The 72089-nt window shown below is 29.8% G+C and overlaps 2 protein-coding genes across 2 annotated transcripts; one reads left to right on the top strand and one right to left on the bottom strand.

Annotated features, from left to right (window-relative positions):
• The first annotated feature begins 44624 nt into the window (after positions 1-44624).
• LOC149925340 (uncharacterized) lies at positions 44625-49448 on the top strand. Its single transcript, XM_090161730.1, has 15 exons — positions 44625-44651; positions 44931-45474; positions 45533-46052; positions 46120-46264; positions 46323-46464; positions 46552-46840; positions 46897-46997; positions 47053-47361; positions 47419-47541; positions 47598-47684; positions 47747-47857; positions 47942-48084; positions 48144-48520; positions 48578-48858; positions 48919-49448. The coding sequence occupies exons 1-15, from the start codon at positions 44625-44627 to the stop codon at positions 49446-49448; spliced, it is 3729 nt and encodes a 1242-aa protein (XP_090017856.1).
• A 2846-nt stretch (positions 49449-52294) lies between these two features.
• On the bottom strand, positions 52295-53626 carry LOC149925339 (uncharacterized protein F54H12.2-like). Its single transcript, XM_090161729.1, has 2 exons — positions 53115-53626; positions 52295-52982 (listed from the first exon to the last, which is right to left on the bottom strand). Exons 1-2 carry the CDS (start codon positions 53624-53626, stop codon positions 52295-52297), a joined length of 1200 nt encoding a protein of 399 aa, XP_090017855.1.
• Between the last annotated feature and the right edge of the window lie 18463 nt (positions 53627-72089).

Genomic DNA, 72089 nt, shown 5'->3' with positions numbered 1-72089 from the left:
TCAGTCAAACATGGTTTTGAAGAAATATTGACAATAGCATTTCATTAACAAATCAATAAACTTGAATAATTATTGATATAAATAAGCCTGGCAGCTCTGTTTTGTTAACCACACTAAGAAAATAAATATAAATTTTGAATTAATTCCAGCTCCAAAATCCATTTATCTGGCAGATTGCCGTGTTGAAATGCCAAATTTTGGTAAATTTCTACAGTCAAACATGGCTTTGAAGATATATTGACAATAGCAATTGATTAACAAATCAATAAACTTGAATAATTATTGATATAAATTAGCCTGGCAGCTCTGTTTTGTTAACCACACTAAGAAAATAAATATTAATTTTGAATTAATTCCATTTCCAAAATCCATTTATCTGGCAGATTGCCGTGTGAAATGCCAAATTTTGGTAAATTTCTTCAGTCAAACAGGGTTTTGAAGATATATTGACAATAGCAATTGATTAACAAATCAATAAACTTGAATAATTATTGATATAAATTAGCCTGGCAGCTCTGTTTTGTTAACCACACTAAGAAAATAAATATAAATTTTGAATTAATTCCAGCTCCAAAATCCATTTATCTGGCAGATTGCCATGTTGATATGCCAAATTTTGGTAAATTTCTTCAGTCAAACATGGTTTTGAAGAAATATTGACAATAGCAATTGATTATCAAATCAATAAACTTGAATAATTATTGATATAAATAAGCCTGTCAGCTCTGTTTTGTTAACCACACTAAGAAAATAAATATAAATTTTGAATTAATTCCAGCTCCAAAATCCATTTATCTGGAAGATTGCCGTGTTGAAATGCCAAATTTTGGTAAATTTCTTCAGTCAAACATGGTTTTGAAGATATATTGACAATAGCAATTGATTAACAAATCAATAAACTTGAATAATTATTGATATAAATAAGCCTGGCAGCTCTGTTTTGTTAACCACACTAAGAAAATAAATATAAATTTTGAATTAATTCCAGCTCCAAAATCCATTTATCTGGCAGATTGCCGTGTGAAATGCCAAATTTTGGTAAATTTCTTCAGTCAAACATGGTTTTGAAGAAATATTGACAATAGCAATTGATTAACAAATCAATAAACTTGAATAATTATTGATATAAATAAACCTGGCAGCTCTGTTTTGTTAACCACACTAAGAAAATAAATATAAATTTTGAATTAATTCTTAAGAATTATGAATATTTCCATCTCCAAAATCCATTTATCTGGCAGATTGCCGTGTGAAATGCCAAATTTTGGTAAATTTCTTCAGTCAAACAGGGTTTTGAAAATACATTGACACTAGCAATTGATTAACAAATCAATAAACTTGAATAATTATTGATATAAATAAGCCTGGCAGCTCTGTTTTGTTAACCACACTAAGAAAATAAATATAAATTTTGAATTAATTCTTAAGAATTATGAATATTTCCATCTCCAAAATCCATTTATCTGGCAGATTGCCGTGTGAAATGCCAAATTTTGGTAAATTTCTTCAGTCAAACAGGGTTTTGAAAATACATTGACACTAGCAACTGATTAACAAATCAATAAACCTTAATAATTATTGATATAAATAAGCCTGGCAGCCCTGTTTTGTTAACCACACTAAGAAAATAAATATAAATTTTGAATTAATTCTTAAGAATTATGAATATTTCCAGCTCCAAAATCCATTTATCTGGCAATTGCCGTGTTGAAATGCCAAATTTTGGTAAATTTCTTCAGTCAAACATGGTTTTGAAGAAATATTGACAATAGCATTTGATTAACAAATCAATAAACTTGAATAATTATTGATATAAATAAGCCTGGCAGCTCTGTTTTGTTAACCACACTAAGAAAATAAATATAAATTTTGAATTAATTCCAGCTCCAAAATCCATTTATCTGGCAGATTGCCGTGTTGAAATGCCAAATTTTGGTAAATTTCTTCAGTCAAACATGGTTTTGAAGAAATATTGACAATAGCATTTGATTAACAAATCAATAAACTTGAATAATTATTGATATAAATAAGCCTGGCAGCTCTGTTTTGTTAACCACACTAAGAAAATAAATATAAATTTTGAATTAATTCCAGCTCCAAAATAAATTTATCTGGCAGATTGCCGTGTTGAAATGCCAAATTTTGGTAAATTTCTACAGTCAAACATGGTTTTGAAGATATATTGACAATAGCAATTGATTAACAAATCAATAAACTTGAATAATTATTGATATAAATTAGCCTGGCAGCTCTGTTTTGTTAACCACACTAAGAAAATAAATATAAATTTTGAATTAATTCTTAAGAATTATGAATATTTCCATCTCTAAAATCCATTTATCTGGCAGATTGCCGTGTTGAAATGCCAAATTTTGGTAAATTTCTTCAGTCAAACATGGTTTTGAAGAAATATTGATAATAGCATTTGATTAACAAATCAATAAACTTGAATAATTATTGATATAAATTAGCCTGGCAGCTCTGTTTTGTTAACCACACTAAGATAATAAATATTAATTTTGAATTAATTCCAGCTCCAAAATCCATTTATCTGGCAGATTGCCGTGTGAAATGCCAAATTTTGGTAAATTTCTTCAGTCAAACAGGGTTTTGAAAATACATTGACACTAGCAATTGATTAACAAATCAATAAACTTGAATAATAATTGATATAATAAGCCTGGCAGCTCTGTTTTCTTAACCACACTAAGAAAATAAATATAAATTTTGAATTAATTCCAGCTCCAAAATCCATTTATCTGGCAGATTGCCGTGTTGAAATGCCAAATTTTGGTAAATTTCTACAGTCAAACATGGTTTTGAAGATATATTGACAATAGCAATTGATTAACAAATCAATAAATTTGAATAATTATTGATATAAATTAGCCTGGCAGCTCTGTTTTGTTAACCACACTAAGAAAATAAATATTAATTTTGAATTAATTCCAGCTCCAAAATCCATTTATCTGGCAGATTGCCGTGTGAAATGCCAAATTTTGGTAAATTTCTTCAGTCAAACAGGGTTTTGAAAATACATTGACACTAGCAATTGATTAACAAATCAATAAACTTGAATAATAATTGATATAATAAGCCTGGCAGCTCTGTTTTGTTAACCACACTAAGAAAATAAATATAAATTTTGAATTAATTCCAGCTCCAAAATCCATTTATCTGGCTGATTGCCGTGTTGAAATGCCAAATTTTGGTAAATTTCTTCAGTCAAACATGGTTTTGAAGAAATATTGACAATAGCAATTGATTAACAAATCAATAAACTTGAATAATTATTGATATAAATAAGCCTGGCAGCTCTGTTTTATTAACCACACTAAGAAAATAAATATAAATTTTGAATTAATTCTTAAGAATTATGAATATTTCCATCTCTAAAATCCATTTATCTGGCAAATTGCCGTGTTGAAATGCCAAATTTTGGTAAATTTCTTCAGTCAAACAGGGTTTTGAAAAGACATTGACACTAGCAATTGATTAACAAATCAATAAACTTGAATAATAATTGATATAAATAAGCCTGGGAGCTCTGTTTTGTTAACCACACTAAGAAAATAAATATAAATTTTGAATTAATTCCAGCTCCAAAATCCATTTATCTGGCAGATTGCCGTGTTGAAATGCCAAATTTTGGTAAATTTCTACAGTCAAACATGGTTTTGAAGATATATTGACAATAGCAATTGATTAACAAATCAATAAACTTGAATAATTATTGATATAAATTAGCCTGGCAGCTCTGTTTTGTTAACCACACTAAGAAAATAAATATAAATTTTGAATTAATTCTTAAGAATTATGAATATTTCCATCTCTAAAATCCATTTATCTGGCAGATTGCCGTGTTGAAATGCCAATATTTGGTAAATTTCTTCAGTCAAACAGGGTTTTGAAAATACATTGACACTAGCAATTGATTAACAAATCAATAAACTGGAATAATTATTGATATAAATAAGCCTGGCAGCTCTGTTTTGTTAACCACACTAAGAAAATAAATATAAATTTTGAATTAATTCCAGCTCCAAAATCCATTTATCTGGCAGATTGCCGTGTTGAAATGCCAAATTTTGGTAAATTTCTACAGTCAAACATGGTTTTGAAGATATATTGACAATAGCAATTGATTAACAAATCAATAAACTTGAATAATTATTGATATAAATTAGCCTGGCAGCTCTGTTTTGTTAACCACACTAAGAAAATAAATATAAATTTTGAATTAATTCTTAAGAATTATGAATATTTCCATCTCTAAAATCCATTTATCTGGCAGATTTCCGTGTTGAAATGCCAATATTTGGTAAATTTCTTCAGTCAAACAGGGTTTTGAAAAAACATTGACACTAGCAATTGATTAACAAATCAATAAACTTGAATAATTATTGATATAAATAAGCCTGGCAGCTCTGTTTTGTTAACCACACTAAGATAATAAATATTAATTTTGAATTAATTCCAGCTCCAAAATCCATTTATCTGGCAGATTGCCGTGTTGAAATGCCAATATTTGGTAAATTTCTTCAGTCAAACAGGGTTTTGAAAATACATTGACACTAGCAATTGATTAACAAATCAATAAACTTGAATAATTATTGATATAAATTAGCCTGGCAGCTCTGTTTTGTTAACCACACTAAGAAAATAAATATAAATTTTGAATTAATTCTTAAGAATTATGAATATTTCCATCTCTAAAATCCATTTATCTGGCAGATTGCCGTGTTGAAATGCCAAATTTTGGTAAATTTCTTCAGTCAAACATGGTTTTGAAGAAATATTGATAATAGCATTTGATTAACAAATCAATAAACTTGAATAAGTATTGATATAAATTAGCCTGGCAGCTCTGTTTTGTTAACCACACTAAGATAATAAATATTAATTTTGAATTAATTCCAGCTCCAAAATCCATTAATCTGGCAGATTGCCGTGTGAAATGCCAAATTTTGGTAAATTTCTTCAGTCAAACAGGGTTTTGAAAATACATTGACACTAGCAATTGATTAACAAATCAATAAACTTGAATAATAATTGATATAATAAGCCTGGCAGCTCTGTTTTGTTAACCACACTAAGAAAATAAATATAAATTTTGAATTAATTCCAGCTCCAAAATCCATTTATCTGGCTGATTGCCGTGTTGAAATGCCAAATTTTGGTAAATTTCTACAGTCAAACATGGTTTTGAAGATATATTGACAATAGCAATTGATTAACAAATCAATAAATTTGAATAATTATTGATATAAATTAGCCTGGCAGCTCTGTTTTGTTAACCACACTAAGAAAATAAATATAAATTTTGAATTAATTCTTAAGAATTATGAATATTTCCATCTCTAAAATCCATTTATCTGGCAGATTGCCGTGTTGAAATGCCAAATTTTGGTAAATTTCTTCAGTCAAACAGGGTTTTGAAAATACATTGACACTAGCAATTGAATAACAAATCAATAAACTTGAATAATAATTGATATAAATAAGCCTGGGAGCTCTGTTTTGTTAACCACACTAAGAAAATAAATATAAATTTTGAATTAATTCCAGCTCCAAAATCCATTTATCTGGCAGATTGCCGTGTTGAAATGCCAAATTTTGGTAAATTTCTTCAGTCAAACATGGTTTTGAAGATATATTGACAATAGCAATTGATTAACAAATCAATAAACTTGAATAATAATTGATATAAATAAGCCTGGCAGCTCTGTTTTGTTAACCACACTAAGAAAATAAATATAAATTTTGAATTAATTCCAGCTCCAAAATCCATTTATCTGGCAGATTGCCATGTTGAAATGCCAAATTTTGGTAAATTTCTTCAGTCAAACATGGTTTTGAAGAAATATTGACAATAGCAATTGATTAACAAATCAATAAACTTGAATAATTATTGATATAAATAAGCCTGGCAGCTCTGTTTTATTAACCACACTAAGAAAATAAATATAAATTTTGAATTAATTCTTAAGAATTATGAATATTTCCATCTCTAAAATCCATTTATCTGGCAAATTGCCGTGTTGAAATGCCAAATTTTGGTAAATTTCTTCAGTCAAACAGGGTTTTGAAAAGACATTGACACTAGCAATTGATTAACAAATCAATAAACTTGAATAATAATTGATATAAATAAGCCTGGGAGCTCTGTTTTGTTAACCACACTAAGAAAATAAATATAAATTTTGAATTAATTCCAGCTCCAAAATCCATTTATCTGGCAGATTGCCGTGTTGAAATGCCAAATTTTGGTAAATTTCTACAGTCAAACATGGTTTTGAAGATATATTGACAATAGCAATTGATTAACAAATCAATAAACTTGAATAATTATTGATATAAATTAGCCTGGCAGCTCTGTTTTGTTAACCACACTAAGAAAATAAATATAAATTTTGAATTAATTCTTAAGAATTATGAATATTTCCATCTCTAAAATCCATTTATCTGGCAGATTGCCGTGTTGAAATGCCAATATTTGGTAAATTTCTTCAGTCAAACAGGGTTTTGAAAATACATTGACACTAGCAATTGATTAACAAATCAATAAACTGGAATAATTATTGATATAAATAAGCCTGGCAGCTCTGTTTTGTTAACCACACTAAGAAAATAAATATAAATTTTGAATTAATTCCAGCTCCAAAATCCATTTATCTGGCAGATTGCCGTGTTGAAATGCCAAATTTTGGTAAATTTCTACAGTCAAACATGGTTTTGAAGATATATTGACAATAGCAATTGATTAACAAATCAATAAACTTGAATAATTATTGATATAAATTAGCCTGGCAGCTCTGTTTTGTTAACCACACTAAGAAAATAAATATAAATTTTGAATTAATTCTTAAGAATTATGAATATTTCCATCTCTAAAATCCATTTATCTGGCAGATTTCCGTGTTGAAATGCCAATATTTGGTAAATTTCTTCAGTCAAACAGGGTTTTGAAAAAACATTGACACTAGCAATTGATTAACAAATCAATAAACTTGAATAATTATTGATATAAATAAGCCTGGCAGCTCTGTTTTGTTAACCACACTAAGATAATAAATATTAATTTTGAATTAATTCCAGCTCCAAAATCCATTTATCTGGCAGATTGCCGTGTTGAAATGCCAATATTTGGTAAATTTCTTCAGTCAAACAGGGTTTTGAAAATACATTGACACTAGCAATTGATTAACAAATCAATAAACTTGAATAATTATTGATATAAATTAGCCTGGCAGCTCTGTTTTGTTAACCACACTAAGAAAATAAATATAAATTTTGAATTAATTCTTAAGAATTATGAATATTTCCATCTCTAAAATCCATTTATCTGGCAGATTGCCGTGTTGAAATGCCAAATTTTGGTAAATTTCTTCAGTCAAACATGGTTTTGAAGAAATATTGATAATAGCATTTGATTAACAAATCAATAAACTTGAATAAGTATTGATATAAATTAGCCTGGCAGCTCTGTTTTGTTAACCACACTAAGATAATAAATATTAATTTTGAATTAATTCCAGCTCCAAAATCCATTTATCTGGCAGATTGCCGTGTGAAATGCCAAATTTTGGTAAATTTCTTCAGTCAAACAGGGTTTTGAAAATACATTGACACTAGCAATTGATTAACAAATCAATAAACTTGAATAATAATTGATATAATAAGCCTGGCAGCTCTGTTTTGTTAACCACACTAAGAAAATAAATATAAATTTTGAATTAATTCCAGCTCCAAAATCCATTTATCTGGCTGATTGCCGTGTTGAAATGCCAAATTTTGGTAAATTTCTACAGTCAAACATGGTTTTGAAGATATATTGACAATAGCAATTGATTAACAAATCAATAAATTTGAATAATTATTGATATAAATTAGCCTGGCAGCTCTGTTTTGTTAACCACACTAAGAAAATAAATATAAATTTTGAATTAATTCTTAAGAATTATGAATATTTCCATCTCTAAAATCCATTTATCTGGCAGATTGCCGTGTTGAAATGCCAAATTTTGGTAAATTTCTTCAGTCAAACAGGGTTTTGAAAATACATTGACACTAGCAATTGAATAACAAATCAATAAACTTGAATAATAATTGATATAAATAAGCCTGGGAGCTCTGTTTTGTTAACCACACTAAGAAAATAAATATAAATTTTGAATTAATTCCAGCTCCAAAATCCATTTATCTGGCAGATTGCCGTGTTGAAATGCCAAATTTTGGTAAATTTCTTCAGTCAAACATGGTTTTGAAGATATATTGACAATAGCAATTGATTAACAAATCAATAAACTTGAATAATAATTGATATAAATAAGCCTGGCAGCTCTGTTTTGTTAACCACACTAAGAAAATAAATATAAATTTTGAATTAATTCCAGCTCCAAAATCCATTTATCTGGCAGATTGCCATGTTGAAATGCCAAATTTTGGTAAATTTCTTCAGTCAAACAGGGTTTTGAAAATACATTGACAATAGCAATTGATTAACAAATCAATAAACTTGAATAATTATTGATATTAATAAGCCTGGCAGCTCTGTTTTGTTAACCACACTAAGAAAATAAATATAAATTTTGAATTAATTCCAGCTCCAAAATCCATTTATCTGGCAATTGCCGTGTTGAAATGCCAAATTTTGGTAAATTTCTTCAGTCAAACATGGTTTTGAAGAAATATTGACAATAGCAATTGATTAAAAAATCAATAAACTTGAATAATTATTGATATAAATACACCTGGCAGCTCTGTTTTGTTAACCACACTAAGAAAATAAATATAAATTTTGAATTAATTCTTAAGAATTATGAATATTTCCATCTCCAAAATCCATTTATCTGGCAGATTGCCGTGTGAAATGCCAAATTTTGGTAAATTTCTTCAGTGAAACATGGTTTTGAAGATATATTGACAATAGCAATTGATTAACAAATCAATAAACTTGAATAATTATTGATATAAATAAGCCTGGCAGCTCTGTTTTGTTAACCACACTAAGAAAATAAATTTAAATTTTGAATTAATTCCAGCTCCAAAATCCATTTATCTGGCAGATTGCCGTGTGAAATGCCAAATTTTGGTAAATTTCTTCAGTCAAACATGGTTTGGAAGAAATATTGACAATAGCAATTGATTAACAAATCAATAAACTTGAATAATTATTGATATAAATAAGCCTGGCAGCTCTGTTTTGTTAACCACACTAAGAAAATAAATATAAATTTTGAATTAATTCTTAAGAATTATGAATATTTCCATCTCCAAAATCCATTTATCTGGCAGATTGCCGTGTGAAATGCCAAATTTTGGTAAATTTCTTCAGTCAAACAGGGTTTTGAAAATACATTGACACTAGCAATTGATTAACAAATCAATAAACTTGAATAATTATTGATATAAATAAACCTGGCAGCTCTGTTTTGTTAACCACACTAAGAAAATAAATATAAATTTTGAATTAATTCTTAAGAATTATGAATATTTCCATCTCCAAAATCCATTTATCTGGCAGATTGCCGTGTGAAATGCCAAATTTTGGTAAATTTCTTCAGTCAAACAGGGTTTTGAAAATACATTGACACTAGCAATTGATTAACAAATCAATAAACTTGAATAATTATTGATATAAATAAGCCTGGCAGCTCTGTTTTGTTAACCACACTAAGAAAATAAATATAAATTTTGAATTAATTCTTAAGAATTGTGAATATTTCCATCTCCAAAATCCATTTATCTGGCAGATTGCCGTGTGAAATGCCAAATTTTGGTAAATTTCTTCAGTCAAACAGGGTTTTGAAAATACATTGACACTAGCAATTGATTAACAAATCAATAAACTTGAATAATAATTGATATAAATAAGCCTGGGAGCTCTGTTTTGTTAACCACACTAAGAAAATAAATATAAATTTTGAATTAATTCCAGCTCCAAAATCCATTTATCTGGCAGATTGCCGTGTTGAAATGCCAAATTTTGGTAAATTTCTTCAGTCAAACATGGTTTTGAAGATATATTGACAATAGCAATTGATTAACAAATCAATAAACTTGAATAATAATTGATATAAATAAGCCTGGCAGCTCTGTTTTGTTAACCACACTAAGAAAATAAATATAAATTTTGAATTAATTCCAGCTCCAAAATCCATTTATCTGGCAGATTGCCGTGTTGAAATGCCAAATTTTGGTAAATTTCTTCAGTCAAACATGGTTTTGAAGATATATTGACAATAGCAATTGATTAACAAATCAATAAACTTGAATAATTATTGATATTAATAAGCCTGGCAGCTCTGTTTTGTTAACCACACTAAGAAAATAAATATAAATTTTGAATTAATTCCAGCTCCAAAATCCATTTATCTGGCAATTGCCGTGTTGAAATGCCAAATTTTGGTAAATTTCTTCAGTCAAAGATGGTTTTGAAGAAATATTGACAATAGCAATTGATTAACAAATCAATAAACTTGAATAATTATTGATATAAATAAACCTGGCAGCTCTGTTTTGTTAACCACACTAAGAAAATAAATATAAATTTTGAATTAATTCTTAAGAATTATGAATATTTCCATCTCCAAAATCCATTTATCTGGCAGATTGCCGTGTGAAATGCCAAATTTTGGTAAATTTCTTCAGTCAAACAGGGTTTTGAAAATACATTGACACTAGCAATTGATTAACAAATCAATAAACTTGAATAATTATTGATATAAATAAGCCTGGCAGCTCTGTTTTGTTAACCACACTAAGAAAATAAATATAAATTTTGAATTAATTCTTAAGAATTATGAATATTTCCATCTCCAAAATCCATTTATCTGGCAGATTGCCGTGTGAAATGCCAAATTTTGGTAAATTTCTTCAGTGAAACATGGTTTTGAAGATATATTGACAATAGCAATTGATTAACAAATCAATAAACTTGAATAATTATTGATATAAATAAGCCTGGCAGCTCTGTTTTGTTAACCACACTAAGAAAATAAATTTAAATTTTGAATTAATTCCAGCTCCAAAATCCATTTATCTGGCAGATTGCCGTGTGAAATGCCAAATTTTGGTAAATTTCTTCAGTCAAACATGGTTTGGAAGAAATATTGACAATAGCAATTGATTAACAAATCAATAAACTTGAATAATTATTGATATAAATAAGCCTGGCAGCTCTGTTTTGTTAACCACACTAAGAAAATAAATATAAATTTTGAATTAATTCTTAAGAATTATGAATATTTCCATCTCCAAAATCCATTTATCTGGCAGATTGCCGTGTGAAATGCCAAATTTTGGTAAATTTCTTCAGTCAAACAGGGTTTTGAAAATACATTGACACTAGCAATTGATTAACAAATCAATAAACTTGAATAATTATTGATATAAATAAACCTGGCAGCTCTGTTTTGTTAACCACACTAAGAAAATAAATATAAATTTTGAATTAATTCTTAAGAATTATGAATATTTCCATCTCCAAAATCCATTTATCTGGCAGATTGCCGTGTGAAATGCCAAATTTTGGTAAATTTCTTCAGTCAAACAGGGTTTTGAAAATACATTGACACTAGCAATTGATTAACAAATCAATAAACTTGAATAATTATTGATATAAATAAGCCTGGCAGCTCTGTTTTGTTAACCACACTAAGAAAATAAATATAAATTTTGAATTAATTCTTAAGAATTGTGAATATTTCCATCTCCAAAATCCATTTATCTGGCAGATTGCCGTGTGAAATGCCAAATTTTGGTAAATTTCTTCAGTCAAACAGGGTTTTGAAAATACATTGACACTAGCAATTGATTAACAAATCAATAAACTTGAATAATTATTGATATAAATAAACCTGGCAGCTCTGTTTTGTTAACCACACTAAGAAAATAAATATAAATTTTGAATTAATTCTTAAGAATTATGAATATTTCCATCTCCAAAATCCATTTATCTGGCAGATTGCCGTGTGAAATGCCAAATTTTGGTAAATTTCTTCAGTCAAACAGGGTTTTGAAAATACATTGACACTAGCAATTGATTAACAAATCAATAAACTTGAATAATTATTGATATAAATAAGCCTGGCAGCTCTGTTTTGTTAACCACACTAAGAAAATAAATATAAATTTTGAATTAATTCTTAAGAATTGTGAATATTTCCATCTCCAAAATCCATTTATCTGGCAGATTGCCGTGTGAAATGCCAATATTTGGTAAATTTCTTCAGTCAAACAGGGTTTTGAAAATACATTGACACTAGCAATTGATTAACAAATCAATAAACTTGAATAATTATTGATATAAATAAGCCTGGCAGCTCTGTTTTGTTAACCACACTAAGATAATAAATATTAATTTTGAATTAATTCCAGCTCCAAAATCCATTTATCTGGCAGATTGCCGTGTTGAAATGCCAATATTTGGTAAATTTCTTCAGTCAAACAGGGTTTTGAAAATACATTGACACTAGCAATTGATTAACAAATCAATAAACTTGAATAATTATTGATATAAATTAGCCTGGCAGCTCTGTTTTGTTAACCACACTAAGAAAATAAATATAAATTTTGAATTAATTCTTAAGAATTATGAATATTTCCATCTCTAAAATCCATTTATCTGGCAGATTGCCGTGTTGAAATGCCAAATTTTGGTAAATTTCTTCAGTCAAACATGGTTTTGAAGAAATATTGATAATAGCATTTGATTAACAAATCAATAAACTTGAATAATTATTGATATAAATTAGCCTGGCAGCTCTGTTTTGTTAACCACACTAAGATAATAAATATTAATTTTGAATTAATTCCAGCTCCAAAATCCATTTATCTGGCAGATTGCCGTGTGAAATGCCAAATTTTGGTAAATTTCTTCAGTCAAACAGGGTTTTGAAAATACATTGACACTAGCAATTGATTAACAAATCAATAAACTTGAATAATAATTGATATAATAAGCCTGGCAGCTCTGTTTTGTTAACCACACTAAGAAAATAAATATAAATTTTGAATTAATTCCAGCTCCAAAATCCATTTATCTGGCTGATTGCCGTGTTGAAATGCCAAATTTTGGTAAATTTCTACAGTCAAACATGGTTTTGAAGATATATTGACAATAGCAATTGATTAACAAATCAATAAATTTGAATAATTATTGATATAAATTAGCCTGGCAGCTCTGTTTTGTTAACCACACTAAGAAAATAAATATAAATTTTGAATTAATTCTTAAGAATTATGAATATTTCCATCTCTAAAATCCATTTATCTGGCAGATTGCCGTGTTGAAATGCCAAATTTTGGTAAATTTCTTCAGTCAAACAGGGTTTTGAAAATACATTGACACTAGCAATTGATTAACAAATCAATAAACTTGAATAATAATTGATATAAATAAGCCTGGGAGCTCTGTTTTGTTAACCACACTAAGAAAATAAATATAAATTTTGAATTAATTCCAGCTCCAAAATCCATTTATCTGGCAGATTGCCGTGTTGAAATGCCAAATTTTGGTAAATTTCTTCAGTCAAACATGGTTTTGAAGATATATTGACAATAGCAATTGATTAACAAATCAATAAACTTGAATAATAATTGATATAAATAAGCCTGGCAGCTCTGTTTTGTTAACCACACTAAGAAAATAAATATAAATTTTGAATTAATTCCAGCTCCAAAATCCATTTATCTGGCAGATTGCCATGTTGAAATGCCAAATTTTGGTAAATTTCTTCAGTCAAACATGGTTTTGAAGATATATTGACAATAGCAATTGATTAACAAATCAATAAACTTGAATAATTATTGATATTAATAAGCCTGGCAGCTCTGTTTTGTTAACCACACTAAGAAAATAAATATAAATTTTGAATTAATTCCAGCTCCAAAATCCATTTATCTGGCAATTGCCGTGTTGAAATGCCAAATTTTGGTAAATTTCTTCAGTCAAACATGGTTTTGAAGAAATATTGACAATAGCAATTGATTAAAAAATCAATAAACTTGAATAATTATTGATATAAATACACCTGGCAGCTCTGTTTTGTTAACCACACTAAGAAAATAAATATAAATTTTGAATTAATTCTTAAGAATTATGAATATTTCCATCTCCAAAATCCATTTATCTGGCAGATTGCCGTGTGAAATGCCAAATTTTGGTAAATTTCTTCAGTCAAACAGGGTTTTGAAAATACATTGACACTAGCAATTGATTAACAAATCAATAAACTTGAATAATTATTGATATAAATAAGCCTGGCAGCTCTGTTTTGTTAACCACACTAAGAAAATAAATATAAATTTTGAATTAATTCTTAAGAATTATGAATATTTCCATCTCCAAAATCCATTTATCTGGCAGATTGCCGTGTGAAATGCCAAATTTTGGTAAATTTCTTCAGTGAAACATGGTTTTGAAGATATATTGACAATAGCAATTGATTAACAAATCAATAAACTTGAATAATTATTGATATAAATAAGCCTGGCAGCTCTGTTTTGTTAACCACACTAAGAAAATAAATTTAAATTTTGAATTAATTCCAGCTCCAAAATCCATTTATCTGGCAGATTGCCGTGTGAAATGCCAAATTTTGGTAAATTTCTTCAGTCAAACATGGTTTGGAAGAAATATTGACAATAGCAATTGATTAACAAATCAATAAACTTGAATAATTATTGATATAAATAAGCCTGGCAGCTCTGTTTTGTTAACCACACTAAGAAAATAAATATAAATTTTGAATTAATTCTTAAGAATTATGAATATTTCCATCTCCAAAATCCATTTATCTGGCAGATTGCCGTGTGAAATGCCAAATTTTGGTAAATTTCTTCAGTCAAACAGGGTTTTGAAAATACATTGACACTAGCAATTGATTAACAAATCAATAAACTTGAATAATTATTGATATAAATAAACCTGGCAGCTCTGTTTTGTTAACCACACTAAGAAAATAAATATAAATTTTGAATTAATTCTTAAGAATTATGAATATTTCCATCTCCAAAATCCATTTATCTGGCAGATTGCCGTGTGAAATGCCAAATTTTGGTAAATTTCTTCAGTCAAACAGGGTTTTGAAAATACATTGACACTAGCAATTGATTAACAAATCAATAAACTTGAATAATTATTGATATAAATAAGCCTGGCAGCTCTGTTTTGTTAACCACACTAAGAAAATAAATATAAATTTTGAATTAATTCTTAAGAATTATGAATATTTCCATCTCCAAAATCCATTTATCTGGCAGATTGCCGTGTGAAATGCCAAATTTTGGTAAATTTCTTCAGTCAAACAGGGTTTTGAAAATACATTGACACTAGCAACTGATTAACAAATCAATAAACCTTAATAATTATTGATATAAATAAGCCTGGCAGCCCTGTTTTGTTAACCACACTAAGAAAATAAATATGAATTTTGAATTAATTCTTAAGAATTATGAATATTTCCATCTCTAAAATCCATTTATCTGGCAGATTGCCGTGTTGAAATGCCAAATTTTGGTAAATTTCTTCAGTCAAACAGGGTTTTGAAAATACATTGACACTAGCAATTGATTAACAAATCAATAAACTTGAATAATAATTGATATAAATAAGCCTGGGAGCTCTGTTTTGTTAACCACACTAAGAAAATAAATATAAATTTTGAATTAATTCCAGCTCCAAAATCCATTTATCTGGCTGATTGCCGTGTTGAAATGCCAAATTTTGGTAAATTTCTTCAGTCAAACATGGTTTTGAAGATATATTGACAATAGCAATTGATTAACAAATCAATAAACTTGAATAATAATTGATATAAATAAGCCTGGCAGCTCTGTTTTGTTAACCACACTAAGAAAATAAATATAAATTTTGAATTAATTCCAGCTCCAAAATCCATTTATCTGGCAGATTGCCGTGTTGAAATGCCAAATTTTGGTAAATTTCTTCAGTCAAACATGGTTTTGAAGATATATTGACAATAGCAATTGATTAACAAATCAATAAACTTGAATAATTATTGATATTAATAAGCCTGGCAGCTCTGTTTTGTTAACCACACTAAGAAAATAAATATAAATTTTGAATTAATTCCAGCTCCAAAATCCATTTATCTGGCAATTGCCGTGTTGAAATGCCAAATTTTGGTAAATTTCTTCAGTCAAAGATGGTTTTGAAGAAATATTGACAATAGCAATTGATTAACAAATCAATAAACTTGAATAATTATTGATATAAATAAACCTGGCAGCTCTGTTTTGTTAACCACACTAAGAAAATAAATATAAATTTTGAATTAATTCTTAAGAATTATGAATATTTCCATCTCCAAAATCCATTTATCTGGCAGATTGCCGTGTGAAATGCCAAATTTTGGTAAATTTCTTCAGTCAAACAGGGTTTTGAAAATACATTGACACTAGCAATTGATTAACAAATCAATAAACTTGAATAATTATTGATATAAATAAGCCTGGCAGCTCTGTTTTGTTAACCACACTAAGAAAATAAATATAAATTTTGAATTAATTCTTAAGAATTATGAATATTTCCATCTCCAAAATCCATTTATCTGGCAGATTGCCGTGTGAAATGCCAAATTTTGGTAAATTTCTTCAGTGAAACATGGTTTTGAAGATATATTGACAATAGCAATTGATTAACAAATCAATAAACTTGAATAATTATTGATATAAATAAGCCTGGCAGCTCTGTTTTGTTAACCACACTAAGAAAATAAATTTAAATTTTGAATTAATTCCAGCTCCAAAATCCATTTATCTGGCAGATTGCCGTGTGAAATGCCAAATTTTGGTAAATTTCTTCAGTCAAACATGGTTTGGAAGAAATATTGACAATAGCAATTGATTAACAAATCAATAAACTTGAATAATTATTGATATAAATAAGCCTGGCAGCTCTGTTTTGTTAACCACACTAAGAAAATAAATATAAATTTTGAATTAATTCTTAAGAATTATGAATATTTCCATCTCCAAAATCCATTTATCTGGCAGATTGCCGTGTGAAATGCCAAATTTTGGTAAATTTCTTCAGTCAAACAGGGTTTTGAAAATACATTGACACTAGCAATTGATTAACAAATCAATAAACTTGAATAATTATTGATATAAATAAACCTGGCAGCTCTGTTTTGTTAACCACACTAAGAAAATAAATATAAATTTTGAATTAATTCTTAAGAATTATGAATATTTCCATCTCCAAAATCCATTTATCTGGCAGATTGCCGTGTGAAATGCCAAATTTTGGTAAATTTCTTCAGTCAAACAGGGTTTTGAAAATACATTGACACTAGCAATTGATTAACAAATCAATAAACTTGAATAATTATTGATATAAATAAGCCTGGCAGCTCTGTTTTGTTAACCACACTAAGAAAATAAATATAAATTTTGAATTAATTCTTAAGAATTGTGAATATTTCCATCTCCAAAATCCATTTATCTGGCAGATTGCCGTGTGAAATGCCAAATTTTGGTAAATTTCTTCAGTCAAACAGGGTTTTGAAAATACATTGACACTAGCAACTGATTAACAAATCAATAAACCTTAATAATTATTGATATAAATAAGCCTGGCAGCCCTGTTTTTTTAACCACACTAAGAAAATAAATATAAATTTTGAATTAATTCTTAAGAATTATGAATATTTCCATCTCTAAAATCCATTTATCTGGCAGATTGCCGTGTTGAAATGCCAAATTTTGGTAAATTTCTTCAGTCAAACAGGGTTTTGAAAATACATTGACACTAGCAATTGATTAACAAATCAATAAACTTGAATAATAATTGATATAATAAGCCTGGCAGCTCTGTTTTGTTAACCACACTAAGAAAATAAATATAAATTTTGAATTAATTCCAGCTCCAAAATCCATTTATCTGGCAGATTGCCATGTTGAAATGCCAAATTTTGGTAAATTTCTTCAGTCAAACATGGTTTTGAAGAAATATTGACAATAGCAATTGATTAACAAATCAATAAACTGGAATAATTATTGATATAAATAAGCCTGAAAGCTCTGTTTTGTTAACCGCACTAAGAAAATAAATATAAATTTTGAATTAATTCCAGCTCCAAAATCCATTTATCTGGCAGATTGCCGTGTGAAATGCCAAATTTTGGTAAATTTCTTCAGTCAAACAGGGTTTTGAAAATACATTGACACTAGCAATTGATTAACAAATCAATAAACTTGAATAATAATTGATATAATAAGCCTGGCAGCTCTGTTTTGTTAACCACACTAAGAAAATAAATATAAATTTTGAATTAATTCCAGCTCCAAAATCCATTTATCTGGCAGATTGCCATGTTGAAATGCCAAATTTTGGTAAATTTCTTCAGTCAAACATGGTTTTGAAGAAATATTGACAATAGCAATTGATTATCAAATCAATAAACTTGAATAATTATTGATATAAATAAGCCTGTTAGCTCTGTTTTGTTAACCACACTAAGAAAATAAATATAAATTTTGAATTAATTCCAGCTCCAAAATCCATTTATCTGGCAGATTGCCGTGTGAAATGCCAAATTTTGGTAAATTTCTTCAGTTAAACCGGGTTTTGAAAATACATTGACACTAGCAATTGATTAACAAATCAATAAACTTGAATAATAATTGATATAAATAAGCCTGGCAGCTCTGTTTTGTTAACCACTCTAAGAAAATAAATATAAATTTTGAATTAATTCTTAAGAATTATGAATATTTCCATTTCTAAAATCCATTTATCTGGCAGATTGCCGTGTTGAAATGCCAAATTTTGGTAAATTTCTTCAGTCAAACTGGGTTTTGAAAATACATTGACTCTAGCAATTGATTAACAAATCAATAAACTTGAATAATTATTGATATAAATAAGCCTGGCAGCTCTATTTTGTTAACCACACTAATAAAATAAATATAAATTTTGAATTAATTCCAGCTCCAAAATCCAGTTATCTGGCAGATTGCCGTGTTGAAATGTCAAATTTTGGTAAATTTCTTCAGTCAAACATGGTTTTGAAGATATATTGTCAATAGCAATTGATTAACAAATCAATAAACTTGAATAATAATTGATATAATAAGCCTGGCAGCTCTGTTTTGTTAACCACACTAAGAAAATAAATATTAATTTTGAATTAATTCCAGCTCCAAAAATCCATTTATCTGGCAGATTGCCGTGTGAAATGCCAAATTTTTGTAAATTTCTTCATCTAACAGGGTTTTGAAGATACATTGACACTAGCAATTGATTAACAAATCAATAAACTTGAATAATTATTGATATAAATTAGCCTGGCAGCTCTGTTTTGTTAACCACACTAAGAAAATAAATATTAATTTTGAATTAATTCCAGCTCCAAAAATCCATTTATCTGGCAGATTGCCGTGTGAAATGCCAAATTTTGGTAAATTTCTTCAGTCAAACAGGGTTTTGAAAATACATTGACACTAGCAATTGATTAACAAATCAATAAACTTGAATAATAATTGATATAATAAGCCTGGCAGCTCTGTTTTGTTAACCACACTAAGAAAATAAATATAAATTTTGAATTAATTCCAGCTCCAAAATCCATTTATCTGTCAGATTGCCGTGTTGAAATGCCAAATTTTTGTAAATTTCTTCATCTAACAGGGTTTTGAAGATACATTGACACTAGCAATTGATTAACAAATCAATAAACTTGAATAATTATTGATATAAATTAGCCTGGCAGCTCTGTTTTGTTAACCACACTAAGAAAATAAATATTAATTTTGAATTAATTCCAGCTCCAATATCCATTTATCTGGCAGATTGCCGTGTGAAATGCCAAATTTTGGTAAATTTTTTCAGTCAAACAGGGTTTTGAAAATACATTGACACTAGCAATTGATTAACAAATCAATAAACTTGAATAATAATTGATATAATAAGCCTGGCAGCTCTGTTTTGTTAACCACACTAAGAAAATAAATATAAATTTTGAATTAATTCCAGCTCCAAAATCCATTTATCTGGCAGATTGCCATGTTGAAATTCCAAATTTCGGTAAAATTCTTCAGTCAAACATGGTTTTGAAGAAATATTGACAATAGCAATTGATTATTAAATCAATAAACTTGAATAATTATTGATATAAATAAGCCTGTTAGCTCTGTTTTGTTAACCACACTAAGAAAATAAATATAAATTTTGAATTAATTCCAGCTCCAAAATCCATTTATCTGGCAGATTGCCGTGTTGAAATGCCAAATTTTGGTAAATTTCTTCAGTCAAACATGGTTTTGAAGAAATATTGACAATAGCAATTGATTAACAAATCAATAAACTTGAATAATTATTGATATAAATAAGCCTGGCAGCTCTGTTTTGTTAACCACACTAAGAAAATAAATATAAATTTTGAATTAATTCTTAAGAATTATGAATATTTCCATCTCTAAAATCCATTTATCTGGCAGATTGCCGTGTTGAAATGCCAAATTTTGGTAAATTTCTTCAGTCAAACAGGGTTTTGAAAATACATTGACACTAGCAATTGATTAACAAATCAATAAACTGGAATAATTATTGATATAAATAAGCCTGAAAGCTCTGTTTTGTTAACCGCACTAAGAAAATAAATATAAATTTTGAATTAATTCCAGCTCCAAAATCCATTTATCTGGCAGATTGCCGTGTGAAATGCCAAATTTTGGTAAATTTCTTCAGTCAAACAGGGTTTTGAAAATACATTGACACTAGCAATTGATTAACAAATCAATAAACTTGAATAATAATTGATATAATAAGCCTGGCAGCTCTGTTTTGTTAACCACACTAAGAAAATAAATATAAATTTTGAATTAATTCCAGCTCCAAAATCCATTTATCTGGCAGATTGCCATGTTGAAATGCCAAATGTTGGTAAATTTCTTCAGTCAAACATGGTTTTGAAGAAATATTGACAATAGCAATTGATTATCAAATCAATAAACTTGAATAATTATTGATATAAATAAGCCTGTTAGCTCTGTTTTGTTAACCACACTAAGAAAATAAATATAAATTTTGAATTAATTCCAGCTCCAAAATCCATTTATCTGGCAGATTGCCGTGTTGAAATGCCAAATTTTGGTAAATTTCTTCAGTCAAACATGGTTTTGAAGAAATATTGACAATAGCAATTGATTAACAAATCAATAAACTTGAATAATTATTGATATAAATAAGCCTGGCAGCTCTGTTTTGTTAACCACACTAAGAAAATAAATATAAATTTTGAATTAATTCTTAAGAATTATGAATATTTCCATCTCTAAAATCCATTTATCTGGCAGATTGCCGTGTTGAAATGCCAAATTTTGGTAAATTTCTTCAGTCAAACTGGGTTTTGAAAATACATTGACACTAGCAATTGACTAACAAATCAATAAACTTGAATAATTATTGATATAAATAAGCCTGGCAGCTCTATTTTGTTAACCACACTAAGAAAATAAATATAAATTTTGAATTAATTCCAGCTCCAAAATCCATTTATCTGGCAGATTGCCGTGTTGAAATGCCAAATTTTTGTAAATTTCTTCATCTAACAGGGTTTTGAAGATACATTGACACTAGCAATTGATTAACAAATCAATAAACTTGAATAATAATTGATATAATAAGCCTGGCAGCTCTGTTTTGTTAACCACACTAAGAAAATAAATATAAATTTTGAGTTAATTCCAGCTCCAAAATCCATTTATCTGGCAGATTTACGTGTTGAAATGCCAAATTTTGGTAAATTTCTTCAGTCAAACTGGGTTTTGAAAATACATTGACACTAGCAATTGATTAACAAATCAATAAACTGGAATAATTATTGATATAAATAAGCCTGAAAGCTCTGTTTTGTTAACCGCACTAAGAAAATAAATATACATTTTGAATTAATTCCAGCTACAAAATCCATTTATCTGGCAGATTGCCGTGTGAAATGCCAAATTTTGGTAAATTTCTTCAGTTAAACCGGGTTTTGAAAATACATTGACACTAGCAATTGATTAACAAATCAATAAACTTGAATAATAATTGATATAAATAAGCCTGGCAGCTCTGTTTTGTTAACCACTCTAAGAAAATAAATATAAATTTTGAATTAATTCTTAAGAATTATGAATATTTCCATTTCTAAAATCCATTTATCTGGCAGATTGCCGTGTTGAAATGCCAAATTTTGGTAAATTTCTTCAGTCAAACTGGGTTTTGAAAATACATTGACTCTAGCAATTGATTAACAAATCAATAAACTTGAATAATTATTGATATAAATAAGCCTGGCAGCTCTATTTTGTTAACCACACTAATAAAATAAATATAAATTTTGAATTAATTCCAGCTCCAAAATCCATTTATCTGGCAGATTGTCGTGTTGAAATGCCAAATTTTTGTAAATTTCTTCATCTAACAGGGTTTTGAAGATACATTGACACTAGCAATTGATTAACAAATCAATAAACTTGAATAATTATTGATATAAATTAGCCTGGCAGCTCTGTTTTGTTAACCACACTAAGAAAATAAATATTAATTTTGAATTAATTCCAGCTCCAAAAATCCATTTATCTGGCAGATTGCCGTGTGAAATGCCAAATTTTGGTAAATTTCTTCAGTCAAACAGGGTTTTGAAAATACATTGACACTAGCAATTGATTAACAAATCAATAAACTTGAATAATAATTGATATAATAAGCCTGGCAGCTCTGTTTTGTTAACCACACTAAGAAAATAAATATAAATTTTGAATTAATTCCAGCTCCAAAATCCATTTATCTGTCAGATTGCCGTGTTGAAATGCCAAATTTTTGTAAATTTCTTCATCTAACAGGGTTTTGAAGATACATTGACACTAGCAATTGATTAACAAATCAATAAACTTGAATAATTATTGATATAAATTAGCCTGGCAGCTCTGTTTTGTTAACCACACTAAGAAAATAAATATTAATTTTGAATTAATTCCAGCTCCAATATCCATTTATCTGGCAGATTGCCGTGTGAAATGCCAAATTTTGGTAAATTTTTTCAGTCAAACAGGGTTTTGAAAATACATTGACACTAGCAATTGATTAACAAATCAATAAACTTGAATAATAATTGATATAATAAGCCTGGCAGCTCTGTTTTGTTAACCACACTAAGAAAATAAATATAAATTTTGAATTAATTCCAGCTCCAAAATCCATTTATCTGGCAGATTGCCATGTTGAAATTCCAAATTTCGGTAAAATTCTTCAGTCAAACATGGTTTTGAAGAAATATTGACAATAGCAATTGATTATTAAATCAATAAACTTGAATAATTATTGATATAAATAAGCCTGTTAGCTCTGTTTTGTTAACCACACTAAGAAAATAAATAAAAATTTTGAATTAATTCCAGCTCCAAAATCCATTTATCTGGCAGATTGCCGTGTTGAAATGCCAAATTTTGGTAAATTTCTTCAGTCAAACATGGTTTTGAAGAAATATTGACAATAGCAATTGATTAACAAATCAATAAACTTGAATAATTATTGATATAAATAAGCCTGGCAGCTCTGTTTTGTTAACCACACTAAGAAAATAAATATAAATTTTGAATTAATTCTTAAGAATTATGAATATTTCCATCTCTAAAATCCATTTATCTGGCAGATTGCCGTGTTGAAATGCCAAATTTTGGTAAATTTCTTCAGTCAAACAGGGTTTTGAAAATACATTGACACTAGCAATTGATTAACAAATCAATAAACTGGAATAATTATTGATATAAATAAGCCTGAAAGCTCTGTTTTGTTAACCGCACTAAGAAAATAAATATAAATTTTGAATTAATTCCAGCTCCAAAATCCATTTATCTGGCAGATTGCCGTGTGAAATGCCAAATTTTGGTAAATTTCTTCAGTCAAACAGGGTTTTGAAAATACATTGACACTAGCAATTGATTAACAAATCAATAAACTTGAATAATAATTGATATAATAAGCCTGGCAGCTCTGTTTTGTTAACCACACTAAGAAAATAAATATAAATTTTGAATTAATTCCAGCTCCAAAATCCATTTATCTGGCAGATTGCCATGTTGAAATGCCAAATGTTGGTAAATTTCTTCAGTCAAACATGGTTTTGAAGAAATATTGACAATAGCAATTGATTATCAAATCAATAAACTTGAATAATTATTGATATAAATAAGCCTGTTAGCTCTGTTTTGTTAACCACACTAAGAAAATAAATATAAATTTTGAATTAATTCCAGCTCCAAAATCCATTTATCTGGCAGATTGCCGTGTTGAAATGCCAAATTTTGGTAAATTTCTTCAGTCAAACATGGTTTTGAAGAAATATTGACAATAGCAATTGATTAACAAATCAATAAACTTGAATAATTATTGATATAAATAAGCCTGGCAGCTCTGTTTTGTTAACCACACTAAGAAAATAAATATAAATTTTGAATTAATTCTTAAGAATTATGAATATTTTCATCTCTAAAATCCATTTATCTGGCAGATTGCCGTGTTGAAATGCCAAATTTTTGTAAATTTCTTCATCTAACAGGGTTTTGAAGATACATTGACACTAGCAATTGATTAACAAATCAATAAACTTGAATAATAATTGATATAATAAGCCTGGCAGCTCTGTTTTGTTAACCACACTAAGAAAATAAATATAAATTTTGAGTTAATTCCAGCTCCAAAATCCATTTATCTGGCAGATTTACGTGTTGAAATGCCAAATTTTGGTAAATTTCTTCAGTCAAACTGGGTTTTGAAAATACATTGACACTAGCAATTGATTAACAAATCAATAAACTGGAATAATTATTGATATAAATAAGCCTGAAAGCTCTGTTTTGTTAACCGCACTAAGAAAATAAATATACATTTTGAATTAATTCCAGCTACAAAATCCATTTATCTGGGAGATTGCCGTGTTGAAATGCCAAATTTTGGTAAATTTCTTCAGTCAAACATGGTTTTGAAGAAATATTGACAATAGCAATTGATTAACAAATCAATAAACTTGAATAATTATTGATATAAATAAGCCTGGCAGCTCTGTTTTGTTAACCACACTAAGAAAATAAATATAAATTTTGAATTAATTCCAGCTCCAAAATCCATTTATCTGGCAGATTGCCGTGTTGAAATGCCAAATTTTGGTAAATTTCTTCAGTCAAACATGGTTTTGAAGAAATATTGACAATAGCAATTGATTAACAAATCAATAAACTTGAATAATTATTGATATAAATAAGCCTGGCAGCTCTGTTTTGTTAACCACACTAAGAAAATAAATATAAATTTTGAATTAATTCTTAAGAATTATGAATATTTCCATCTCTAAAATCCATTTATCTGGCAGATTGCCGTGTTGAAATGCCAAATTTTGGTAAATTTCTTCAGTCAAACTGGGTTTTGAAAATACATTGACAATAGCAATTGATTAACAAATCAATAAACTTGAATAATTATTGATATAAATAAGCCTGGCAGCTCTGTTTTGTTAACCACACTAAGAAAATAAATATAAATTTTGAATTAATTCTTAAGAATTATGAATATTTTCATCTCTAAAATCCATTTATCTGGCAGATTGCCGTGTTGAAATGCCAAATTTTTGTAAATTTCTTCATCTAACAGGGTTTTGAAGATACATTGACACTAGCAATTGATTAACAAATCAATAAACTTGAATAATAATTGATATAATAAGCCTGGCAGCTCTGTTTTGTTAACCACACTAAGAAAATAAATATAAATTTTGAGTTAATTCCAGCTCCAAAATCCATTTATCTGGCAGATTTACGTGTTGAAATGCCAAATTTTGGTAAATTTCTTCAGTCAAACTGGGTTTTGAAAATACATTGACACTAGCAATTGATTAACAAATCAATAAACTGGAATAATTATTGATATAAATAAGCCTGAAAGCTCTGTTTTGTTAACCGCACTAAGAAAATAAATATACATTTTGAATTAATTCCAGCTACAAAATCCATTTATCTGGGAGATTGCCGTGTTGAAATGCCAAATTTTGGTAAATTTCTTCAGTCAAACATGGTTTTGAAGAAATATTGACAATAGCAATTGATTAACAAATCAATAAACTTGAATAATTATTGATATAAATAAGCCTGGCAGCTCTGTTTTGTTAACCACACTAAGAAAATAAATATAAATTTTGAATTAATTCCAGCTCCAAAATCCATTTATCTGGCAGATTGCCGTGTTGAAATGCCAAATTTTGGTAAATTTCTTCAGTCAAACATGGTTTTGAAGAAATATTGACAATAGCAATTGATTAACAAATCAATAAACTTGAATAATTATTGATATAAATAAGCCTGGCAGCTCTGTTTTGTTAACCACACTAAGAAAATAAATATAAATTTTGAATTAATTCTTAAGAATTATGAATATTTCCATCTCTAAAATCCATTTATCTGGCAGATTGCCGTGTTGAAATGCCAAATTTTGGTAAATTTCTTCAGTCAAACTGGGTTTTGAAAATACATTGACACTAGCAATTGATTAACAAATCAATAAACTTGAATAATTATTGATATAAATAAGCCTGGCAGCTCTATTTTGTTAACCACACTAAGAAAATAAATATAAATTTGGAATTAATTCCAGCTCCAAAATCCATTTATCTGGCAGATTGCCGTGTTGAAATGCCAAATTTTTGTAAATTTCTTCATCTAACAGGGTTTTGAAGATACATTGACACTAGCAATTGATTAACAAATCAATAAACTTGAATAATAATTGATATAATAAGCCTGGCAGCTCTGTTTTGTTAACCACACTAAGAAAATAAATATAAATTTTGAGTTAATTCCAGCTCCAAAATCCATTTATCTGGCAGATTGCCGTGTTGAAATGCCAAATTTTGGTAAATTTCTTCAGTCAAACTGGGTTTTGAAAATACATTGACACTAGCAATTGATTAACAAATCAATAAACTGGAATAATTATTGATATAAATAAGCCTGAAAGCTCTGTTTTGTTAACCGCACTAAGAAAATAAATATACATTTTGAATTAATTCCAGCTACAAAATCCATTTATCTGGGAGATTGCCGTGTTGAAATGCCAAATTTTGGTAAATTTCTTCAGTCAAACATGGTTTTGAAGAAATATTGACAATAGCAATTGATTAACAAATCAATAAACTTGAATAATTATTGATATAAATAAGCCTGGCAGCTCTGTTTTGTTAACCACACTAAGAAAATAAATATAAATTTTGAATTAATTCCAGCTCCAAAATCCATTTATCTGGCTGATTGCCGTGTTGAAATGCCAAATTTTGGTAAATTTCTTCAGTCAAACATGGTTTTGAAGATATATTGACAATAGCAATTGATTAACAAATCAATAAACTTGAATAATTATTGATATAAATAAGCCTGGAAGCTCTGTTTTGTTAACCACACTAAGAAAATAAATATAAATTTGGAATTAATTCTTAAGAATAATGAATATTTACAGCTCCAAAATCCATTTATCTGGGAGATTGCCGTGTTGAAATGCCAAATTTTGGTAAATTTCTTCAGTCAAACATGGTTTTGAAGAAATATTGACAATAGCAATTGATTAACAAATCAATAAACTTGAATAATTATAGATATAAATAGGCCTGGCAGCTCTGTTTTGTTAACCACACTAAGAAAATAAATATAAATTTTGAATTAATTCCAGCTCCAAAATCCATTTATCTGGCATATTGCCGTGTGAAATGCCAAATTTTGGTAAATTTCTTCAGTCAAACAAGGTTTTGAAAATACATTGACACTAGCAATTGATTAACAAATCAATAAACTTGAATAATAATTGATATTAATAAGCCTGGCAGCTCAGTTTTGTTAACCACACTAAGAAAATAAATATAAATTTTGAATTAATTCTTAAGAATTATGAATATTTACAGCTCCAAAATCCATTTATCTGGGAGATTGCCGTGTTGAAATGCCAAATTTTTTTAAATTTCCTCAGTCAAACATGGTTTTGAAGAAATATTGACAATAGCAATTGATTAACAAATCAATAAACTTGAATAATTATTGATATAAATAAGCCTGGCAGCTCTGTTTTGTTAACCACACTAAGAAAATAAATATAAATTTTGAATTAATTCCAGCTCCAAAATCCATTTATCTGGCAGATTGCCGTGTTGAAATGCCAAATTTTGGTAAATTTCTTCAGTCAAACATGGTTTTGAAGAAATATTGACAATAGCAATTGATAATCAAATCAATAAACTTGAATAATTATTGATATAAATAAGCCTGTTAGCTCTGTTTTGTTAACCACACTAAGAAAATAAATATAAATTTTGAATTAATTCCAGCTCCAAAATCCATTTATCTGGCAGATTGCCGTGTTGAAATTCCAAATTTTGGTAAATTTCTTCAGTCAAACATGGTTTTGAAGAAATATTGACAATAGCAATTGATTATCAAATCAATAAACTTGAATAATTATTGATATAAATAAGCCTGTTAGCTCTGTTTTGTTAACCACACTAAGAAAATAAATATAAATTTTGAATTAATTCTTAAGAATTATGAATATTTACAGCTCCAAAACCCATTTATCTGGGAGATTGTTGTGTTGAAATGCCAAATTTTTTTAAATTTCCTCAGTCAAACATGGTTTTGAAGAAATATTGACAATAGCAATTGATTAACAAATCAATAAACTTGAATAATTATTGATATAAATAAGCCTGGCAGCTCTGTTTTGTTAACCACACTAAGAAAATAAATATAAATTTTGAATTAATTCCAGCTCCAAAATCCATTTATCTGGCAGATTGCCGTGTTGAAATGGCAAATTTTGGTAAATTTCTTCAGTCAAACATGGTTTTGAAGATATATTGACAATAGCAATTGATTAACAAATCAATAAACTTGAATAATTATTGATATAAATAAGCCTGGCAGCTCTGTTTTGTTAACCACACTAAGAAAATAAATATAAATTTTGAATTAATTCCAGCTCCAAAATTCATTTATCTGGAAGATTGCCGTGTTGAAATGCCAAATTTTGGTAAATTTCTTCAGTCAAACATGGTTTTGAGAATATATTGACAATAGCAATTGATTAACAAATCAATAAACTTGAATAATTATTGATATAAATAAGCCTGGCAGCTCTGTTTTGTTAACCACACTAAGAAAATAAATATAAATTTTGAATTAATTCCAGCTTCAAAATCCATTTATCTGGCAGATTGCCGTGTGAAATGCCAAATTTTGGTAAATTTCTTCAGTCAAACAGGGTTTTGAAAATACATTGACACTAGCAATTGATTAACAAATCAATAAACTTGAATAATTATTGATATAAATAAGCCTGGCAGCTCTATTTTGTTAACCACACTAAGAAAATAAATATAAATTTTGAATTAATTCCAGCTCCAAAATCCATTTTTCTGGCAGATTGCCGTGTTGAAATGCCGAATTTTTGTAAATTTCTTCAGTCTAACAGGGTTTTGAAGATACATTGACACTAGCAATTGATTAACAAATCAATAAACTTGAATAATAATTGATATAATAAGCCTGGCAGCTCTGTTTTGTTAACCACACTAAGAAAATAAATATAAATTTTAAGTTAATTCCAGCTCCAAAATCCATTTATCTGGCAGATTGCCGTGTTGAAATGCCAAATTTTGGTAAATTTCTTCAGTCAAACATGGTTTTGAAGATATATTGACAATAGCAATTGATTAACAAATCAATAAACTTGAATAATTATTGATATAAATAAGCCTGGCAGCTCTGTTTTGTTAACCACACTAAGAAAATAAATATAAATTTTGAATTAATTCCAGCTCCAAAATTCATTTATCTGGAAGATTGCCGTGTTGAAATGCCAAAGTTTGGTAAATTTCTTTAGTCAAACATGGTTTTGAGAATATATTGACAATAGCAATTGATTAACAAATCAATAAACTTGAATAATTAATGATATAAATAAGCCTGGCAGCTCTGTTTTGTTAACCACACAAAAAAAATAAATATAAATTTTGAATTAATTCCAGCTCCAAAATCCATTTATCTGGCAGATTGCCGTGTTGAAATTCCAAATTTTGGTAAATTTCTTCAGTCAAACATGGTTTTGAAGAAATATTGACAATATCAATTGATTATCAAATCAATAAACTTGAATAATTATTGATATAAATAAGCCTGTTAGCTCTGTTTTGTTAACCACACTAAGAAAATAAATATAAATTTTGAATTAATTCTTAAGAATTATGAATATTTACAGCTCCAAAACCCATTTATCTGGGAGATTGTTGTGTTGAAATGCCAAATTTTGGTAAATTTCTTCAGTCAAACATGGTTTTGAGAATATATTGACAATAGCAATTGATTAACAAATCAATAAACTTGAATAATTATTGATATAAATAAGCCTGGCAGCTCTGTTTTGTTAACCACACTAAGAAAATAAATATAAATTTTGAATTAATTCCAGCTCCAAAATCCATTTATCTGGCAGATTGCCGTGTAAAATGCCAAATTTTGGTAAATTTCTTCAGTCAAACAGGGTTTTGAAAATACATTGACACTAGCAATTGATTAACAAATCAATAAACTTGAATAATTATTGATATAAATAAGCCTGGCAGCTCTGTTTTGTTAACCACACTAAGAAAATAAATATAAATTTTGAATTAATTCCAGCTCCAAAATTCATTTATCTGGAAGATTGCCGTGTTGAAATGCCAAAGTTTGGTAAATTTCTTTAGTCAAACATGGTTTTGAGAATATATTGACAATAGCAATTGATTAACAAATCAATAAACTTGAATAATTATTGATATAAATAAGCCTGGCAGCTCTGTTTTGTTAACCACACTAAGAAAATAAAAATAAATTTTGAATTAATTCCACCTCCAAAATCCATTTATCTGGCAGATTGCCGTGTGAAATGCCAAATTTTGGTAAATTTCTTCAGTCAAACAGGGTTTTGAAAATACATTGACACTAGCAATTGATTATCAAATCAATAAACTTGAATAATTATTGATATAAATAAGCCTGTTAGCTCTGTTTTGTTAACCACACTAAGAAAATAAATATAAATTTTGAATTAATTCCAGCTCCAAAATCCATTTATCTGGCAGATTGCCGTGTTGAAATTCCAAATTTTGGTAAATTTCTTCAGTCAAACATGGTTTTGAAGAAATATTGACAATAGCAATTGATTATCAAATCAATAAACTTGAATAATTATTGATATAAATAAGCCTGTTAGCTCTGTTTTGTTAACCACACTAAGAAAATAAATATAAATTTTGAATTAATTCCAGCTCCAAAATCCATTTATCTGGCAGATTGCCGTGTTGAAATGCCAAATTTTGGTAAATTTCTTCAGTCAAACATGGTTTTGAAGAAATATTGACAATAGCAATTGATTAACAAATCAATAAACCTTAATAATTATTGATATAAATAAGTCTGGCAGCCCTGTTTTGTTAACCACACTAAGAAAGTAAATATAAATTTTGAATTAATTCTTAAGAATTATGAATATTTACAGCTCCAAAATCCATTTATCTGGGAGATTGCCGTGTTGAAATGCCAAATTTTGGTAAATTTCTTCAGTCAAACAGGGTTTTGAAGAAACATTGACACTAGCAACTGATTAACAAATCAATAAACCTTAATAATTATTGATATAAATAAGCCTGGCAGCCCTGTTTTGTTAACCACACTAAGAAAATAAATATAAATTTTGAATTAATTCTTAAGAATTATGAATATTTCCAGCTCCAAAATCCATTTATCTGGCAGATTTCCGTGTTGAAATGCCAAATTTTGGTAAATTTCTTCAGTCAAACATGGTTTTGAAGAAATATTGACAATAGCAATTGATTATCAAATCAATAAAATTGAATAATTATTGATATAAATAAGCCTGTTAGCTCTGTTTTGTTAACCACACTAAGAAAATAAATATAAATTTTGAATTAATTCCAGCTCCAAAATCCATTTATCTGGCAGATTGCCGTGTTGAAATGCCAAATTTTGGTAAATTTCTTCATTCAAACATGGTTTTGAAGAAATATTGACAATAGCAATTGATTAACAAATCAATAAACTTGAATAATTATTGATATAAATAAGCCTGGCAGCTCTGTTTTGTTAACCACACTAAGAAAATAAATATAAATTTTGAATTAATTCTTAAGAATTATGAATATTTACAGCTCCAAAATCCATTTATCTGGGAGATTGCCGTGTTGAAATGCCAAATTTTGGTAAATTTCTTCAGTCAAACAGGGTTTTGAAGAAACATTGACACTAGCAACTGATTAACAAATCAATAAACCTTAATAATTATTGATATAAATAAGCCTGGCAGCCCTGTTTTGTTAACCACACTAAGAAAATAAATATAAATTTTGAATTAATTCTTAAGAATTATGAATATTTCCAGCTCCAAAATCCATTTATCTGGCAGATTGCCGTGTTGAAATGTCAAATTTTGGTAAATTTCTTCAGTCAAACATGGTTTTGAAGATATATTGACAATAGCAATTGATTAACAAATCAATAAACTTGAATAATTATTGATATAAATAAGCCTGGCAGCTCTGTTTTGTTAACCACACTAAGAAAATAAATATAAATTTTGAATTAATTCCAGCTCCAAAATCCATTTATCTGGCAGATTGCCGTGTGAAATGCCAAATTTTGGTAAATTTCTTCAGTCAAACAAGGTTTTGAAAATACATTGACACTAGCAATTGATTAACAAATCAATAAACTTGAATAATAATTGATATAAATAAGCCTGGCAGCTCTGTTTTGTTAACCACACTAAGAAAATAAATATAAATTTTGAATTAATTATTAAGAATTATGAATATTTACTGCTCCAAAATCCATTTATCTGGGAGATTGCCGTGTTGAAATGCCAAATTTTGGTAAATTTCTTCAGTCAAACAGGGTTTTGAAGAAACATTGACACTAGCAACTGATTAACAAATCAATAAACCTTAATAATTATTGATATAAATAAGCCTGGCAGCCCTGTTTTGTTAACCACACTAAGAAAATAAATATAAATTTTGAATTAATTCTTAAGAATTATGAATATTTCCAGCTCCAAAATCCATTTATCTGGCAGATTGCCGTGTTGAAATGCCAAATTTTTTTAAATTTCCTCAGTCAAACATGGTTTTGAAGAAATATTGTCAATAGCAATTGATTATCAAATCAATAAACTTGAATAATTATTGATATAAATAAGCCTGGCAGCTCTGTTTTGTTAACCACACTAAGAAAATAAATATAAATTTTGAATTAATTCTTAAGAATTATGAATATTTACAGCTCCAAAATCCATTTATCTGGGAGATTGCCGTGTTGAAATGCCAAATTTTGGTAAATTTCTTCAGTCAAACAGGGTTTTGAAGAAACATTGACACTAGCAACTGATTAACAAATCAATAAACCTTAATAATTATTGATATAAATAAGCCTGGCAGCCCTGTTTTGTTAACCACACTAAGAAAATAAATATAAATTTTGAATTAATTCTTAAGAATTATGAATATTTACAGCTCCAAAATCCATTTATCTGAAATGCCAAATTTTGGTAAATTTCTTCAGTCAAACATGGTTTTGAAGAAATATTGACACTAGCAATTGATTAACAAATCAATAAACTTGAATAATTAATGATATAAATAAGCCTGGCAGCTCTGTTTTGTTAACCACACAAAGAAAATAAATATAAATTTTGAATTAATTCCAGCTCCAAAATCCATTTATCTGGCAGATTGCCGTGTGAAATGCCAAATTTTGGTAAATTTCTTCAGTCAAACAAGGTTTTGAAAATACATTGACACTAGCAATTGATTAACAAATCAATAAACTTGAATAATAATTGATATAAATAAGCCTGGCAGCTCTGTTTTGTTAACCACACTAAGAAAATAAATATAAATTTTGAATTAATTATTAAGAATTATGAATATTTACTGCTCCAAAATCCATTTATCTGGGAGATTGCCGTGTTGAAATGCCAAATTTTGGTAAATTTCTTCAGTCAAACAGGGTTTTGAAGAAACATTGACATTAGCAACTGATTAACAAATCAATGAAACTTAATAATTATTGATTTAAATAAGCCTGGCAGCCCTGTTTTGTTAACCACACTAAGAAAATAAATATAAATTTTGAATTAATTCTTAAGAATTATGAATATTTCCAGCTCCAAAATCCATTTATCTGGGAGATTGCCGTGTTGAAATGCCAAATTTTGGTAAATTTCTTCAGTCAAACAGGGTTTTGAAGAAACATTGACACTAGCAACTGATTAACAAATCAATAAACCTTAATAATTATTGATATAAATAAGCCTGGCAGCCCTGTTTTGTTAACCACACTAAGAAAATAAATATAAATTTTGAATTAATTCTTAAGAATTATGAATATTTACAGCTCCAAAATCCATTTATCTGAAAGATTGCCGTGTTGAAATGCCAAATTTTGGTAAATTTCTTCAGTCAAACATGGTTTTGAAGAAATATTGACACTAGCAATTGATTAACAAATCAATAAACTTGAATAATTAATGATATAAATAAGCCTGGCAGCTCTGTTTTGTTAACCACACTAAGAAAATAAATATAAATTTTGAATTAATTCCAGCTCCAAAATCCATTTATCTGGGAGATTGCCGTGTTGAAATGCCAAATTTTGGTAAATTTCTTCAGTCAAACAGGGTTTTGAAGAAACATTGACACTAGCAACTGATTAACAAATCAATAAACCTTAATAATTATTGATATAAATAAGCCTGGCAGCCCTGTTTTGTTAACCACACTAAGAAAATAAATATAAATTTTGAATTAATTCTTAAGAATTATGAATATTTGCAGCTCCAAAATCCATTTATCTGAAATGCCAAATTTTGGTAAATTTCTTCAGTCAAACATGGTTTTGAAGAAATATTGACACTAGCAATTGATTAACAAATCAATAAACTTGAATAATTAATGATATAAATAAGCCTGGCAGCTCTGTTTTGTTAACCACACAAAGAAAATAAATATAAATTTTGAATTAATTCCAGCTCCAAAATCCATTTATCTGGCAGATTGCCGTGTGAAATGCCAAATTTTGGTAAATTTCTTCAGTCAAACAAGGTTTTGAAAATACATTGACACTAGCAATTGATTAACAAATCAATAAACTTGAATAATAATTGATATAAATAAGCCTGGCAGCTCTGTTTTGCTAACCACACTAAGAAAATAAATATAAATTTTGAATTAATTATTAAGAATTATGAATATTTACTGCTCCAAAATCCATTTATCTGGGAGATTGCCGTGTTGAAATGCCAAATTTTGGTAAATTTCTTCAGTCAAACAGGGTTTTGAAGAAACATTGACACTAGCAACTGATTAACAAATCAATAAACCTTAATAATTATTGATATAAATAAGCCTGGCAGCCCTGTTTTGTTAACCACACTAAGAAAATAAATATAAATTTTGAATTAATTCTTAAGAATTATGAATATTTCCAGCTCCAAAATCCATTTATCTGGCAGATTGCCGTGTTGAAATGTCAAATTTTGGTAAATTTCTTCAGTCAAACATGGTTTTGAAGATATATTGACAATAGCAATTGATTAACAAATCAATAAACTTGAATAATTATTGATATAAATAAGCCTGGCAGCTCTGTTTTGTTAACCACACTAAGAAAATAAATATAAATTTTGAATTAATTCCAGCTCCAAAATCCATTTATCTGGCAGATTGCCGTGTGAAATGCCAAATTTTGGTAAATTTCTTCAGTCAAACAAGGTTTTGAAAATACATTGACACTAGCAATTGATTAACAAATCAATAAACTTGAATAATAATTGATATAAATAAGCCTGGCAGCTCTGTTTTGTTAACCACACTAAGAAAATAAATATAAATTTTGAATTAATTATTAAGAATTATGAATATTTACTGCTCCAAAATCCATTTATCTGGGAGATTGCCGTGTTGAAATGCCAAATTTTGGTAAATTTCTTCAGTCAAACAGGGTTTTGAAGAAACATTGACACTAGCAACTGATTAACAAATCAATAAACCTTAATAATTATTGATATAAATAAGCCTGGCAGCCCTGTTTTGTTAACCACACTAAGAAAATAAATATAAATTTTGAATTAATTCTTAAGAATTATGAATATTTCCAGCTCCAAAATCCATTTATCTGGCAGATTGCCGTGTTGAAATGCCAATTTTTTTTAAATTTCCTCAGTCAAACATGGTTTTGAAGAAATATTGTCAATAGCAATTGATTATCAAATCAATAAACTTGAATAATTATTGATATAAATAAGCCTGGCAGCTCTGTTTTGTTAACCACACTATGAAAATAAATATAAATTTTGAATTAATTCTTAAGAATTATGAATATTTACTGCTCCAAAATCCATTTATCTGGGAGATTGCCGTGTTGAAATGCCAAATTTTGGTAAATTTCTTCAGTCAAACAGGGTTTTGAAGAAACATTGACACTAGCAACTGATTAACAAATCAATAAACCTTAATAATTATTGATATAAATAAGCCTGGCAGCCCTGTTTTGTTAACCACACTAAGAAAATAAATATAAATTTTGAATTAATTCTTAAGAATTATGAATATTTCCAGCTCCAAAATCCATTTATCTGGCAGATTGCCGTGTTGAAATGCCAAATTTTTTTAAATTTCCTCAGTCAAACATGGTTTTGAAGAAATATTGTCAATAGCAATTGATTATCAAATCAATAAACTTGAATAATTATTGATATAAATAAGCCTGGCAGCTCTGTTTTGTTAACCACACTAAGAAAATAAATATAAATTTTGAATTAATTCTTAAGAATTATGAATATTTACAGCTCCAAAATCCATTTATCTGGGAGATTGCCGTGTTGAAATGCCAAATTTTGGTAAATTTCTTCAGTCAAACAAGGTTTTGAAAATACATTGACACTAGCAATTGATTAACAAATCAATAAACTTGAATAATAATTGATATAAATAAGCCTGGCAGCTCTGTTTTGCTAACCACACTAAGAAAATAAATATAAATTTTGAATTAATTATTAAGAATTATGAATATTTACTGCTCCAAAATCCATTTATCTGGGAGATTGCCGTGTTGAAATGCCAAATTTTGGTAAATTTCTTCAGTCAAACAGGGTTTTGAAGAAACATTGACACTAGCAACTGATTAACAAATCAATAAACCTTAATAATTATTGATATAAATAAGCCTGGCAGCCCTGTTTTGTTAACCACACTAAGAAAATAAATATAAATTTTGAATTAATTCTTAAGAATTATGAATATTTCCAGCTCCAAAATCCATTTATCTGGCAGATTGCCGTGTTGAAATGTCAAATTTTGGTAAATTTCTTCAGTCAAACATGGTTTTGAAGATATATTGACAATAGCAATTGATTAACAAATCAATAAACTTGAATAATTATTGATATAAATAAGCCTGGCAGCTCTGTTTTGTTAACCACACTAAGAAAATAAATATAAATTTTGAATTAATTCCAGCTCCAAAATCCATTTATCTGGCAGATTGCCGTGTGAAATGCCAAATTTTGGTAAATTTCTTCAGTCAAACAAGGTTTTGAAAATACATTGACACTAGCAATTGATTAACAAATCAATAAACTTGAATAATAATTGATATAAATAAGCCTGGCAGCTCTGTTTTGTTAACCACACTAAGAAAATAAATATAAATTTTGAATTAATTATTAAGAATTATGAATATTTACTGCTCCAAAATCCATTTATCTGGGAGATTGCCGTGTTGAAATGCCAAATTTTGGTAAATTTCTTCAGTCAAACAGGGTTTTGAAGAAACATTGACACTAGCAACTGATTAACAAATCAATAAACCTTAATAATTATTGATATAAATAAGCCTGGCAGCCCTGTTTTGTTAACCACACTAAGAAAATAAATATAAATTTTGAATTAATTCTTAAGAATTATGAATATTTCCAGCTCCAAAATCCATTTATCTGGCAGATTGCCGTGTTGAAATGCCAATTTTTTTTAAATTTCCTCAGTCAAACATGGTTTTGAAGAAATATTGTCAATAGCAATTGATTATCAAATCAATAAACTTGAATAATTATTGATATAAATAAGCCTGGCAGCTCTGTTTTGTTAACCACACTATGAAAATAAATATAAATTTTGAATTAATTCTTAAGAATTATGAATATTTACAGCTCCAAAATCCATTTATCTGGGAGATTGCCGTGTTGAAATGCCAAATTTTGGTAAATTTCTTCAGTCAAACAGGGTTTTGAAGAAACATTGACACTAGCAACTGATTAACAAATCAATAAACCTTAATAATTATTGATATAAATAAGCCTGGCAGCCCTGTTTTGTTAACCACACTAAGAAAATAAATATAAATTTTGAATTAATTCTTAAGAATTATGAATATTTACAGCTCCAAAATCCATTTATCTGAAATGCCAAATTTTGGTAAATTTCTTCAGTCAAACATGGTTTTGAAGAAATATTGACACTAGCAATTGATTAACAAATCAATAAACTTGAATAATTAATGATATAAATAAGCCTGGCAGCTCTGTTTTGTTAACCACACAAAGAAAATAAATATAAATTTTGAATTAATTCCAGCTCCAAAATCCATTTATCTGGCAGATTGCCGTGTGAAATGCCAAATTTTGGTAAATTTCTTCAGTCAAACAAGGTTTTGAAAATACATTGACACTAGCAATTGATTAACAAATCAATAAACTTGAATAATAATTGATATAAATAAGCCTGGCAGCTCTGTTTTGTTAACCACACTAAGAAAATAAATATAAATTTTGAATTAATTATTAAGAATTATGAATATTTACTGCTCCAAAATCCATTTATCTGGGAGATTGCCGTGTTGAAATGCCAAATTTTGGTAAATTTCTTCAGTCAAACAGGGTTTTGAAGAAACATTGACATTAGCAACTGATTAACAAATCAATAAAACTTAATAATTATTGATTTAAATAAGCCTGGCAGCCCTGTTTTGTTAACCACACTAAGAAAACAAATATAAATTTTGAATTAATTCTTAAGAATTATGAATATTTCCAGCTCCAAAATCCATTTATCTGGGAGATTGCCGTGTTGAAATGCCAAATTTTGGTAAATTTCTTCAGTCAAACAGGGTTTTGAAGAAACATTGACACTAGCAACTGATTAACAAATCAATAAACCTTAATAATTATTGATATAAATAAGCCTGGCAGCCCTGTTTTGTTAACCACACTAAGAAAATAAATATAAATTTTGAATTAATTCTTAAGAATTATGAATATTTACAGCTCCAAAATCCATTTATCTGAAAGATTGCCGTGTTGAAATGCCAAATTTTGGTAAATTTCTTCAGTCAAACATGGTTTTGAAGAAATATTGACACTAGCAATTGATTAACAAATCAATAAACTTGAATAATTAATGATATAAATAAGCCTGGCAGCTCTGTTTTGTTAACCACACTAAGAAAATAAATATAAATTTTGAATAAATTCCAGCTCCAAAATCCATTTATCTGGCAGATTGCCGTGTGAAATGCCAAATTTTGGTAAATTTCTTCAGTCAAACATGGTTTTGAAGAAATATTGACACTAGCAACTGATTAACAAATCAATAAACTTGAATAATTATTGATATAAATAAGCCTGGCAGCTCTGTTTTGTTAACCACACTAAGAAAATAAATATAAATTTTGAATTAATTCTTAAGAATTATGAATATTTACAGCTCCAAAATCCATTTATCTGAAATGCCAAATTTTGGTAAATTTCTTCAGTCAAACATGGTTTTGAAGAAATATTGACACTAGCAAGTGATTAACAAATCAATAAACTTGAATAATTAATGATATAAATAAGCCTGGCAGCTCTGTTTTGTTAACCACACAAAGAAAATAAATATAAATTTTGAATTAATTCCAGCTCCAAAATCCATTTATCTGGCAGATTGCCGTGTGAAATGCCAAATTTTGGTAAATTTCTTCAGTCAAACAAGGTTTTGAAAATACATTGACACTAGCAATTGATTAACAAATCAATAAACTTGAATAATAATTGATATAAATAAGCCTGGCAGCTCTGTTTTGTTAACCACACTAAGAAAATAAATATAAATTTTGAATTAATTATTAAGAATTATGAATATTTACTGCTCCAAAATCCATTTATCTGGGAGATTGCCGTGTTGAAATGCCAAATTTTGGTAAATTTCTTCAGTCAAACAGGGTTTTGAAGAAACATTGACATTAGCAACTGATTAACAAATCAATAAAACTTAATAATTATTGATTTAAATAAGCCTGGCAGCCCTGTTTTGTTAACCACACTAAGAAAACAAATATAAATTTTGAATTAATTCTTAAGAATTATGAATATTTCCAGCTCCAAAATCCATTTATCTGGGAGATTGCCGTGTTGAAATGCCAAATTTTGGTAAATTTCTTCAGTCAAACAGGGTTTTGAAGAAACATTGACACTAGCAACTGATTAACAAATCAATAAACCTTAATAATTATTGATATAAATAAGCCTGGCAGCCCTGTTTTGTTAACCACACTAAGAAAATAAATATAAATTTTGAATTAATTCTTAAGAATTATGAATATTTACAGCTCCAAAATCCATTTATCTGAAAGATTGCCGTGTTGAAATAACAAATTTTGGTAAATTTCTTCAGTCAAACATGGTTTTGAAGAAATATTGACACTAGCAATTGATTAACAAATCAATAAACTTGAATAATTAATGATATAAATAAGCCTGGCAGCTCTGTTTTGTTAACCACACTAAGAAAATAAATATAAATTTTGAATAAATTCCAGCTCCAAAATCCATTTATCTGGCAGATTGCCGTGTGAAATGCCAAATTTTGGTAAATTTCTTCAGTCAAACATGGTTTTGAAGAAATATTGACACTAGCAACTGATTAACAAATCAATAAACTTGAATAATTATTGATATAAATAAGCCTGGCAGCTCTGTTTTGTTAACCACACTAAGAAAATAAATATAAATTTTGAATTAATTCTTAAGAATTATGAATATTTACAGCTCCAAAATCCATTTATCTGGGAGATTGCCGTGTTGAAATGCCAAATTTTGGTAAATTTCTTCAGTCAAACAGGGTTTTGAAGAAACATTGAAACTAGCAATTGATTAACAAATCAATAAACTTGAATAATTATTGATATAAATAAGCCTGGCAGCTCTGTTTTGTTAACCACACTAAGAAAATAAATATAAATTTTGAATTAATTCTTAAGAATTATGAATATTTACAGCTCCAAAATCCATTTATCTGGGAGATTGCCGTGTTGAAATGCCAAATTTTGGTAAATTTCTTCAGTCAAACAGGGTTTTGAAGAAACATTGACATTAGCAACTGATTAACAAATCAATAAAACTTAATAATTATTGATTTAAATAAGCCTGGCAGCCCTGTTTTGTTAACCACACTAAGAAAACAAATATAAATTTTGAATTAATTCTTAAGAATTATGAATATTTCCAGCTCCAAAATCCATTTATCTGGGAGATTGCCGTGTTGAAATGCCAAATTTTGGTAAATTTCTTCAGTCAAACAGGGTTTTGAAGAAACATTGACACTAGCAACTGATTAACAAATCAATAAACCTTAATAATTATTGATATAAATAAGCCTGGCAGCCCTGTTTTGTTAACCACACTAAGAAAATAAATATAAATTTTGAATTAATTCTTAAGAATTATGAATATTTACAGCTCCAAAATCCATTTATCTGAAAGATTGCCGTGTTGAAATGCCAAATTTTGGTAAATTTCTTCAGTCAAACATGGTTTTGAAGAAATATTGACACTAGCAATTGATTAACAAATCAATAAACTTGAATAATTAATGATATAAATAAGCCTGGCAGCTCTGTTTTGTTAACCACACTAAGAAAATAAATATAAATTTTGAATAAATTCCAGCTCCAAAATCCATTTATCTGGCAGATTGCCGTGTGAAATGCCAAATTTTGGTAAATTTCTTCAGTCAAACATGGTTTTGAAGAAATATTGACACTAGCAACTGATTAACAAATCAATAAACTTGAATAATTATTGATATAAATAAGCCTGGCAGCTCTGTTTTGTTAACCACACTAAGAAAATAAATATAAATTTTGAATTAATTCTTAAGAATTATGAATATTTACAGCTCCAAAATCCATTTATCTGAAATGCCAAATTTTGGTAAATTTCTTCAGTCAAACATGGTTTTGAAGAAATATTGACACTAGCAAGTGATTAACAAATCAATAAACTTGAATAATTAATGATATAAATAAGCCTGGCAGCTCTGTTTTGTTAACCACACAAAGAAAATAAATATAAATTTTGAATTAATTCCAGCTCCAAAATCCATTTATCTGGCAGATTGCCGTGTGAAATGCCAAATTTTGGTAAATTTCTTCAGTCAAACAAGGTTTTGAAAATACATTGACACTAGCAATTGATTAACAAATCAATAAACTTGAATAATAATTGATATAAATAAGCCTGGCAGCTCTGTTTTGTTAACCACACTAAGAAAATAAATATAAATTTTGAATTAATTATTAAGAATTATGAATATTTACTGCTCCAAAATCCATTTATCTGGGAGATTGCCGTGTTGAAATGCCAAATTTTGGTAAATTTCTTCAGTCAAACAGGGTTTTGAAGAAACATTGACATTAGCAACTGATTAACAAATCAATAAAACTTAATAATTATTGATTTAAATAAGCCTGGCAGCCCTGTTTTGTTAACCACACTAAGAAAACAAATATAAATTTTGAATTAATTCTTAAGAATTATGAATATTTCCAGCTCCAAAATCCATTTATCTGGGAGATTGCCGTGTTGAAATGCCAAATTTTGGTAAATTTCTTCAGTCAAATAGGGTTTTGAAGAAACATTGACACTAGCAACTGATTAACAAATCAATAAACCTTAATAATTATTGATATAAATAAGCCTGGCAGCCCTGTTTTGTTAACCACACTAAGAAAATAAATATAAATTTTGAATTAATTCTTAAGAATTATGAATATTTACAGCTCCAAAATCCATTTATCTGAAAGATTGCCGTGTTGAAATAACAAATTTTGGTAAATTTCTTCAGTCAAACATGGTTTTGAAGAAATATTGACACTAGCAATTGATTAACAAATCAATAAACTTGAATAATTAATGATATAAATAAGCCTGGCAGCTCTGTTTTGTTAACCACACTAAGAAAATAAATATAAATTTTGAATAAATTCCAGCTCCAAAATCCATTTATCTGGCAGATTGCCGTGTGAAATGCCAAATTTTGGTAAATTTCTTCAGTCAAACATGGTTTTGAAGAAATATTGACACTAGCAACTGATTAACAAATCAATAAACTTGAATAATTATTGATATAAATAAGCCTGGCAGCTCTGTTTTGTTAACCACACTAAGAAAATAAATATAAATTTTGAATTAATTCTTAAGAATTATGAATATTTACAGCTCCAAAATCCATTTATCTGGGAGATTGCCGTGTTGAAATGCCAAATTTTGGTAAATTTCTTCAGTCAAACAGGGTTTTGAAGAAACATTGAAACTAGCAATTGATTAACAAATCAATAAACTTGAATAATTATTGATATAAATAAGCCTGGCAGCTCTGTTTTGTTAACCACACTAAGAAAATAAATATAAATTTTGAATTAATTCTTAAGAATTATGAATATTTACAGCTCCAAAATCCATTTATCTGGGAGATTGCCGTGTTGAAATGCCAAATTTTGGTAAATTTCTTCAGTCAAACAGGGTTTTGAAGAAACATTGAAACTAGCAATTGATTAACAAATCAATAAACTTGAATAATTATTGATATAAATAAGCCTGGCAGCTCTGTTTTGTTAACCACACTAAGAAAATAAATATAAATTTTGAATTAATTCTTAAGAATTATGAATATTTACAGCTCCAAAATCCATTTATCTGGGAGATTGCCGTGTTGAAATGCCAAATTTTGGTAAATTTCTTCAGTCAAACAGGGTTTTGAAGAAACATTGAAACTAGCAATTGATTAACAAATCAATAAACTTGAATAATTATTGATATAAATAAGCCTGGCAGCTCTGTTTTGTTCAAGTTCAAGTTCAAGTTCGTTTATTGTTAATTATTTGATTTTACATTGTTGAGAGTTGCAAGGGCCAAGTCAACAGTGACTTATAGCCCTTTTTGTAAAGTTTTTTAAATTTTTTTTTGTACAATAGTAGTATAGAAGTGGGGGTATGGCTTCAAACCCCCCCTATGTTAAGTCTACGGGACCCTACCTATTCACCCTGTTATAAAAAGGAACTGTGCCTACCCCTCCTTTTTGGTGTTGAAGTGAAACATATCTTATAACGCCTACCCATCTTGTTTTGAGATTTGAGATAATTCCATACCGCTACTTAAGATGCGATAAATTCATATCTATTAGATTTGATCATATTGATGTTCGAAGTTTAATATGGAACGCGTATCGTTTTCCGATGTTGTAAGATACATATCGTTGCTCAAGACACTAATCTTGAGAATTCTCGTTTTGTGATTAGATACACCCCAAGAGCGACATTCAAAACACTTGTGTTTAATATAAAATGGGGTTCCTGAAAATGTCGTAGTCATTAAAGGTTAGTCTATTCACTCTTAGCGTATCCATATTTTTAGTATGCCTAAAGCGAATCATTCATGTCCTATTTGTGAAAAAAATTTCAATATAAAAAGAAGTCTAACTCGCCACATTTAAGAACAACATGGGGACAAAAAATTTAAGTGTGAGGTGTGTGATAGGAGCTTTACTAGACTAGAGCATATAACACGACATAAGCGTGTGCATGATCTAGACAAACCGGGTCCCTCAACTCCCAATCCAACACATAGTTCTTCGAGACCGTCCACTCCAGATCCAATACAATCCACATCCACACGTTCACCAGCCCCAGAGCCGACTTCACCTACTCTTGATGAGACACCTCCAGGGTCCCCTAGTTTTGCTCGGGCCTTAAACAATACGTTAGCGTCTGTCCGCTTCAATGCGGAAGAATACGATATTGATGTTGCTATGTTTATTAACAATCATAGGTGCGCTTTTCGAGATTTTTTGATGGAACAGCTTCAAAATAGACGCGGTGTTAAATGGTTTTTAATAGTTAGAGCCGTGTATTCGCGACCATTAACTGGCGATGAACAATCAGCGGAAGTACGCCCATATTTTCGCAGCACTATGTATACCACTCTGATGTCTGACGTCATAGAGGATCAGATGGACGATTGCGTGCAGGCAATTCAAACCGCCGCTGAAAACTTTGAGGGATCAGGTATTTTAATTTTTTAGTCTGTTTACCGTTGAAACTAAATATATTATTTTCAATATAGGATCAGGTTGGGTAATCGATCATCTGCTGTATGCTGAACTAAATATCACATCGTATCAGCCCTTACGCGGTGGTCATACCTCGTCATTTCTAGAAATACCCCCAAAATTAGCTAAACGTCATGCAATTCTCAACGTAAAAAATACGGATGATGAAAAATGTTTTTTGTGGTCAATACTGGCAAAGCTGTACCCTATTAATAAGAAAGACAATCCTAATCGTGTTTCTAAATATCGTCCATACGAGAACGAACTGGATACGAGTGGCGTGGTTTTTCCCTTTGAATTAAGCTCTCGAGTTCTTAAAAAATTTGAGTTAAATAATAATTTATCAATAAACGTGTTTGGATTTGCGGGGGATCTATATCCACTTTTTGTCAGTACAAACAAATGCAATAAAGATAGGGAAGTTGACCTTTTACTAATTTCCCGGGGGGAGTACAAACATTACTGCTTAATACGCAGCCTCAGCAAACTTTTACAACACTTAAATAAGCATCGAGGTACGTCATATTATTGCAGGTAATTAATGTTCTAGACTAATATCTGTACGAGGTGGACTACTTTATTACTTTTAATGTCTTATAAGGCTATGCTTACACCGGTTCAGTGGAAATGGAGCTGAATTACGACGCAACTCTCATATCGAAGAGTGTACACCTCATGGTGCGCAGAAAACATTTTTCCCGAAAGATAAGGTTCTATCCTATGAGAAGATTGCTTGGGAAATTAAGGTTAGTTATAATATCCGAATAATAAGAGTTATTATTTATTTTATAATCAAATGCGTAGGTGGGGTACACTTTGTACGCCGACTTCGAGTCCATCCTCCCCAAATTTCAAGGTTGTAATCCAGACCCTAACATGTCAAACACCACAAAATTAAACCAGCACATCAGCTGCGGGTATTCTTGGGTTCTTGTAGGACCAGATGGTAAGAAGTTACCGATTACAAGCCGTATATATGAATTTTAATGGTGATATATATTAGGTGCACCTGTTCGAAACAACTGTTACCTAGGTTTGGACGCGACTTCGAAATTTATTGAAGCGTTACTGGAATTGGAGAAAGAACTAACTGTCCTTCTAAAGACCAACGTACCGATAATTATGACTTCTGAGGAAGAACAACAATTTCGCACCGCTCGAGATTGCTACATTTGTCGAATGCCACTTAACCAATCGGATTCGTCGCCAGTGCGAGATCATTGCCATTTTACGGGGAAATACAGAGGACCGAGCCACGCTATCTGTAATCTAAAATTAAAGGTTCCAGATTTCATCCCCATTTTCATTCATAATCTAAGCCGGTAAGTTAAATAGTTGAACACTAAAAAAATTATAATAAAATTTAAAAACAACGTAGATATGATCTCCACTTAATATGTAAAGATATTGGACGATATAAGAATCAAAAACTTAGCTGCATCCCCTCTACAGACGAAACTTATATTTCTCTCTCTTTGGGTAATACTGTTTATATTTTATTAAAAACATGACTAAAATAAAATTGTGTTTATAGGGTCTTTCAGATTCCTAGACAGTTTTCGTTTCCTCCCTGATTCGCTAGAACATTTAGTTTCGAATCTAGCGAAGGAAGGACCAAGTAAATTTCCTATCATTGGGAAATATTTTGACAACGAAAAAATTCAGTTGTTATTGAGGAAGGGAGTTTTCCCTTATGAATATCTGGATACCGAAACTAAGTTTCAGGATAAAACCTTACCGCCTCGAAAGGCGTTCTACAGTTCCCTTAAAGGAGAGCATATTTTGGAAGCTGATTATTTACACGCTCAAAATGTTTGGGAAATCTTCAATATTCCCACTTTAGGTGAAATTACCTTTAAATAATATATTTCAAATGCATTATGTTTAATTTTTGTGTTAGGTGAATACACTAAACTCTATGTAAAATGCGATGCGTTGCTGTTAGCGGACGTGTTTGAAAACTTTCGAACCCTTTCCATGACCAATTTTAAATTGGATCCCGCTCACGCGTACACGGCACCAGGTGTGGCTTTATTATCTTCCTATAAATATTATTAAAATTAATACGCTTTTAATTAGGTTTAGCTTGGCAAGCGGCGTTGAAGATGACTGAAGTTCGTCTTGATCTTTTAGATGATATAGATCAACACTTATTTATTGAGAAAGGTATTTTAATTATTAAATTTAACTATACAATTAACTAATTTTATAAATATATAATTTTATAGGTATAAGAGGTGGTGTGTCTATGATATCCACTAGATATTCAGAGGCTAATAACAAATATATGCCCGAATCTTTTGATAAAACTATTGATAGTAGCTATATATGTTATTTAGGTAACATAATTTATTTTATTTTTATATTAATGATTTGTTTAATTTTTATGCTAATAATTTGTTCTATTATTTTATCGACGTAAGATTGTAATAATCTATATGGCACTGCTATGTGTGAGGCACTACCTCTAGGTGATTTTCAATGGGTACACGACGAAGACTTACAGTTGGTTGGAGATAATATTCAAAATATTCCAGACGATTCTGTAACCGGATACATTTTAGAGGTATGAACTATTCAATTGAACTTGATATTTACAATTTTTATTATTGTTATCACTTTCAGGTTGATTTAACTTATCCAACACAATTACATGAATTACACAATGACCTTCCCTTAGCCGCTGAATCTAAGGTCATAACGCGCGATATGTTATCCCCGTACTCTAAAGCTCTTTTAAAACATTTAAATATTAAGGAGAAGTCTAGTCTACCAAAGCTTCTCCCTAATTTAAACAATAAAGAGAAATACGTAGTGCACTATCGTAACTTAAAATATTATGTAGAGTTGGGGATGAAAATATCCAAAGTACATCGAGTTTTGTCATTCACTCAAGGAAAATGGCTCGAAAAATATGTTAGATTTAATACCGAGCAAAGGAAAATGGCTAAAAATACCTTTGAAAAGAACTTCTGGAAGTTGATGGTTAACTCCGTTTTCGGGTAAGTGATCTAAAATTTAATTAATTAAAGTAAAACTAACTATTTTTCTTTTCAAAGGAAAACTATGGAAAACTTACGTAAACATATTAACTTTGAGCTTATACACAAAGCTGATAGAATGTTAAAGGTGGCCAGTTCACCGACGTTTGATCATTTCAAAATATTTAACGAGGATTTAGCCGGAGTTCATAAAAAAAGAATAAAACTGAAGCTCAACCGACCAATTTATACTGGTTTCAGCATCCTTGATTTATCCAAGTTGTTTATGTACCAGTTCCATTACGGTTTTATAAAACAAAAATACGACAGTAAAGCCACTCTACTCTTCACAGATACAGGTACCACATAAAAAACGTACAAATTTATTTCAGGCGCTTTAATATAATTTTCTATTATAGATAGTCTAACCTACAACATACAAACCGAGGATTTGTACAGAGACCTCGAAAAATATGAGGAATATTTCGATTTTTCTGATTTCCCCTCAACCCACTTCCTCTATTCCATCAAAAATAAAAAAGAATTGGGGAAATTTAAAAGTGAAACGAATGAAAAACTAATTCAGAGCTTTGTTGGACTCCGTCCAAAATTATATTCCTTGAAACTGTATGGTGAATCGAAAGCTAAAAGCGAAATAGAAAAGGAGATGTTTTTGGGGAAATCGCTGGAGTCAATACTAAATCATAAAAAAGTCTGCAAGGGAATAGCTAAAAATGTTATAAGAAACGTCATTCGCCATGAGGATTATGAAATATGTCTGTTTGATCAACAACTCACATTAGTCGACATGAAACGTATTGCCAGTTTCAAACATAACCTCTTCACACTCAACATACGAAAATTGTGTCTATCACCTAATGACGATAAAAGGTATATCTTACCTTGTGGAATCCGCACCCTGGCTCATGGACATAAAGATATCAAATAATTCCTTAAAGTTATCTATTAAATTTGTATTACGTACACTCCCTAAGTGTATTATATTAATTATCAAAGAAAAAGAAAAATAATTTCGTACATTATAGTACCATAGTCAAAAATGCATTTAATAAAGCATAAAAAATTACATTTTATTTTTTATTTTTTTTGGTACGGTGTAAAGCGTTTTGTAGAGGAATGTTTTTGTGCACCATCTTCAGCAACGTCCCCCCTATTTCCGGAAACGGAAGGTGATCCAAAAAGACGAGCGAAGCGAATTGCACGATCGGTTTCGTCTTTAGACATATTCGGGTCCAGCCTTACCACCTTAATGATAATAATATCATAGGATTTGCAATTTTTAATTGAAAATTTAAATATTTACCTCTATGAAATTGGATGCTGTCCCCAACATCTTCCGAGCGTTTTCCGTGCTCTTGGGGTACGGTAGAACTAAATCTAACGAATTTTGTTCTTCGTTTTCTATCACGTTGTCTTTCCAATTAAAAACAAAACTTATGAATTCCTTCATTTCCCTAAATTTAAAATCAAAAATTTCACATTTTTCCGGAAAAAAAGTAAAACGTAAAGACGTTTTTTCAACATTCTTATTTTCTCCCATTTTAAGACGGCTTTGAGGGGAACATTAATTTTCTTCACTTTGGTCCTCGATTTATATACTAAATCTTCGTGTATTTTTTAATCAAAACTATTAAGCCAAACGGATTGTGAAAATACTTGAAATAAGTGGTTTTACCGATAATTTCTAAAGGAATTTAACTTTAAAGGGCATCTTAGATTATTGTTTGTAATTTTACTAAAGTTCAAAACGTACGAAGAGTCCTTCAAAGTACTATAAGGAATTTAACTTTAAAGGGCATCTTAGATTATTGTTTGTAATTTTACTAAAGTTCAAAACGTACGAAGAGTCCTTCAAAGTACTATAAAAGGATTTTATTTGTGAGCTAAATTCATATTTCCCTTAAACTTAGAAGTTAATTTGTATAAAATATTTACTAATACCGGGGAAATGGACTCTAGAAACAAACTTCAATTTGTTAAACTTTCGGCAAACGCTTTTACGCCAACACGGGCGTCGGTGGAGTCGGCGGGTCTAGATTTACGTAGCGCGTATTGTTATGAATTACCCGCCGGAGAGAGAATTTTAGTTGAAACGGATATATGTATTGAGGTACCTGAGGGTACATATGGACGTATAGGTAATTATTTATGGTTGCTAAAATTATTTACCTTTAATTCATTCTATGAATTAAAAAATTAGCGCCGCGTTCCAGTCTGGCAATACGCAGCGGCATCGATGTTATGGCAGGTGTAATCGATAGGGATTACACTGGTCCTGTTGGAGTAATTTTGATTAATCACAGCCAACATGTGTTCAAAATATCGAGGGGTGACAAAGTGGCGCAGTTGATTTGTGAGCGGGTTCTATATCCGGAAGCCGTAGAGTGTACTGTAAGTCTGTTTATAACGTAATAATGCTTTTTTAAAGTATTATTTTATACAGGGACTAGGTGAAACTGCTAGAGGAAATAAAGGTTTCGGTTCAAGTGGCTTAAATTGAAAACCCAAGTTTCTGTATTTTCTACCAGATTAAAAAAATATTTCAAATTTTGTCTAAGTATGAAAAGTTTATTTAGATCTTCAAACTACTCTAAATATATTCCCAAATAAATCTTAGGCCAAAGTATGAATAGATAGGAGCTCCTGAAATTATAATAAAAGGGTTTTGCAGGGTAAAGTAAAATTCATTCTTTCTTTTACGGAACAATAAACGGCGCAAAATCAAATTATTGTAAAATGGCGTCGGCTTCTGTACCAGTCTATGCTCTCAGATATTCGTTAACATTTGCGGAGTCTGAACGACAAAACGAGGAGCATTGGACTGAATTTCTTTTACCTGACGTGCATGGACTTATATGCATAGCTTTGACAAATCACCCCGATGCAGTCATAGTTCATTCGGAACTCAGGGATAGATCCGTTCTAGTAATATTTGATTACGAAGTAAACCTAGAAGAAATCCGCTGGAAAATGCATTCTTTACAAGAATACATATGGGTGAGATATTTAAATAACTAAGTATCCAGTACCAAGGTCGTAACCAACAGAAATTGCATCCTGAGCGAGTGCTAGTTTGGTGCCCCTAACATAATTTAAATTGTTTATAGAAAATTATGTTTTGGTGCTCCTAGAACATAACACACCAGTGGCCTCCAGAGATCCGTGCTCTGCTTAGCTACGACCTTGTTCAGTGTGCCTTAATTTAAACATTATTCTCTTTAGGTGGAACGAGCATTAGTACCCCGAAATCTGCAATTTTAGAAATGAATAAATATTGTTTTAAAAGCATTTGTAAACAGAATAATAAAATTATATTTCACTTTATTGAATACTTTTTGTACATAAAATCTTTTATCATTTTTTCATTTACATTCTTATCATTCTTAAACCTCGAAACAATTTCATACATTTCAATTCCATTACACCTGTTTATAGCGAAATAGACACAAAATCCGCCGCATGTATTACTAGTACTACTCTGTAATTGCTTTGAACTGAAAGTTACAGTCTTACTATTTCGTTCAACAAAATCATTAAATTTAAAGTAGTCTGGTGGATTCCCGAAAGAGTCCCAAATCTCTGTACTGTAACTTTTTGAAAAGTATATTGCAATCCAGTGTTGACCCGGACCATTACTAGTATCAGTATTCACAATAAACAAAGAAGGATATGATTTAACATATTTAGGTAATTTATCTGAGGCAAACACACCTCGGAATAAACTTCTAGTATTCTTATCTACTTCGAGAATTTTAGATATTTGAAGTGAGTCCATCAATTACTGTAGTCAAAAATTACTGAACGGTTCTTATCTATTTCAATTAAATTTTGGAATTCGGCGTAAATTATTACCGACACCGTCTCAGGTAATGGTTTCGCGAATTTTAATTCTAATCTCAGATTACTGTTTTTCACGAGATGAAAGTGGTTTGCACTGCTGTTCAGATCGGATGTAAGATTATACGCAAATAAAGAATTTCCATTAGCGTAGTCTTCGCGACTTATCTGGTTCCCTTCATCAACATTCCATTGATTAGTTTGAATGAATAGATTGCAATAAGCTTGAATATATTGATTTTCCTCAAAATTTAAAGCCAATGCTTTGTGCGGTACGCTACCGCCATCCACATATAAACCAATGCATGACAAATCAAAATGTTGGAAGTTATATGGCGACTTTTTTAAGTCTCCCAAGAAGGCCCTCTGATCCACAAAACCGATAACGATTTTTTTCGGTACTTGCCCCGTGAATAAATGATCTTGCACACTAGCCATAAGTCCCTTCGGTATAGAAAATGAAGTACACTCGGAACGAGTTATTGGATATTTAGCGGTTCCGTATTGCAGAGCTTTGGCGTGAGCAAGCGACAACTCCGGTATCACTTTTATTTTTCTCAGATAAAGTGAAGCTGATGAAATCTCGACTTTACATTTGGAATCGGAGTGAACGCAAAATGCAGTTCTATTTTTATCGAATTTAAATTTTAAATCCACCATATTTAAAAGAAAACGCGGCTGTTGGCATATGTCTGTATGTACAATACCCATCATATCAATCACACCCTTTTGTGCGAAACTCGCACGCTTCGCGAACCCATCATTATCAAAATAAGAGTCTATTTTTCCAGGCGTGTCTCGATAGAACAGTGAACTCGTTAAATAACTTTGTTTAGCAGAATCTCCGAACGTTAAAAGCGTCTGTATAAAACTCTTAAAAGAGTAATTTTGACTGGAGGGTGTTATTGACCTTTCGTTAAGAAAAACGTGTACATCACTAAAAAGCGAGTGTAAGAACAAGTTCTCAGGCGCGATGTTATCAGCTGGAGTTCCAGCCACTTGTCCTGCACCAGCGACCGCTGCTTGAGGAAGGTCCCCATTATCTTTAGTAATTTTAACTTGAACGTGTAGTAGAGTTTGAGAGAGGTCAATGTAGGTTTCAGAATTACCGCTAATACAAAATGTAATTGAAGCGTTATCAGCGATATTTGATATTGGACTATACTGTACCCATTCACCGCCGATGATCGACGACTGGGTCATGGGCACTTGAAATAAATCTAACTCTGAATTCATACATTCAGTAGAATGTGGATGTAGAAGAGACATAATTATGAAAATATATCGGAACGTTTATGAAACCGTCTTTTCTTCGACTTGGCTGCTACTAAACTGGCACTTTTAGGCCGAGTACGTTTCTTTTTATAACCGGAACCTGTCATTCTCTTAACTTCATCGGCAGCGGAAGCTATGGTTTCTTTTCCGGCACTTAAAGAATGTGTTTTAAACGCCGTTTTAATGGGAATTCCGCTGACAACATCTGTAGCTACCTTAGCTCCGGTACTTAAAAGTTTTTTCCCTAGATACGAGGCACCTTTTTTTAGTAACGGTACCGCGAATCTAAATGCAGAAGCTAATATATTGCCCAATCCGTAACCTTTCTGAGTTGCTAACCCTCTATAGACGGGTATACCACCGAAGCCAACTTGGTTTAAATAGTAACTTTCGTAATCGGTTCTCGAAGGGGAATACGCTGGCTTCATGATGTTAACTCTCTGCTCTCCCTAGCTAGAATGATAAGATAGCGTGAGCGATAGCGCGGTTTATAATGAGTTCCACATTTTTCGAGGTCTAAAATGTAAGACGACATGAGCTTTTCCTCGCTGGAACTGTATTGGCTCGCCTAAGTCGTCCATAATATTAATTTCAATCATCTTGATATTATTAGACACGACTGAAAGATAATGAGGTTGTGAAAATATTTTCGTAACTGTTTTTCCGCTCGATTCGTTTTTCCCGTCCACACTTATGATTCTCAGTAAAGGTACTAATAAATCTCCTACAATACTTCTTGCAACTAGATCAGAGTAAACGAACAATGAATGTAAACCAGCATCCATGTCGACTGGGTAAGGGGCTAACATTGATTTATCAATGATGCATTCTTTATCTCTACTATCACTAAATCCTAACATAATCGCGAGTTCCGGATCTAATTCTACGGTAATTTTAGGTTTTGTTTTAACCTTTACACGACTGGAATAATTTATATATGCAAATGTTGCTTTATCATGTTCTAAATCGCCCATGGCTTGTATTAATTCTTCTGGAGTCTTGAAGTAACCGGTAGGTTTATCTTGACGTTCGTTAGCATTCATAACTTCTAGTAATTCTTGAGGAGTTTTATAATAACCCGCAGGGATCTTAACCTCTCTATCGGGGCTAAGAGGGTCCCTAATAGTCATTTTATTCCGTTTTCGTATGTTGTACCATGTTCGAGGATAGCTAATTTCCGCTAACCCAACTTCGTACGACTCCTCGAATCTCAACGGTTCAGGTAAATACGTTCGAAATTTACTAACCGTATTATCGGCATAATACATGGATGACGAATCGGAAGGTAGTGTAATGTAGAAACTCATTTTAAATCAACTTCCTGTATCCAAGAATTAAACGACGTGTCGTAATCTCTCCACTTTACGTAGAGTTCAGTTGCACCGCCTGATTTCTTTCTCTTTTTCAACACTTTCTCGATTTCGAAATAACAATCTTTCAAGTCTTTGCCAACAATCTGAACCTCCTCGCGGTAGAAAACACCGGAAATGGGAATTGAATTTAAATCTACCAGTTTATATACCGGTGGGTCACGTGGTAATCTTTCAGTTATTTTAAACAGTTCTGTTGTAAAATTTGGTTTATATTTTTTCTCAAACGTATTTAAATTTTTGCTTATCCGGCAAATGTCACCGATTTCGAAAGCGTAACTAAACGGTGGTGAAAAATTAACAGATTTGTATAGAGTTTTCCATATTTCAGCGGTTGTCAGGAGTAACTTCCACGGGCTTACATTTAATTGACCTGTGGTAACTGTGGTTATAAGCGTTTATTATGCGATCTAAAATATCTATGTATTTTAAAGTATTATATTGAGTAAAATAACGGTACAGTCGAGATTTTAATGTTCTTATAAAACGTTCCACTACCGACGCTTTCAATTCTGAATGAGTGGCGAAGAATTGTATTTTTCTTCTTTTTAATTCCAATTGAACTTCTTTACACACAAACTCATTACCGTGATCACTTTGTATTCTTTTAGGTAGACGTCCTAAATCAAGGATCTTATGTAATGCTTCTGCAATTGTTTTACCCTTTTTATCTTTAACTGTTACTACCATAGCTTGTTTACTAAACACATCGATTATACATAGCACGTAGCGAGACCCCGAATTATATCTCGATAGCTTTTGAAAATCGGCTAAGTCGGCTTGCCATTGATCATCGATTCCATAAACAATAGTACGATTTCGGGGGAACCGTCTTCTTGCGGGTTTATGTAACGTATAAGTGTTCTGCTTTGTTAAAAATTCCTTTACTTTTTTCAATGAAACTTTTAAGCCCTTATCTCGAGCGGAATTATAAAGTGCTCGAACGCTGGCGAAAGATCCGGAGTCTGATGGATCGGTGTAAATGTTTTTGAGTTCATCCATATCGAGTGATATTTTGGTGTAATGGTACGTAAAACCAAAATAGAAAATTAAATAACTGAAATATCATGAAAACTATAATAACTAATATCGCTGTAAGAAACTTTGGTGATTTTAAGTATGATTGAGTTAAATAGCTTAAAACTCCAACAGAGACGGTTTCAACGCAACCTTCCATGATAAGCTTATACTACGAAATGAAAATAAGTCATGAAATTTAATCAATTTTATTTAATGCCCAGCCAAGATCTGGGAGTTCTAGATGATGTCGAAGTTGGGATAGGGCTGCTTGAATGTGTGTGAAATACAGTAAGTGATTTTAATAATGACAAATTTTTCGGGTTTTTAATTAAGCGTTTTGGAATATTGATTTATATATAGCATCGTAGAACTCAGTAGCTCCAATGGGATCACCCGCTATATTAGGTGTTTTTCTTACAGCGTCGTAGAGGAGATCAACTATATGAGATCCGCGTATTGTCTGCCCTCCAATAAAAAGTTCCCCCGAATCGGTCACTTCAATATATTTTGAATCTTCTATCGCTCTGTATAACGCAATCGCATCGTTAACGTATGTAGCCGGTACTGAATAAGATATTTGCGAAAACCAAGTTTTGGAACGGCGGGGGTTTTCAAGTTCAGGTGTTATCTGTTCTTTACGGATGAAAGTTAAACGTCGTTGGAGAGTTTGGTTGTATAACGCTAATTTCTCGGATTCATTTAGGTTCGGATTATCTAGAATTGATTTCATTTCCCCATCTAAATTCCTTGCTTTATCGACTTGAACAATTACTGTTTCTTTAGGTTCAGCCGTTGTTTTGCTCTTCAGTCTCTTCAATACATCTTCAGGTACAAGAAGCATTTTACGAGCCATTATCTACTTATAGCTCGGCTTATGGCACTTCCAGCGACGGAACTGACGATTGATAACAATGGAGCGAGTAAAAATGGTAGAAAACCGCCCTTTTGAACTAGAATCTTTCGTCGTTTAGAAACTGAAGGCTCTCGTGATATTTTCCGTATAACCGTACTATGCTTCTTCAACCGTTTCCGATGTTCATCTGGTAGTTTAACGGTTCCGTGTAAAACATTTATACAACATTCAACCAGAGCTAATACAGCTTCTTTGTTCGCGTATTTAATAGCTGTTTTTCTTTGACTGGGATTACATGAAGCGAGAAAGCGGAGAAAGTCTATATTCCCCCTAACTCGTTTTGAGATATCCATTGAACTAATTTTTTAGCTTTACGTAGTACGCAATGTGCGCTATTAGAATGAAATTTACAGTTAAAATCAATGTCTTCTAGATTAGATAATTTGGGGCAACTAAAATCCTCGATGTTTACCACTTCAACTCCTAAAAGCTTTGATAGTACAGCAGCCTTTTCTAAGCCTTTGGTGAAAAACGTTTCCGCTTTTCTCGATATTTGATTACCGATGTCTTGTCTCGTGTCGTAAGGACGTTCTCCGTCATCCCAACGCAAATCACAAATGTTATACGATATCCAACGGCATTGTCTTTTATCCTCGTAAGAAAGGTCCCTAAATGGGCAAGGTGGCTTGAACGTGTACACTTCAGACTCGCCGGTTCCTACTAGAACATAAGCTAACTCTTTCACAATCCATTGTTTATTTACCCGGAAAAAATTTCCTTCTATTACACATCTCATTTTGGAATAAAGACTGCAGCCTCCTCGTCCGGTAAAAGTCCGGTTCGAAGTAAATACTGATCTGGGGTATGAGGTTTCAAATCAACCATTAAATACCCAAATTGTCGTGACGTTGCTTGCTGAAACGCGTCAACAACGTATTTGCTATTGGTTGGAGATATTTGTTTCGCCAAATGAAAAATCGACGACTTGTCGCGAGGTGATTTAAAGATAAAGAGATAGTGCGCATTCAAATTTAAAGTTCTTATTTCTTTTCCAGGATAATACAGATTTTGCATTAGAATTAACACAGAACTGTTTCTGTGATGAGATCCTCGAATAAATAAATTGGTTACGTCTTTGTTATTAGATATCTCACATAATAAATCATCTAAAATAACTAAATTTTTGATTTGAGGATTTAATATATCAACATTGAGTAACCCTTCATGAAACTCTACTGTAGGGGTATGCTCTAATACTGTTTGAAATAGTTTCGACTGGTATTCTGTATAACACCAAATTATTCTTTCCGGAGAAGGAGTTATACAGGTCAGATTATGTTTAATAAGATTTGCCACAAAAAAACTTTTCCCGCATTGTGTGGCTCCGGCAATAAGTCCGTTCATAGGATGTTGTAAGCTTAAATCCATAATGATTAATGTGGAAAAGAGTAGAGTAACAACCTTTTTATTGTGTTTTTAACAAATTTTTAGCATTACACATAATTTGAGACACAATGCTATTTAAATATTCCTTTGATAAACCACATCGGAGGGTAAACATGTCAACCAAATTTTCACAATCGATAGACATAATTATATCATAAAAATGTAAATCAACGCGCTGATCTGCATTCATAGTCATACACTCGTGTTTGTTTTGAGACAGGTCATCCGTTTCACAAGCAAAACATGTTTTGCTTAGAGTCTTACGTAATTGTTTTAATACAATGTTAGATATAGCTCCCCTCGTTTCCTTAACGTGTTTTATACAGTTTCGAATCTGCTTATACTGGTTCAGAAAATTTATCCAAGATGAACTAGCGAGTGTTACCCCCACTTTAGTTGGGAATACTTTCCCGTAATTTGATCCAACACCATTGAATACTACTCGAATATCTAGAAGCTTCTGGTCAAAAAATCTATGAAGTTCCACTCGTCTAATCTCAGATTCCGAGAAGAACCACGTTGTGTTTGGGCGGTTTTCACCTTCGAAATATGAGGAGATGGTTTCCCTCTTGTCCCATAGCTCCTCCAGTTCCGTTTCCGTTAATTTAATGCCCTTAGAGAGGTCGAGCAGGCCGCAGTAGATCGATTCATCTGCGGTCACGACAAATCCTTTGTCGCTGGATACTTGGAATATGCAATTCCTATAAAATATAAGAAAATTTAATTTTAAATTTAAGCATACAAAAATTTATACTTACATAGCTTAATTCTGTAGTTACAACTTCAAGGTGAAACTCCAAATACCAATTCGCTATTGGGCTTACGTCCTTTTATAGTTTAAATTTCAAATACTTGACCTTACAACTTTTTTCTTAACCTTTTCGAGAATTGCGATAAGTATTGGCCCTAATATTAATTCTAATCTACATATACGCATTTTAAAGTGTAACGCGTTATTTATATGGAAATTTACACGGTTCTCATACGGGGTGAAGTTTATGATTACAACATCAGAAAATGATACATGCTTCATATTTAAGTTCAAGTAGTGATATGAAATTATCTCATCTTAAGTAGCGATATGATATATCTTAAGTAGCGGTATGGAATTATCTCAAATCTCAAAACAAGATGGGTAGGCGTTATAAGATATATTTCACTTCAACGACAAAAAAGGAGGGGTAGGCACAGTTCCTTTTAATAACAGGGTGAATAGGTAGGGTCCCGTAGACTTAACATAGGGGGGGTTTGAAGCCATACCCCCACTTCTATACTACTTACAATTTAACACTTTAGTAAAATAGAATACATTTGTAGCGAAAAATATTTTGGAATGTATAATTTAGATAAAAAAAATTTCAACAAAACACAAAAACAAAATTTATAATAAAGAAATATAATACTGATTTGTAAACTTTTTAAAAAGATATTTTTGCACAAAAACAGAAAAAAAAAATAACATTAGATGTTATATTTTTCATTAGAAAGAACCAACAAATCACTAACAACAATAATCCGTTACACTTTAATAGGATATTAAATAAAGAAATGAAGTTAGATTTAGCTAGAACAGGCATTGTCGCACTCGAGTATGTGTTTTCTTAGTTTGTTTTTTAATAATGCGACCGACGAAATGTCTTTAATTAACTCATACAATTGGTTGAACTGCTTTACACCAAAATAAAAAACCGACAAGATTTTCTTTTTAGTGTGACATTGAGGGAGTTTTAAAAAATATATAATTCTTGTTTTGGTTATAATATTGTTTAAAGGGAATAAATTGATACAGTTATTCTTAATGTTTTTAAAAATAAATAATATACAGGAATACCTATAGATTTGATCCATGTTTAGCAGTTTACTTTTATAGTATAATTCTTTAGTGGGGTGTCGCCAATCGGCTTTGTAAATATTGCGTATCGCACGTTTTTGCAGTTTTAAAACTTGATATAAATTGTTTTTGGTGGTATTGCCCCATGCTACTATTCCGTACATTAAGTAAGAGTGAAAGAAGCTAAAATATATTTGGAATAATATGGTTCTTGGAAATATATCCTTATATTTGAAAATTAAATAGGAAGAGCTTGCTAGTTTATTACACATTTGTTTGATATGTTCGTTCCAATTCAGGTAGTTATCAAACCAAACACCCAAATATTTGTATTTATAGACTCTAGTAACGACGTCACCCATAATTTTTATATTGCACACATTATCTGGTATAATTTTGCCGATATTAGAGAACACAATGTATTGGGTTTTACCTATGTTTAATTTTAAACCGTTGTTTAGAAGCCAAGTGTTTAACGACGACAGAACGTTGTTACCAGCCTCGATTAGGGAGTCAAGATCATAACTCTCTAAAAGGAGTAAGGCGTCGTCCGCATATAAAGTTAAGTACCCGAATGGTAGCATACATATAATATCATTGATATATAAGTTGAAGAAGAGTGGGGAGAGGATAGATCCTTGGGGAAGGCCAATTTTTATGGGTTGGGGGTCAGATAGCAAATTTTTTATTTTTGTAACGCATTGTCTGCGGCTCAAATAACTTCTGACCCAGTTCAAAGAAGTACCTCTTAAACCCAGACGTTCGAGTTTGCGAAGGAGTCTATCATGGGGGACGCTGTCGAAGGCTTTCTCTAAGTCGAGGAAAAAGTCAAGGCAGTACTTCGAACTGTCAATTGCATTTAGAATATATTTATAAACTGTAGCAATAGTTGTTTCGGTGTTTCGCCCCGCCCTAAAACCAAATTGGTGGTCAGAGAGCAGTTTATGTTTATCGCAAAAGGCGTTTAGTCTCAGTAAGTAACATTTGTTAACCACACTAAGAAAATAAATATAAATTTTGAATTAATTCTTAAGAATTATGAAAATTTGCAGCTCCAAAATCCATTTATCTGGCAAACTGCTGTGTTGAGATGCCAAATTTTGTTAAATTTCTTCAGTCAAACAGGGTTTTGAAGAAATTTTGACACTAGCAATTTATTAACAAATCAATAAACTTGAATAATTATTGATATAAATAAGCCTGGCAGCTCTGTTTTGTTAACCACCCTAAGAAAATAAATATAAATTTTTAATTAATTCCAGCTCCAAAATCCATTTATCTGGCAGATTGCCGTGTTGAAATGCCAAATTTTGGTAAATTTCTTCAGTCAAACATGGTTTTGAAGAAATATTGACAATAGCAATTGATTAACAAATCATTAAACTTGAATAATTATTGATATAAATAAGCCTGGCAGCTCTGTTTTGTTAACCACCCTAAGAAAATAAATATAAATTTTGAATTAATTCCAGCTCCAAAATCCATTTATCTGGCAGATTGCCGTGTTGAAATGCCAAATTTTGGTATATTTTTTCAGTCAAACAGGGTTTTGAAGAAACATTGACACTAGCAATTGATTAACAAATCAATAAACTTGTATAATTATTGATATAAATAAGCCTGGCAGCTCTGTTTTATTAACTACACTAAGAAAATAAATATAAATTTTGAATTAATTCTTAAGAATTATGAATATTTCCAGCTCCAAAATCCATTTATCGGGCAGATTGCCGTGTTGAAATGCCAAATTTTGGTAAATTTCTTCAGTCAAACAGGGTTTTGAAGAAACATTGACACTAGCAATTGATTAACAAATCAATAAACTTGAATAATTATTGATATAAATAAACTTGGCAGCTCTGTTTTGTTAACCACACTAAGAAAATAAATATAAATTTTTAATTAATTCTTCAGAATTATAAAAATTTGCAGCTCCAAAATCCATTTATCTGGCAAATTGCCGTGTAAAGATGCAAAATTTTGTTAAATTTCTTCAGTCAAACAGGGTTTTGAAGAAATTTTGACACTAACAATTGATTAACAAATTAATAAACTTGAATAATTATTGATATAAATAAGCCTGGCAGCTCTGTTTTGTTAACTACGCTAAGAAAATAAATATAAATTTTGAATTAATTCCAGCTCCAAAATCCATTTATCTGGCAAACTGCTGTGTTGAGATGCCAAATTTTGTTAAATTTCTTCAGTCAAACAGGGTTTTGAAGAAATTTTGACACTAGCAATTGATTAACAAATCAATAAACTTGAATAATTATTGATATAAATAAGCCTGGCAGCTCTGTTTTGTTAACCACCCTAAGAAAATAAATATAAATTTTGAATTAATTCCAGCTCCAAAATCCATTTATCTGGCAGATTGCCGTGTTGAAATGCCAAATTTTGGTAAATTTCTTCAGTCAAACATGGTTTTGAAGAAATATTGACAATAGCAATTGATTAACAAATCATTAAACTTGAATAATTATTGATATAAATAAGCCTGGCAGCTCTGTTTTGTTAACCACCCTAAGAAAATAAATATAAATTTTGAATGAATTCCAGCTCCAAAATCCATTTATCTGGCAGATTGCCGTGTTGAAATGCCAAATTTTGGTATATTTCTTCAGTCAAACAGGGTTTTGAAGAAACATTGACACTAGCAATTGATTAACAAATCAATAAACTTGTATAATTATTGATATAAATAAGCCTGGCAGCTCTGTTTTATTAACTACACTAAGAAAATAAATATAAATTTTGAATTAATTCTTAAGAATTATGAATATTTGCAGCTCCAAAATCCATTTATCTGGCAGATTGCCGTGTTGAAATGCCAAATTTTGGTAAATTTCTTCAGTCAAACAGGGTTTTGAAGAAACATTGACACTAGCAATTGATTAACAAATCAATAAACTTGAATAATTATTGATATAAATAAACTTGGCAGCTCTGTTTTGTTAACCACACTAAGAAAATAAATATAAATTTTGAATTAATTCTTAAGAATTATGAAAATTTGCAGCTCCAAAATCCATTTATCTGGCAAACTGCTGTGTTGAGATGCCAAATTTTGTTAAATTTCTTCAGTCAAACAGGGTTTTGAAGAAATTTTGACACTAGCAATTTATTAACAAATCATTAAACTTGAATAATTATTGATATAAATAAGCCTGGCAGCTCTGTTTTGTTAACCACCCTAAGAAAATAAATATAAATTTTGAATGAATTCCAGCTCCAAAATCCATTTATCTGGCAGATTGCCGTGTTGAAATGCCAAATTTTGGTATATTTCTTCAGTCAAACAGGGTTTTGAAGAAACATTGACACTAGCAATTGATTAACAAATCAATAAACTTGTATAATTATTGATATAAATAAGCCTGGCAGCTCTGTTTTATTAACTACACTAAGAAAATAAATATAAATTTTGAATTAATTCTTAAGAATTATGAATATTTGCAGCTCCAAAATCCATTTATCTGGCAGATTGCCGTGTTGAAATGCCAAATTTTGGTAAATTTCTTCAGTCAAACAGGGTTTTGAAGAAACATTGACACTAGCAATTGATTAACAAATCAATAAACTTGAATAATTATTGATATAAATAAACTTGGCAGCTCTGTTTTGTTAACCACACTAAGAAAATAAATATAAATTTTGAATTAATTCTTAAGAATTATGAAAATTTGCAGCTCCAAAATCCATTTATCTGGCAAACTGCTGTGTTGAGATGCCAAATTTTGTTAAATTTCTTCAGTCAAACAGGGTTTTGAAGAAATTTTGACACTAGCAATTTATTAACAAATCAATAAACTTGAATAATTATTGATATAAATAAGCCTGGCAGCTCTGTTTTGTTAACCACCCTAAGAAAATAAATATAAATTTTTAATTAATTCCAGCTCCAAAATCCATTTATCTGGCAGATTGCCGTGTTGAAATGCCAAATTTTGGTAAATTTCTTCAGTCAAACATGGTTTTGAAGAAATATTGACAATAGCAATTGATTAACAAATCATTAAACTTGAATAATTATTGATATAAATAAGCCTGGCAGCTCTGTTTTGTTAACCACCCTAAGAAAATAAATATAAATTTTGAATTAATTCCAGCTCCAAAATCCATTTATCTGGCAGATTGCCGTGTTGAAATGCCAAATTTTGGTATATTTTTTCAGTCAAACAGGGTTTTGAAGAAACATTGACACTAGCAATTGATTAACAAATCAATAAACTTGTATAATTATTGATATAAATAAGCCTGGCAGCTCTGTTTTATTAACTACACTAAGAAAATAAATATAAATTTTGAATTAATTCTTAAGAATTATGAATATTTCCAGCTCCAAAATCCATTTATCGGGCAGATTGCCGTGTTGAAATGCCAAATTTTGGTAAATTTCTTCAGTCAAACAGGGTTTTGAAGAAACATTGACACTAGCAATTGATTAACAAATCAATAAACTTGAATAATTATTGATATAAATAAACTTGGCAGCTCTGTTTTGTTAACCACACTAAGAAAATAAATATAAATTTTTAATTAATTCTTCAGAATTATAAAAATTTGCAGCTCCAAAATCCATTTATCTGGCAAATTGCCGTGTAAAGATGCAAAATTTTGTTAAATTTCTTCAGTCAAACAGGGTTTTGAAGAAATTTTGACACTAACAATTGATTAACAAATTAATAAACTTGAATAATTATTGATATAAATAAGCCTGGCAGCTCTGTTTTGTTAACTACGCTAAGAAAATAAATATAAATTTTGAATTAATTCCAGCTCCAAAATCCATTTATCGGGCAGATTGCCGTGTTGAAATGCCAAATTTTGGTAAATTTCTTCAGTCAAACAGGGTTTTGAAGAAACATTGACACTAGCAATTGATTAACAAATCAATAAACTTGAATAATTATTGATATAAATAAACTTGGCAGCTCTGTTTTGTTAACCACACTAAGAAAATAAATATAAATTTTTAATTAATTCTTCAGAATTATAAAAATTTGCAGCTCCAAAATCCATTTATCTGGCAAATTGCCGTGTAAAGATGCAAAATTTTGTTAAATTTCTTCAGTCAAACAGGGTTTTGAAGAAATTTTGACACTAGCAATTGATTAACAAATCAATAAACTTGAATAATTATTGATATAAATAAGCCTGGCAGCTCTGTTTTGTTAACTACACTAAGAAAATAAATATAAATTTTGAATTAATTCCAGCTCCAAAATCCATTTATCTGGCAGATTGCCGTGTTGAAATGCCAAATTTTGGTAAATTTCTTCAATCAAACAGGGTTTTGAAGAAACATTGACACTAGCAATTGATTAACAAATCAATAAACTTGAATAATTATTGATATAAATAAACCTGCCAGCTCTGTTTTATTAACTACACTAAGAAAATAAATATAAATTTTGAATTAATTCTTAAGAATTATGAATATTTCCAGCTCCAAAATCCATTTATCGGGCAGAAGGCCGTGTTGAAATGCCAAATTTTGGTAAATTTCTTCAGTCAAACAGGGTTTTGAAGAATCATTGACACTAGCAATTGATTAACAAATCAATAAACTTGAATAATTATTGATATAAATAAGCCTGGCAGCTCTGTTTTCTTAACCACACTAAGAAAATAAATATAAATTTTGAATTAATTCCAGCTCCAAAATCCATTTATCTGGCAGATTGCCGTGTTGAAATGTCAAATTTTGGTAAATTTCTTCAGTCAAACATGGTTTTGAAGAAATATTGACAATAGCAATTGATTAACAAATCATTAAACTTGAATAATTATTGATATAAATAAGCCTGGCAGCTCTGTTTTGTTAACCACCCTAAGAAAATAAATATAAATTTTGAATTAATTCCAGCTCCAAAATCTATTTATCTGGCAGATTGCCGTGTTGAAATGCCAAATTTTGGTAAATTTTTTCAGTCAAACAGGGTTTTGAAGAAACATTGACACTAGCAATTGATTAACAAATCAATAAACTTGAATAATTATTGATATAAATAAGCCTGGCTGCTCTGTTTTGTTAACCACACTAAGAAAATAAATATAAATTTTGAATTAATTCTTAAGAATTATGAATATTTACAGCTCCAAAATCCATTTATCTGGGAGATTGCCGTGTTGAAATGCCAAATTTTGGTAAATTTCTTCAGTCAAACAGGGTTTTGAAGAAACATTGACACTAGCAACTGATTAACAAATCAATAAACCTTAATAATTATTGATATAAATAAGCCTGGCAGCCCTGTTTTGTTAACCACCATAAGAAAATAAATATAAATTTTGAATTAATTCTTAAGAATTATGAATATTTCCAGCTCCAAAATCCATTTATCTGGCAGATTGCCGTGTTGAAATGCCAAATTTTGGTAAATTTCTTCAGTCAAACATGGTTTTGAAGATATATTGACAATAGCAATTGATTAACAAATCAATAAACTTGAATAATTATTGATATAAATAAGCCTGGCAGCTCTGTTTTGTTAACCACACTAAGAAAATAAATATAAATTTTGAATTAATTCCAGCTCCAAAATCCATTTATCTGGCAGATTGCCGTGTTGAAATGCCAAATTTTGGTAAATTTCTTCAGTCAAACATGGTTTTGAAGAAATATTGACATTAGCAATTGATTATCAAATCAAAAAAATGAATAATTATTGATATAAATAAGCCTGTTAGCTCTGTTTTGTTAACCACACTAAGAAAATAAATATAAATTTTTAATTAATTCTTCAGAATTATAAAAATTTGCAGCTTCAAAATCCATTTATCTGGCAAATTGCCGTGTTGAAATGCCAAATTTTGGTAAATTTCTTCAGTCAAACATGGTTTTGAAGAAATATTGACATTAGCAATTGATTATCAAATCAATAAAATTGAATAATTATTGATATAAATAAGCCTGTTAGCTCTGTTTTGTTAACCACACTAAGAAAATAAATATAAATTTTTAATTAATTCTTCAGAATTATAAAAATTTGCAGCTTCAAAATCCATTTATCTGGCAAATTGCCGTGTAAAGATGCCAAATTTTGTTAAATTTCTTCAGTCAAACAGGGTTTTGATGAAATTTTGACACTAGCAATTGATTAACAAATCAATAAACTTGAATAATTATTGATATAAATAAGCCTGGCAGCTCTGTTTTGTTAACTACACTAAGAAAATAAATATAAATTTTGAATTAATTCCAGCTCCAAAATCCATTTATCTGGCAGATTGCCGTGTTGAAATGCCAAATTTTGGTAAATTTCTTCAATCAAACAGGGTTTTGAAGAAACATTGACACTAGCAATTGATTAACAAATCAATAAACTTGAATAATTATTGATATAAATAAACCTGGCAGCTCTGTTTTATTAACTACACTAAGAAAATAAATATAAATTTTGAATTAATTCTTAAGAATTATGAATATTTCCAGCTCCAAAATCCATTTATCGGGCAGATTGCCGTGTTGAAATGCCAAATTTTGGTAAATTTCTTCAGTCAAACAGGGTTTTGAAGAATCATTGACACTAGCAATTGATTAACAAATCAATAAACTTGAATAATTATTGATATAAATAAGCCTGGCAGCTCTGTTTTGTTAACCACACTAAGAAAATAAATATAAATTTTGAATTAATTCCAGCTCCAAAATCCATTTATCTGGCAGATTGCCGTGTTGAAATGTCAAATTTTGGTAAATTTCTTCAGTCAAACATGGTTTTGAAGAAATATTGACAATAGCAATTGATTAACAAATCATTAAACTTGAATAATTATTGATATAAATAAGCCTGGCAGCTCTGTTTTGTTAACCACCCTAAGAAAATAAATATAAATTTTGAATTAATTCCAGCTCCAAAATCTATTTATCTGGCAGATTGCCGTGTTGAAATGCCAAATTTCGGTAAATTTCTTCAGTCAAACAGGGTTTTGAAGAAACATTGACACTAGCAATTGATTAACAAATCAATAAACTTGAATAATTATTGATATAAATAAGCCTGGCTGCTCTGTTTTGTTAACCACACTAAGAAAATAAATATAAATTTTGAATTAATTCTTAAGAATTATGAATATTTACAGCTCCAAAATCCATTTATCTGGGAGATTGCCGTGTTGAAATGCCAAATTTTGGTAAATTTCTTCAGTCAAACATGGTTTTGAAGATATATTGACAATAGCAATTGATTAACAAATCAATAAACTTGAATAATTATTGATATAAATAAGCCTGGCAGCTCTGTTTTGTTAACCACACTAAGAAAATAAATATAAATTTTGAATTAATTCCAGCTCCAAAATCCATTTATCTGGCAGATTGCCGTGTTGAAATGTCAAATTTTGGTAAATTTCTTCAGTCAAACATGGTTTTGAAGAAATATTGACAATAGCAATTGATTAACAAATCATTAAACTTGAATAATTATTGATATAAATAAGCCTGGCAGCTCTGTTTTGTTAACCACCCTAAGAAAATAAATATAAATTTTGAATTAATTCCAGCTCCAAAATCTATTTATCTGGCAGATTGCCGTGTTGAAATGCCAAATTTCGGTAAATTTCTTCAGTCAAACAGGGTTTTGAAGAAACATTGACACTAGCAATTGATTAACAAATCAATAAACTTGAATAATTATTGATATAAATAAGCCTGGCTGCTCTGTTTTGTTAACCACACTAAGAAAATAAATATAAATTTTGAATTAATTCTTAAGAATTATGAATATTTACAGCTCCAAAATCCATTTATCTGGGAGATTGCCGTGTTGAAATGCCAAATTTTGGTAAATTTCTTCAGTCAAACAGGGTTTTGAAGAAACATTGACACTAGCAACTGATTAACAAATCAATAAACCTTAATAATTATTGATATAAATAAGCCTGGCAGCCCTGTTTTGTTAACCACACTTAGAAAATAAATATAAATTTTGAATTAATTCTTAAGAATTATGAATATTTCCAGCTCCAAAATCCATTTATCTGGCAGATTGCCGTGTTGAAATGCCAAATTTTGGTAAATTTCTTCAGTCAAACATGGTTTTGAAGATATATTGACAATAGCAATTGATTAACAAATCAATAAACTTGAATAATTATTGATATAAATAAGCCTGGCAGCTCTGTTTTGTTAACCACACTAAGAAAATAAATATAAATTTTGAATTAATTCCAGCTCCAAAATCCATTTATCTGGCAGATTGCCGTGTTGAAATGCCAAATTTTGGTAAATTTCTTCAGTCAAACATGGTTTTGAAGAAATATTGACATTAGCAATTGATTATCAAATCAATAAAATTGAATAATTATTGATATAAATAAGCCTGTTAGCTCTGTTTTGTTAACCACACTAAGAAAATAAATATAAATTTTGAATTAATTCTTAAGAATTATGAATATTTACAGCTCCAAAATCCATTTATCTGGGAGATTGCCGTGTTGAAATGCCAAATTTTGGTAAATTTCTTCAGTCAAACAGGGTTTTGAAGAATCATTGACACTAGCAATTGATTAACAAATCAATAAACTTGAATAATTATTGATATAAATAAGCCTGGCAGCTCTGTTTTGTTAACCACACTAAGAAAATAAATATAAATTTTGAATTAATTCCAGCTCCAAAATCCATTTATCTGGCAGATTGCCGTGTTGAAATGTCAAATTTTGGTAAATTTCTTCAGTCAAACATGGTTTTGAAGAAATATTGACAATAGCAATTGATTAACAAATCATTAAACTTGAATAATTATTGATATAAATAAGCCTGGCAGCTCTGTTTTGTTAACCACCCTAAGAAAATAAATATAAATTTTGAATTAATTCCAGCTCCAAAATCTATTTATCTGGCAGATTGCCGTGTTGAAATGCCAAATTTTGGTAAATTTCTTCAGTCAAACAGGGTTTTGAAGAAACATTGACACTAGCAATTGATTAACAAATCAATAAACTCGAATAATTATTGATATAAATAAGCCTGGCTGCTCTGTTTTGTTAACCACACTAAGAAAATAAATATAAATTTTGAAGTAATTCTTAAGAATTATGAATATTTACAGCTCCAAAATCCATTTATCTGGGAGATTGCCGTGTTGAAATGCCAAATTTTGGTAAATTTCTTCAGTCAAACAGGGTTTTGAAGAAACATTGACACTAGCAACTGATTAACAAATCAATAAACCTTAATAATTATTGATATAAATAAGCCTGGCAGCCCTGTTTTGTTAACCACACTTAGAAAATAAATATAAATTTTGAATTAATTCTTAAGAATTATGAATATTTCCAGCTCCAAAATCCATTTATCTGGCAGATTGCCGTGTTGAAATGCCAAATTTTGGTAAATTTCTTCAGTCAAACATGGTTTTGAAGATATATTGACAATAGCAATTGATTAACAAATCAATAAACTTGAATAATTATTGATATAAATAAGCCTGGCAGCTCTGTTTTGTTAACCACACTAAGAAAATAAATATAAATTTTGAATTAATTCCAGCTCCAAAATCCATTTATCTGGCAGATTGCCGTGTTGAAATGCCAAATTTTGGTAAATTTCTTCAGTCAAACATGGTTTTGAAGAAATATTGACATTAGCAATTGATTATCAAATCAAAAAAATGAATAATTATTGATATAAATAAGCCTGTTAGCTCTGTTTTGTTAACCACACTAAGAAAATAAATATAAAATTTTAATTAATTCTTCAGAATTATAAAAATTTGCAGCTTCAAAATCCATTTATCTGGCAAATTGCCGTGTTGAAATGCCAAATTTTGGTAAATTTCTTCAGTCAAACATGGTTTTGAAGAAATATTGACATTAGCAATTGATTATCAAATCAATAAAATTGAATAATTATTGATATAAATAAGCCTGTTAGCTCTGTTTTGTTAACCACACTAAGAAAATAAATATAAATTTTTAATTAATTCTTCAGAATTATAAAAATTTGCAGCTTCAAAATCCATTTATCTGGCAAATTGCCGTGTAAAGATGCCAAATTTTGTTAAATTTCTTCAGTCAAACAGGGTTTTGATGAAATTTTGACACTAGCAATTGATTAACAAATCAATAAACTTGAATAATTATTGATATAAATAAGCCTGGCAGCTCTGTTTTGTTAACTACACTAAGAAAATAAATATAAATTTTGAATTAATTCCAGCTCCAAAATCCATTTATCTGGCAGATTGCCGTGTTGAAATGCCAAATTTTGGTAAATTTCTTCAATCAAACAGGGTTTTGAAGAAACATTGACACTAGCAATTGATTAACAAATCAATAAACTTGAATAATTATTGATATAAATAAACCTGGCAGCTCTGTTTTATTAACTACACTAAGAAAATAAATATAAATTTTGAATTAATTCTTAAGAATTATGAATATTTCCAGCTCCAAAATCCATTTATCGGGCAGATTGCCGTGTTGAAATGCCAAATTTTGGTAAATTTCTTCAGTCAAACAGGGTTTTGAAGAATCATTGACACTAGCAATTGATTAACAAATCAATAAACTTGAATAATTATTGATATAAATAAGCCTGGCAGCTCTGTTTTGTTAACCACACTAAGAAAATAAATATAAATTTTGAATTAATTCCAGCTCCAAAATCCATTTATCTGGCAGATTGCCGTGTTGAAATGTCAAATTTTGGTAAATTTCTTCAGTCAAACATGGTTTTGAAGAAATATTGACAATAGCAATTGATTAACAAATCATTAAACTTGAATAATTATTGATATAAATAAGCCTGGCAGCTCTGTTTTGTTAACCACCCTAAGAAAATAAATATAAATTTTGAATTAATTCCAGCTCCAAAATCTATTTATCTGGCAGATTGCCGTGTTGAAATGCCAAATTTCGGTAAATTTCTTCAGTCAAACAGGGTTTTGAAGAAACATTGACACTAGCAATTGATTAACAAATCAA

This window comes from Leiobunum rupestre, chromosome 10 (assembly GCF_980474605.1).
Source record: "Leiobunum rupestre chromosome 10, qqLeiRupe1.1.hap1, whole genome shotgun sequence".
NCBI classification, from domain to species: Eukaryota; Metazoa; Arthropoda; class Arachnida; order Opiliones; family Sclerosomatidae; genus Leiobunum; species Leiobunum rupestre.
This window is presented reverse-complemented; position numbering and strand designations above follow the sequence as displayed.

Coding starts and splice junctions, on each gene's coding strand:
- LOC149925339 (XM_090161729.1), bottom strand. CDS start 53,626: ATGTCTCTTCTACATCCACATTCTACTGAATGTATGAATTCAGAGTTA. Junction 52,983..53,114: donor TCTTATTTTGATAATGATGG/GTTCGCGAAGCG, acceptor CGATAAAAATAG/AACTGCATTTTGCGTTCACT.
- LOC149925340 (XM_090161730.1), top strand. CDS start 44,625: ATGGAACGCGTATCGTTTTCCGATGTT. Junction 44,652..44,930: donor GCGTATCGTTTTCCGATGTT/GTAAGATACATA, acceptor AAAAAATTTAAG/TGTGAGGTGTGTGATAGGAG. Junction 46,998..47,052: donor TTATATTTCTCTCTCTTTGG/GTAATACTGTTT, acceptor TTGTGTTTATAG/GGTCTTTCAGATTCCTAGAC.